General features: G+C 43.7%; 2 protein-coding genes across 4 annotated transcripts; one reads left to right on the forward strand and one right to left on the reverse strand.

Annotated features, from left to right (window-relative positions):
- Positions 1-24,647: 24,647 nt before the first annotated feature.
- On the reverse strand, positions 24,648-25,627 carry GVQW3 (GVQW motif containing 3). Its single transcript, XM_070274400.1, has one exon. It carries the CDS (start codon positions 25,481-25,483, stop codon positions 24,851-24,853), a length of 633 nt encoding a protein of 210 aa, XP_070130501.1. The 5' UTR covers positions 25,484-25,627; the 3' UTR covers positions 24,648-24,850.
- A 593-nt stretch (positions 25,628-26,220) lies between these two features.
- THAP12 (THAP domain containing 12) lies at positions 26,221-47,621 on the forward strand. 3 transcript variants are annotated; one of them, XR_011441047.1, is made up of 6 exons: positions 37,394-37,516; positions 38,369-38,463; positions 41,101-41,208; positions 42,079-42,121; positions 43,169-43,205; positions 44,735-44,777. XR_011441047.1 is itself a non-coding variant. In XM_023645685.2 (5 exons), exons 1-5 carry the CDS (start codon positions 26,489-26,491, stop codon positions 46,666-46,668), a joined length of 2,289 nt encoding a protein of 762 aa, XP_023501453.1. In that variant the 5' UTR covers positions 26,221-26,488; the 3' UTR covers positions 46,669-47,621. The 3 variants fall into 3 exon arrangements, 1 of the variants encoding a protein (XP_023501453.1); XM_023645685.2 differs by lacking the exons at positions 38,369-38,463; positions 42,079-42,121 and adding an exon at positions 26,221-26,577 and having other exon boundaries at positions 37,396-37,516; positions 44,735-47,621; XR_011441046.1 differs by lacking the exon at positions 42,079-42,121 and having other exon boundaries at positions 43,169-43,263.
- The last annotated feature ends 23,920 nt before the right edge of the window (positions 47,622-71,541 follow it).

A 71,541-nucleotide genomic window follows, 5' to 3' on the forward strand; every position in this document is an offset into this window, starting at 1 on the left:
TTCTTTATTCTCAGGACTGCTTTAGCTATTTGGGGTCTTTTGTTGCCCTCTATGAATTTTAGGATTCTCTGTTCTATTTCCATGAAGAATGTCATTGGGATTCTGGTTGGGATTGCACTGAATCTGTAGATTGCTTTAGGTAATATGGACATTTTAACTATGTTTATTCTCCCAATCCATGTGCATAGATTATTTTCCCATTTATCTATGTCATCTTCTATTTCTTTCAATAATGCCTTATAGTTTTCAGTGCATAGGGCTTTCACCCCCTTGGTTAAATTTATTCCTAGATATTTTATTCTTTTTATTGTGATTGCAAATGGGATTGTATTCTTGAGTACTCTTTCTGCTAGTTCATTATCATGTATAAAAATGCAACCAATTTTCTTTTTTTTTGAGGAAGATTAGCCCTGAGCTAACATCTGCCGCCAATCCTCCTCTTTTTGCTGAGGAAGATTGGCCCTGAGCTACCATCCATGCCCATCTTCCTCTATTTTATATGTAGGACGCCTACCACAGCATGGCTTGCCAAGTGCTGCATCAGTCTGCACCTGGGATCTGAATCGGCGAACCCCAGCCACCAAGTGGAACATGTGAACTTAACTGCTGTGCCACTGGGCTGGCCCCGAAATGCAACTGATTTTTGTAAGTTCATTTTGTACCCTCAAACTTTGCTGTAGTTGTTAATTATTTCTAATAGTTTTCTGGTGGATTATTTAGGGTTTTCTATATATAGAATCATGCCCTCCGCAAACAGCAAAAGTTTTACTTCTTCTTTTCCAATTTGGATTCCTTTTATTTCTTTTTCTTGCCTAATTGCTCTGGCCAAAATCTGCAGTACTATGTTGAATAGGAGTGGGGAGAGTGGGAACCCTTGTCTTATTCCTGTTGTCAGAGGGATGACTTTCAGTTTTTCCCCATTGAGTATGATGTTAGCTATGGGTTGGTCATATATGGACTTTATTATGTTGAGTTACTCTATACCCATTTTTTTGAGAGTTTTTATCATAAATGCAGGTTGGATCTTGTCAAATGCTTTCTCTGCATCTATTGAGATGATCATGTGATTTTTATTCCTCATTTTGTTAATGTGGTGTATCACATTGATTGATTTGTGGATGTTGAACCATCCCTGTGTCCCTAGTGTAAATCGCATTTGATCATGGTGTATGACCCTTTTAATTTATCACTGTATTCAGTTTGCCAATATTTTGTTGAGGATTTTTGCATCTATGTTCATCAGCAAAAGTGGCCTGTAACTTTCCTTCTTTGTGTTGTCCTTGTCTGCTTTTGGGATCAGGGTGATGGTAGCCTCATAGAATGAGTTAGGAAGTATTCTGGCTTCTTCAATTTTTTGGAATAGTTTGAGAAGGATAGGTATTAAATATTCTTTGAATATTTGGTAGAATTCCCCAGAGAAGCCATCTGGTCCTGGACCTTTGTTTTTTGGGAGGTTTTTGATTACTGTTTCAATCTCTTTACTTGTGATTGGTCTATTCAGAGTCTCTATTTCTTCTTGATTCAGTTTTGGGAGGTTGTATGAGTCTAAGAATTTATCCATTTCTTCTAGGCTATTCAATTTGTTGGCATATAGTTTTTCACAGTATTCTCTTATAATCCTTTGTATTTCTGTGGTATCCATTGCAATTTCTCCTCTTTCATTTTTAATTTTATCAGAGCCTCCTCTCTTTTTTCCTTAGTGAGTCTGTCTAAGAGTTTGTCAATTTTGTTTATCTTCTCCAAGAACCAGCTCTTAGTTTCATTTATCCTTTCTACTGTTTTTCAGTCTCTATTTCATTTATTTCTGCTCTAGTTTTTATTATTTCCCTCCTTATGCTGACTTTGGGGTTTGTTTGTTTTTTCTAGTTCTGTTGGGTGTAGTTTAAGATTACTTATTTGACATTTTTCTTGTTTGTTGAGGCAGGCCTGTATTGCATGAATTTCCCTCTTAGAACCACTTTTGCTGCATTCCGTAAGAGTTGGTATGATGTATTTTCATTTTCACTTGTCTCCAGGTATTTTTCAATTTCTTCTTTGATTTCTTCCTTGAGCTAATAGTTGTTCAGTACTATGTTGTTTAGTCTCCACATATTTGTGACTTTCCCAGCTTTTTTCTTGTAGTTGATTCATAGTTTCATAGCATTGTGGTCAGAAAAGATACTTGATAAGATTTCAGTCTTCTTACATTTATTCAGGCTTGCCTTGTTTCCCAACACATGGTCTATCTTTGAGAATGTTCCATGTGCACGTGAGAAGAATGTGTATTTTGCTGTTTTGGGATGGAGTCATCTATATATATCTATTAAGTCCATCTGGTCCGGGTTTTCATTTAAGTCCACTATTTCCTTGTTGACTTTCTGTCTGGATGATCCATCCATTGATTAAGTGGGGTGTTGAGGTCCCCTACTATTATTGTATTGCTGTTAATTTCTCCCTTTAGGTCTGTTAATAGTTGTTTTATATCCTTTGGTGCTGTTGTGTTAGGTGTGTATATATTCATAAGTGTTATGTCCTCTTGGTGGAATGTCTCTTTTATCATTATATGGTGCCCCTCTTTGTCTCTCACTGCCTTCTTTATCTTGAAGTCTGCTTTGTCTGATATAAGTATGGCAACACCTGGTTTCTTTTGCTTGCCATTTGCCTGGAGTGTCATCTTCCAACCCTTCACTCTAAGCCTGTGTTTTTCATTAGAGCTGAGATGTGTTTCCTGGAGGCAGCATATTGTTGGGTCTTGTTTTTTAATCCATCCAGCCACTCTGTGTCTTTTGATTGAAGAATTCAATCCATTTACTTTTAGAGTGAAATTGATATGTGAGGGCTTAATATTGCCATTTTATCTCATTTTCTGGTTGTTCTATATTTCCTTTGTTTCTCTTCCCTTGTATTTCAGACTGCCATTTCAGTTTGGTGGTTTTCTGTGATGATTTTCTCAGTTTTTTCTTTATTTATGATTTGGGTCTCTGCCTGAATTTTTGTTTAGTGGTTACCATGAGGTTTCTATAAAAGATCTTGTACATAAGATAGTCCATTTTCTGATAGTCTCTTATCTCCATTAGCTTAAGCAGGTTTCATCCCTTTCCTCTTCCTCATTTAAGTTATTGTTGTCACAAATTATTCTGTTTTGTGTTGTGAGTTTTTGCTTAAAATGAAGTGTTTATAGTTATTCCTGATGCTTTCCTTCTCTTTATCTTTTATGTTATAATTAAGTGTTTGCTGACATATTCTGGTAGAGAGCTGAAACTTCTTGATTTTGTCTGTCTATTTATCTCCTTGCTCATGGATTTGTAAACTTTGCCTTTTTGTTTCAGGTATGAGGGCGTCCTTGATCATTTCTTGTAAGAGAGGTCTAGTGGTAATGAACTCTCTCAGTTTTTGTTTATCTGGGGCAGTTTTTATTTCTCTATCGTATCTGAAGGATAGTTTTGCTGGATGGAATATTCTTTGCTGGAAGTTTTTGTCTTTCAGTATTTTGAATATATCATTCCGATCTCTCCTAGCCTGTAAGGTTTCTGCTGTGAAATCTGCTGAAAGCCTGATAGGGGTTCCTTTGTAGATTATTCTCTTCTGCCTTGCTGCCCTTAATATTTTTTCTTGTCATTGACTTTTGCCAGTTTTACTATTATATGCCTTGGAGAAGGATTTTTTGCATTGATGTAATTAGGAGTTCTATTGGCTTCATATACTTGTAAGTCCAGTTCTTTCCCCGGGTTTGGGAAGTTATCAGCTATTAGTTATCTGAACAAGCTCTCTGCTCCTTTCTCCTTCTCTTCTCCCTCTTGAATACCTATAATCCTTATGTTGCATTTCCTAATTGAGTAGGATATTTCTCAAAGAATTTCATTTGTTTAGTCTTAGTTCTCTCTCCTCCTCCACCTGAAGTATTTCTTTATTTATGCCCTCTAAACTATTAACTCTCTCCTCCATAACATCAGCTCTGTTCTTTAAGGTTTCTAGATTGTTTTTTTTATCTGATTCATTGTATTCTGCATCTCCAGAATTCCTGTTTAGTTTTTTTTTTAAGAGCTTCAAGTTCTTTTGTGAAGAAGTCCTTCTGCTCATTAATTTTACTCCTGAGTTCATTGAACTATCTTTTGAATTTTCTTGTAACTCATTCAGTTTCTTTATGACAACTATTTTGAATTCTCTGTCCTTTAGATTGTAAATTTCTGTGACTTCAGGATTGATTTCTAGAGACATGTCATTTTCCTCCTGCTCTGGAGTGTTAAGTAGTTCCTCATGGTGTTTGATGAAGTGATCCTTTGCCAGTGCATAGTGGTAGTATCAAGTTGTAGATTCCACTTGCCACCGCTGGGGGGGGGAGGGGCAGGAGCTGTGTTTTCTGAACTTGCCAGGTCTGCTGGGAGTTGTGCCAATAGGGCTAGTCTGTGTTTGCCCACTGGTGGCAGCCACTAGGCAGGTCACACATGTATGCACAGGCACTCTGGTGCAGGTCTGCTGACTTGTCTGGGCCTGGCTAAGCTGGAGCACTAGGCAGGAGGTGGGGCGCACTTTATTTTGCACACGTGCAGGGCCTGCTATGCATTCACAGGTGGTTTGCCTGAGCTGCTGTGCTTGGTGGATGCATCCATGCAGTGGCTGAGCCACACCACTCAGTGTGGAGCATTCTTGTGAGCTGGGCTGCCACTCTGATAGTGAAAGCATTTGCATGCATGCCTGCCTGCTCCCCTGCCTCCTTTTACAGCCACACGCTGGCTGTTGTGTGAGGACCTGCAATCTAGATCACTGCTGTTGGGGAGAGGAAGGAGATCTGTCACCTCTTTCCACTGCTTCCTGGGATCCAGTACCCCTATCTTCAGATGTATGGCTGTGTGAATCTCTCAGACATCCTATTGTGCTTTGTAGGAAATCCTCTCTTGGTTAAGGAATGTCCGTTTGGTTGTAACTTAGTGGGGAAAGACTAAGGGAACAGCTCACTCAGCCATGATGCTGACATCACTCCAGAAATGTTATATTTTTATTGCCAATTTGAAAAGTATAAAGAGAAATCTCCAAATGTCAGAAATGAAAAACTCAGAACCAGAACTGGGTAGAGATGATGTGCCTTAGCAGCACACAGGGATTGCACACTTAGCTACAGATCCTGAGAGCTGAAGGCTAGGGTTCCACTCCACACTAAGGAGAAGGAGATGGGGCTTCAGTCCCAGCCAGGGGAGGGAGCTGGAACCAAGCCCCCTGCATAAAGCCTTGACGTAGGAAGCTCTGCCCCCTTCCATAAAAGGAGACTGGAAACACCGTGCCCGAGGGTTAGAGAAGTTGCAAGGAAGCTTGATGTCTGAAGAAGCCTTGGGTGGGGAAAAATGGCACTCATGGGAAATAGAAACCCCAATCTCCGCCAAATGAATATGGGGTTTAAATTTCTCTACCTCTATGTACAGGCACCTACTGAGATACGTTAACACAAAAATAGGTCCAGACCATTAAAATTCCTAGGTTTAGGCTGAAGCAAATTCAAAATAGCTCTGTAGGGATGCTATGAAACCTGGGCTTGCAGAATCCACTAGAAAAAAAAATCCCCGATGAAGATGCTCACAAAAAGTAACAAACCAAATGAGGAAGGAAATGACCAAAATAGAGAGTCAACAAACACAACAAACTAGAGAGAAGAGGGTAAAAACAGAACCAGCTGAAAGAGACTCTGAATTAGGATGATTAAAATAGACGTAAGAGAAGGAATAGAAGCCATAAGAAAAGAACCGAATAATACAAGGGGAAAAGAGTTTGGAGATCTGAAAAAGAACTATATAAAACTTTCAGAAATGAAAAATATAGCCATGAAAATTAAAAACTCCAAGGAAGGGGGCCAGCCCTGTGGCCCAGTGGTTAAATTCGGTGTGCTCTGCTTTGGCAGCCCAGGTTCAGTTCCCTAGCGTGGACCTGCACTGCTTGTCAGCAGCTGTGCTGTGGCAGTGACCCAGACCCACACACAAAATATAAGAAGATTGGCAACAGATGTTAGCTCAGGGCGAATCTTCTTCAGTACAAAAAAAAAAAAAAAAAAAAACTCCAAGGATGAGTTAAACTACCTATTAGATTAGCTGAAGAGGGAATTAGAAGAGACATCTTGAGGACATCACCCAAAATGGAGTAAAAACGAGAAAGAGATAGAAAACCTAAAGAAGAATTTAAGAGAGATGATGTATAAAAAGAGAAAGTCAAGCATATGTCTAATAGGAGTTCCAGAAAGATTTAATAGAGGGAATGGTGGAAAATCATTATTAAAAATATTATAGCTGTATTAGGGTTCTCCAGAGAAACAGAACCAACGTATCTGTGTGTATATATCTATATCTATATAAGTATGTGCGTGTGCATATATATATATTTACAGATATGTAAAATCCTATTATAAGGAATTGGCTCATGCAATTATGGGAGCTGACAAGTCCCAAGATTTGCATTTGGCAAGCTGGAGACCCAGGAGACCTAATGATACAGTTCCAGTCTGAGTTTGAAGGCCTGAGAACCAGGAAAGCTAATAGTGTAAGTTCCAGTTCAAAAGCCAGCAGTCTTGAGACCCAAAAGGGAGCTGATGTTTCAGTTTAAGTCTGAAGGCAGGAAAAGACAGATGTCCCAAATCCAACAGCCACTTGTAGGAGGAGTCCCTTCTTACTTGTGGGAGGGTCAGCTTTTTGTTCTATTCAGGCCTGATTGGACGAGGCCCACCCACATTAGGGAGGACATTCTGCTGTACTCAGTCTACCAATTTAGCTGTTACTCTCATCCAAAAACACCCTCACAGACACACCCAGGATAATGTCTGACCAAATATCTGGGCTCCCCATGGCTCTGTCAAGTTGACACATAAAATCAACCATCACAAAGGCTGATAATTTGCTGAAATTGAAGAAACATATCAAGACAGTCAATCAACCATTTCATAACTAGTCATACCCTGATGAAACTGCAACACTACAAGGCAATGGAAAAAGACAAAAGCCCTCAGTGAAAAGGGACGGATTACCAAAAGGGATGTTAACTACAACGACGGCAGACTTCTCAGCAGCAACAATGGAAACCAAAAGACAGGAGGATAATATCTTCAGAGTGTGGAAAGAAAATAAATCTCAAAACAGAAATTCTAGACACAGTTAAATTCATAAATGAGAGCCAAATTTTCAGACATTTTCAGACAAGCAAAGACAATGCGTTTACCTCACCTGAACTCTTGCTGAAAGAACCTAATGGATATACTTCAGTAAGAAGAAAATCCAATCCAGAAAGAAGATGTGAGATGCAAGGAGGGGGAGGCAAGTGAGGTGCTGGAGCCAGCTCACATTAGCACAGAGGACCAATGGTTAAAATTTCAGGAATTTTGAAAACTGGCTGTTAAACACAGTCATTATTACAAATTAAATTATATAAACTTACAATGAGATGAATTAGTCTAAAAATAAAGGTAAAAAATCCTCACAATGCATCACTCCTTAATTATTTCACTACAGTTTCACTATCATCTATTGTCTTGAGGTTATTGCTATCTCCTGTATCCATAATGGTAGAACCACCATAGAATGCTATGCTACCGCGCATCTCTTACCATCTCTCTATTTCAGTGATGTCGCCTTGGCAACTTGAGTATTTACACCCCACAGATCAACAAATGCCACAAATCAGGCCCCCCCCCCCTTACCCCCTACAACATGAGAACAAGTTATTAAACAGCTATCAGCACACCTCTGGATACGAGAAATAATAGTTTCCACTCCTAGGTATAAATCCAAGAGATCTGAAAACATATGTCCACAAAAATACTTGTACGTGAATGTTCATAGCAGCATTAATGTATAATTGCCAAAAGGTGGAAACTACCCAAATGTCCATCAACTAATGAATAGATAAATAAAATGTGATTTATCCATACAATGGAATATTATTGAGGCATAAAAAGGAATGAAGTACTGATACATGACCCAACATGGACGAACCTTGGAAACATTATGCTAATTGAAAGAAGCCAGATACAAAAGGCCACGTATTATATGATTCCATTTATATGAAATGTCCAGAATAGGAAATTCATAGAGACAGAAAGTAGATTATTTGTTGCAAAGGACTGGGGATGAAGGGAATGGGGAGTGACTGGCAATGGGTATAGGACTTCTCTTTGGGATGATGAAAATGTTCTAAAATTAGATAGTGGTGATGGTTGCACAAATTCGTGAATGTACTAAAAACTATTAAACTGTAAAAGGGTGAATTTTATTGGCTGTGATTTATATTTCAATTTAAAAAAAGGACTAAAGAAAGGTAGGTAAAGAAATTGGTATGCAGGTTTGTAAATCTAAATAAATACTGGCTGTTAAAACATCTAATGGAGAGGTGAGTGGTTAAAGTAAGTTGGAGCTAAAATACTAAAAACCAAATCACTTGGAAGATAGAAGTGGGTGGAGGTCAGAAAGAAAGCATTCTAAAGATCCTGAAATCTTCACAATGAGCCAGAGATAGTGATTAACTCACCGATGTTCAGTCAAGTCTGCACATTAATAATGTAAGAACACCCACGGAAAGAACAGGATTAGAATGTATAACTTCCAAATCACTAGTGAGAATAAAAAGGGAGTAAAGAAAACAACCAAATCAAAAGACGACAGGATAAGAGAATAAAGCAAAGAAAACATACGGCAAACAAACAAAACAAAACAATGGGGGAAAATGTCCCCAATATTTCATAACAATAAGAAATATAAACCTGCTTAAGAAAAGACAAGGGTTCTCAGATCAGATTTTTAAAAATCCAGCTGTATGTAGATTGCAAGAATACGTTCATAAGATAATGACACAGAAATGTTAAAAGGACGGAGAAAAATATACTAGGCAAATACTAAGTGAAATAATGCAATAATAATAGATTTTAAGGCAAGAAGCATTATTAGGGATAGAGCCATATGCTTTAATGATAAAAGAGATAGTTCACCAGGAAGATACAATGACCCAGAACATCTCTGTACCAACTGGAAACACTGCCTCCAAATATGTAAGATGGAATTACAAGGAGAAACAGACAAATCCGTACAGTGGGAGATTTTAACACCTCTCCCTCAATAGCTGATAGAGTAAGCTGACAAAATATTTTAAGGCTACAGAAGATCTGAACAACACAACGACCAAGCTTTTTGCTTTCCGTCTTTCCGTGCTTACATTTCTAGGCCTTGAAAGTTCCTCGTCCCTGTTGCCGTACACAGTCAGCCGCCAAGCCTTGTGGACTCTTGTAGCACAGTGGATTGGTTCCCAGCCAACATGCTTTCACTCTCCAGCTAGTTCTTTGGCTCAGGCTTTGGTTGCCTCTTGCCTGAACGGTTGTAATTGTCCTTTAATTGACCCCCCTATATTTATGGAGAATTGCCCAAATGACATGTGGTTCAGTAGTTTCATTTTGATGCTATAAATTTTATCTTTGGATTAAGCCAGACCAAAGGTACTGCAATATTTCAGTCACAGTAGAATCACTTTTACTGAACTGAGCTCTAGTGTGAAGCTATTGGCTATCTGGAGGGATGGTAAAGATAAAATCCTGGGAAACTCCTCTGGCTGGTATATTATTCCAGGCACATACAGTATCCTCTTTATGAAGAATCTTGTGAGGAAATATTCTGAAATCTGTACTTGTCCTGTACAACCAGTTTGTATATATTTTATGGACACTAAATCTTGTAATGGATATTTCCACTTTGCTAGGGTCACTAGGAAACTCACAGCCAAATTTGCTGACCACTTTAAACAAGTATACAGAATAATAATAGCTAATATTTATGGAATGCTTGCTCTCAACCAAGCACTGTTCCAAATGCTTTACATTAATCCATTTAAACCCCATCTCATTCCAATGAGATAGGAGCATCATGATCCCCATTTTAAGATAAGGAAATTGAGGCCCAGAAAGGTTATGTAACTGGCCCAGGGTATACAGTTAGTGAGATGGAGAGCCAGAATTGAACCGAGGCAGTCTGGTTCTAGAGTCCATCCTCTTAACCACCATATGAATTACCTCTTTAAGTCTTAGGATATGCATGCCTGTGTGCTAATCACAGCCGCTGGTTCTATTAATTTCCTGTGCTTACACCGTTGCTTCCCACTGAAATGTAGTAATAGGGCCTAGATTTACCTTCCCACTTGAAGCAGCTACAAATCTGGACAAAATATATGAAACAATGGTTTTTTAAGACAGTGGCTATCAGGCAACTAAAGACAGTGATCCCTGAGAGATAGGAAACAAATGAGGCAAGCCCTACAAGCGTCCCTGCTCACCTCCCGGAGAGGCTTTCTAGGCCCTGGGGCTGAGAGAGCAAACACAGAGCCCAGTAGTTTCCCTGAGTTGAGGGGATGGAGTTAGGAGTCTGGGGAGGACAAAGTGGCAAGAGTTCACAGTGAATACCCCCAAAGAGAAGGGAGCTGCACAAGAAGCAAGCTCTGGCTATCTGCTAAGAGTTCCCCCCCAAGTCTTCAGCATGCAGGTGAGGAAACTCCCTGAGGCCAGAGAAAGAACCATCCAAAAGAATTAGAAGAGACAATTCTCAGAGATCACACAGGTCCAGTTCCTGTTCCCAACATTCAGAGGCAAGGCATGTTTCACAAGACATCAGGTGGGCTTTGCCACAACAGTGGGACAAAATTACCCTAGACTAATATTGTTCTGGTCCCATCTAACAAAGCTTAAAAGTAATAGCCAACAGCTGGTTCCAAAAAGCCAAAGGACCCATGCAAAAGGACCCAGAATGAGGAAAAAATATCACTCACTTGAAACTGAGTAAGATAGGTAGAATGGATAGATAAGGGCATTCAAACAGGTATAAACATATTCAATGTGACCAAGAAGCTAGAAAAAAGAGTACGCTTTTTAGTAAAGACATAGAAGATATAAAAAAGATCCAAATCCCAGTGGCAACAAACACATTCAGTACTCATATCTTGGTTTCTAAATACCATTCTCCAATAAAAGGACCAGAGTTCTTTAGAGAAATGTTTGATTGCAGATCTGGAACAGGGAAATGCAAGATGGTCCTGGAGTATACTATAGAACTAGAAAGTCAGGAAGTGCTCACAAAACAAAAGGATGGGAGCATGTCAAACAGACACAGAAGCCAACCTGAAAGAGCATTCAATGGCCAAAGCTTCAACAAAAGAAATAACATAGTACTGGATTATAATCCAAAATATTAAATAAATATACAAGAGTCCAAACTGATATAAATAAATGATTGAATAAATAAATAAACTGGGGAGAAAAGATAACTATCCCATATAGAAGAACTCCAAATAGTATATGCAGATACTGCCCCTCTGCGGGAGGTGGAACTTCATCACTACCCTCCCCTGGAGTGTGGCCTGAACTTAGTGACTTACTTCCAAAGGACAGAGTATGGAGAGGGAAAAAAAGTAACTTCACAGCAGGAAAATCTAGCAAAACTACCTTAACCAAGTGACTAAGGTTAACATCACCAATGATATCATGTGCCCTCTAATTTGATGTAATAAGAAAGACACTTTACCTCCATGTGAGTCTTTCCTCAAACCCATAACCCCAGTATAATCACAAGAAAAATGTCAGATGAACTCAAATCAAGGGATATTGTATAAAATACATGACTAGTACTCCTCAAAACTTTCAAAGTCCTGAAAAACAAGAAAAGACTGAGAAACTGTCATGGGTCTGAAGAAATTAAGGAGACATAATAGCTAAATGAAATGTGATATCTTTAACTGATCCTTGGAATGGAAAAAAAAGACATTAATGGCAAAACTGTTGAAATCTGAATAAAGTGTGGAGTTTAGTTAATAGTAATTACAAATGTTGGTATCTCATTTTGACAAGTGTACCACAGTAATGTAAGATAATAAAGTTAGGAAAAACTAAAGCTGGATGAGGGCCATATGGGAATGCTCTGTATTATCTTTGCAAATTTTCTGTTAATCTAAAATTATTCCAAAATAAAAAATCTATTTAGAAAACCCAAGTCAAACTTCCTGAGATGGAAATCACAATATTTGAGAAGAAAAGTATACAAAATAGGATTAAAACAGATTAAACATTTCAGAAGAAAGGATTAGTGAATTTGGAGACACAGCAATAGAAACTATATAAAAAGACACAAAAGAGAGGGGGGAAAAAGACAGAAAAAATTCAGCAGAGCATCAGTGAGCTGTGGGACAACTTTTTTGTTTTGAGGAAGATTAGCCCTGAGCTAACTGCTGCCAATCCTCCTCTTTTTGCTGAGGAAGACTGGCCCTGAGCTAACATCCGTGCCCATGTTCCTCTACTTTATATGTGGGATGCCTACCACAGCAGGGCTTGCCCAGCAGTGCCATGTCTGCACCCGGGATCCAAACTGGCGAACCCCGGGCCGCCAGAAGCGGAACGTGTGCACTTAACCGCTGCGCCACTGGGCTGGCCACTGTGGGACAACTTTAAGTGGTCTAATATAAAAGTAATTGGAGTCCCTAAAGGAGGCAGGGGCAGAAAAATATCTGAAGAAAAAACGGCCATAAACTTTCCAAATTGATGAGTACTTTAGGTCCTGAAATCCAAGAAGCTCAATGAATCCCAAGCACAAGAAAAATGAAGAAAACTACACCAGAGCATATCTTTTTTTTTTTTTTTTTTTTTGGTGAGGAAGATTGGCCTTGAGCTAACATCTGTGCCAATCTTACTCTATTTTATATGCAATGCCACCACAATGTGCCTTGATGAGTAGTGCTAGGTCCACACCCAGGATCTGAACCTGCGAATCCTGGGCTGCCGAAGCAGAGCACACAAAGTTAACCACTACGCCACCTGGCCAGCCTCAACCAGGGCATGTCTTAATCAAATTGCTAAAGTCTCTAATAAAGAAAAAGTCTTAAGAGCAGCAAGAGAGGAAACAGGGCATACAGAGGAACAAAGATAAGAATTACAGCAGACTCTTCATCAGAAGCAATGCAAGCCAGAGGACAGTGGAGCAAAACTTTTAAGGTACAGAAAGAAAAAAAGAATTGTCAACTTATAATTTAAAATACCTTTCAAAGACAAATGTGACAATGGGGGAAGAACAGTCTTTTCAATAAATGGTGCAGGAGCAACTGGATATCCACAGGCAAAAGAATGACGTTGGACACTTACCTCACACCATATGCAAAAACAAACTCAAAATGGGTCAAAGACCTAAAACTATAAAACTCTTGGATGAAAACACAGGGATAAATCTTCATGACTTTGGATTTGGCAATGGTTTCTTAGCACCAGCAACCAAAAAAAGTAAATTGGGGGACTGGCCTGGTGGTGTAGTGATTAAGTTTGTGTGCTCTGCTTCAGTGGCCGGGGGTTTGTGGGTTCAGATCCCAGGAACAGACCTACACACCGCTCATCGAGCCATGCTGTGGCGGCAACCCACATATAAAATAAAGGAAGACTGGCACAGATGTTAGCTAAGGGACAATCTTCCTCAAGCAAAAAGGAGGAAGATTGGCAGCAGATGTGCGCTCAGGGCCAGTCTTCCTCACACACAAAAAACTAAAAATAAAAAATAAATTGGGCTTCCTCAAAATTAAAAACTTTTGTGCATCAAAGGACACTATCAAGGAAGTGAAAAGACAAACCATAGAATGGCGGAAAATATTTGCAAATAGTATATCTAATAAGAGTCTAATATTCAGAATATATAAAACACTCTTACAATTCAACAAAAAGACAAACAACCCAAATAAAATATGGGCAAAGGTCTTGAATAGGCATTTCTCCAGAGAAGATATACACATAACCAAAAAGCACATGGAAAGATGCTCAACATCATTAGTCATTAGAGAAATGCAAATAAAAACCACAATGATATTCCACTTCACACTCACAAGGATGGATAATAAAGAAAAAAAGAGAGAGAGAAAATGTGTTGGCAAGAACATGGAGAAATTGGAACCTTCACTTCATACATTGCTAGCGGAAAATTCAAATGGTGCAAGCGCTGTGGAAAATAGTCTGGTTGTTCCTCAGGAAGTTAAACGTAGGATTACCATACGACCAAGCAATTCCATTCCTAGGTACATACCCAAGAGAATTAAAAACAGGTGTTCAAACAAGAACCCGTACGTACATGTTCAGAGCAGCACCACTCATTAATAATCAAAAGGTGGAAACAACTCAAATGTCCATCAATGGATGAACGGATAAACGAAATGGTATAACAAACAACCAAGTATTATTCAGCCACAAAAACCAGTGAAGTACTCATGCGTGCTACAATATGGATGAATCTTGAAAACGTTATGCTAATGAAAGAAGCCAGACACAAGAGACCACATACTGCATGATTCCATTTATATGAAATTTTCAGAATAGGCAAATTCATAGAGCAGAAAGTTGATTAGTGGTTGCCAGGGACTGGGAGTACAGGGGGAATGGGGAGTGCCTGCTTAATGGATACAAGTTTTCCTTTTGGAGCGATGAAACTGTTCTGGGACTAGATAGTGGTGACGGAACTTGATAGTGGTGATGGTTGCACAACACTGTGAACGTACTAAATGCCACTGAAATGTACACTTTAAAATGGTTAAAATGGTGAATTTTGTTATGTGAATTTTGTCACAATGGAAAAAAAGCAATTACCATAAAAGTCTCTTAGTTATCTATCAAACATTTATTGAAGGCTTCCAGGCAAGCTTTATTCTGGATGCAGGGAATACAGAGAATAATCAGATGTGATCTTGGCTTTTGAGGAGTTCACGGTTGGTAGGGGAGGAAAAACATTCTGCAAACAATTAAGTGTTATAGTTTCCTTGACATCAGAACGTGCACTGCACACTGGAGGCGGCTGCTTTACCCAGGGGGTGCGGAGAACAGCCATGGCAAGGCTGAGGCTTGAGAGCTGAGTAGGATGGCAGCACGGAGGGGTTCTGGGCAGAGGGGGTGACTTGAGCAAGCTCAAAAAGCGTGTCAAAAAGCCTCTAGTCTTCAGCAAACTGTATACCAAATAGCACATATGCAGCAGTGTAGAGGATGGACGACAGGACAGTGAGGTGACAGGTGGGTGACTGCCCCTGTCTGGTTGCAGTAGGTGACACTAAGAGATGTGAGGGGAATGACACAGACCTGACTAGATGCGAGGGTCAAAGAAAGTGTGACTCCCAGAGTGGACCACGTGGTGGGTGGTGGTTACTGCAGGTCCCCAAGGCAGGCCTGCAGGACATTCTGTTCTCAGGGGACATCACACTAGAATTTACCCTCCACCCCCATCTCATGTATTTACTATTTTTAATGATTTTTTTTTTTTGGCATTTGAAACCCACTTCCCTTTTCTTTGGGCTTCCTCTGTTTTCCTGTTTGAAATACATGTTACTACGGAAATGTCATGGCACAGTATAGTGGCATTTACAAGAGAAGTGTAAAGAATTTTCAGAGCATCTAGAGACACAAGTCTATGGTTTATGAATCTAAATCCTAATGATGTGATAGTGTTCATGCCTTCAGATACTGCGCCATAAATATAAACACACCCGGAAATTGGAGACAGCAGAGAGGAGATAGTGGAGAATTTTATTAGGATTTATGTGCCCAGATTTTAAAAACGTATATAAGAAATATTAAAAACAAAACATAACACACTACTTGGGAAGAACATCTGGAAACAATGAATGACAGGATGCCAACATGTACTTATGAATACACATGTACTTATGAATACACACCTCTGGAAGTACCAGGGGGCCTGGACGCTACCAGGAGACTTGGAAAAACCTCTGTATCACCTTCTACAACATAAATATGTTTCCAAAAAATTACATGTAAATCAACTGTTGGTAAATCATATTTATCAATGGAAAATTGACTGCTATTTTAAAAATATCTTAAGAATGTACCTTTTAGTAAAGGAAATTGTTACCAATGGAGTAATGGAAAAAAAGTCACTGGACTGAGTGAAATTCAAGGTCCTTCATTATTATCCTGGCTCTGCCACCAATTAGATGTGTGATTCAAGAAAAGTCACTCAACCTCCCTGAGCCAATTTCCTCATCTAATCTGGGTTGTAATTCTGAATTTTCACTTATTAGCTTCTTAAAGCAAGGTATGGGGGTACTGGCCCACAGCCTAACATCCAGTTCTTCTGAGGGGTAATACTTCACTTTGAATCCTTGTGAACAGGACTCAGGGCCCTTCTTCCTAAGAGGAGCCAGGGACCATAGAACCAGCAGGCCAGTTACCACTGATCTGTGTGCCCTGCCTCTTGATACCCGACTTTCTCACTCCCACAATCACCCTAGGTGTCATGATTCCAACTTTTTGTTCCAAATTCTTTTTTTTTTCCCCTGAGGAAGATTTGCCCAGAGCTAACATCTGTTGCCAATTTTCCTCTTTTTTTGGTTGAGGAAAATTAGCCCTGGGCTAACATCTGTGCCAATCTTCCCCTGTTTTGTATGTGGGTCATCACCACAGCATGGCTGACAGTGGTGTAGGTCCATGCCTGAGATCTGAACCTGCGAACCCAGGCCACTGAAGTGGAGCATGCCAAACTTAACCACTAGGCCACGGGGCCGGCCCCCTAAATTCTTTACTAAAGCTTGTTCCTCGCACTGTCCTCTGGGAAAGATTGACAGTCTAAGATAGGAGCCTGTTCTCAGTTGTCTCTCGACCTCTGGCCCTTTCCCTATCCCACAAGGCTGGACACTGCCTCAGGGCAAGGGCCGTACCTTCTGGGCCTAGTACAGGTCCAGGCCTGAAGAAGGAATTTGGAGAATGACTGTTCACTGGATCTTTTTGAAGGAGGAAGTTGAGCCACAGGTGGGTCTGGTGAAATACCTGAACCCTAGGGGCGAGCTTTTGGTTGCTCCTTTAAACATTTCTGAACTTGCCAAATTTTCTACAAAAGGCAGAAATACCACAGGCCCCCTTACCCATGGGGAATACGTTCCAAGACCCCCAGTGGATGCCTGAAACCAGGGATAGTACTGAACCCTATATATACTATGTTTTTTCCTAACTAACGGGTTAAGGGGCAGGTAGTATATACAGTGTGGATACACTGGCCAAAGGGATGATTCATGTCCTGGGCGGGATGGAGTGGGATGGCGTGTGATTTCATCATGCTTCTCAGAACATCCCACAATTTAAGACTTATGAATTGTTTATTTCTGGAATTTTCCATTTAATATTTTCAGACTATGGTTGACCACAGGTAACTGAAACCATGCAAAGTGAAACCACAGATAAGGGGGGGACTACCATATAAACAAACCACAAGCATTAAATCCTCCTTCTCCCGAATTTTTGTCAATGCCCTGGTCTCCCATAAATAATGCAAACTTTGCTCAGTTCTCCAATGTTTGGAATAGGACCTAGGGCACACATCTTTTCTTCAAGAGAAACAGCCATTACAGTCTCCTAGTCTGTTTTACTTAAACAGCAATGACACTATGCATTTGTCCTTGTGGACCTAACACCTGCCATCCAGCCCCGGGCAAGGACCTCTGCCAAGCGGCTGAAGAAAAGCCCATTTATCAACAGAGTTTAGGCACCACCTTGATTAATCCGCCAGAGAGGAAGTACAAAACACAACTGTAAGAATTCTTCTGTCTTCAGCTAAAACAGGTTTTGCCTTTATTAGCCAGCAAGGGATAGACGGCAATGGGTCAGGCTTTTTGCCAATTACTGCCATTTTGTAGGATAATTCAGGAGCTGTTAGGAAGACCAAAGAAGCAAAGGAAATGACTATCTATTGAGTCCTTACTACAGGCCACGTCTTGTGCTGGACACCTCACATACATTATTTAATATAAGCCTCACAGCTAATAATCACTCTCTAAAATACTACATTTCTACTCATTTATCTTATTTTTCGTCTGTCTCCCCCATTTCGATGTACGCCCAGGAGGAGGAACACTGTCTTGTTTATTGCTATATCCTCAGTGTCTAGCAGTGTCAGATACATAGAAGCACTCCATCAGTATTTGCTGAATGAACAAAACAGACAACTCCACAAGATAGGTGACGTTATTTTCCTTTTATAGGTGAGTAAACTGAAGTGCTCCGAGGGTGCAAATGAACGGCCCAAAGTCACATGGTTCGTTAAGGAGCCAGAACTCACACCCCAGTCTCCCTCTTGTTCTTTCTAGAGACCAAGAGACACAGACCTAGACTTCGGTCTTGAGGAGCTCTTCCAGCTGGACACACCTATAATCTCTGTGCCTAGGAAACGTATTCACTTCGCATGCTCATTTGGAAGTCTGAAATTTTACCAAGGAGCTATATTTGGCACTGTAACGACAAACATTTTGCTAAAGCAACAATGAAGGACACATTTTCCCAACATAACAACAATTTTATCCATGGATAGACACATCTACATCCTTTATCACTTTAAAATCCCATAATGTGATTCCTCTTCAGACATAAAGAAAGAGCATAGTAATCCTGGACAGCAACAAAATAACATCCGTAATCCTTAGAGTTTTATCAGTTACAACATTAAGATGACTAACGATCAGTGTGTGGTATGCTCCGTGCGGAATACCAAGACTCCCGTGGGCCTCCACGTTGCCCGAGGGTCCCAGTATGGGGGGAGGTAGACGTGCAACACGGGAAGCCATTCCTATCCTAAGAAACTATACGGAAGGCTCAAATATTCTTCAAGGATCAGCTGCAATAAAATTCATCTCGAGAACATTCATTTTGTATGAGAGAATGCAAAAATGAGGTTAATTTTACCTAGGAGAGTATTTCATAGCGTTTCCCGTTTGTCCGAATACACTTGATCCACTTGAGCTTTTACCTACCTAGGACTACACGACAGGAGCACGCCACTCGTGGCGCCTTCTCATACCACTCCGGTTTTTTGTAGGAATTCTGACCGCATGCCCTTCTCCTCGGGGAAGGCTCTTCTCCTTTTTGTCCCACTCCTGCTATCAACACAGTATCTATCACACAGCCTCTGTGTCGTCCCAGCCAGTTAATTGTTCATTGACCAAACTCAGGTTTGGCCTCACTCTCTCCATTGCCAACTTTTGGAGCTCTTGTTTTACTCTGATAATAAAAGGAATAATATTTTGGAGAAATATTCTTTAAAAGATAAGAAACAGGACAATTTAAAAAACACTCATAATCCAGCCACCCAGAGTTAGCATATCCTTTCTAATCATTTTAAAAACATTTTTGGATTTACATATACAATTTTGTACATCACTCTTTTCACTTAACATCATAAGCATTTGCTACGCTGTTTTAACTCTTCACAAACATTAACTATGACAACTCCATCACAGTCTATTGCATAGTCATACTCTAACTTACTTCACCGATTTTCTACTGTTGGACTTCTGGATTGTTCAGCATAAATTCTGCTCATATTTTAGACTATTTCTCTAGGATAGATTCCCAGAAGTGGAATTTGAGGATCAGAAGACATAAACATTTTTAAAGCTCCTGATAGATATTGCCAAATTGCTTTTCAGAAAGCTGTTGCCAATTTACACTTCCAACATTGCCAGTGTATTTCTCTACCAATACAGATCCGTCTAAAGGAGAATAAAATTTAAGTGGAACATACAGTCCTCAAATTATTAATGCAGTTGGAGAGGCGTTATGACCACAGCGCAGAGGCCTGTGGCAAAGGTCAGACCTATTTCCAGGTTGGCATTAACAATGAGTTAGTGTAAGCACATGGAGCAGAAGTTTTGCAAAAGTAAAGAGTAATATAATTAGATGTCAGACTGTGAGATTGAAGGCCTATGTCTGTTTTGTCCATTGCTGTACCCCGGCACACAGGACAGTGCCTGGCACATACAGCCACTCAATAAAAATGTGTTGAATTAACACAGAATCTTCTTTTAGATGCATTTTTGCAGCAGCTGTAGGATTTAGTCACTCCTGGATTCAAGGGAAACATGACTGGCTGGATTAAACACACTTGTAAAGGTCTGTTGAATCTGGAGATTCCATTCCAACTTCGGAAAATCAATTTAAATAAAGGTGACACAATACAGTTGTCTTTCGGGGAAAAACAAGTAAAAACACCTAAAAGGACATACCCTTGGAAAAATTTGCAAATTATATATATATATATTTTTTTTTTCTTTACATGCTTGTAAAGAAAATATAACTCAGTGAGTTTGGTCACTTTCATAGGTGACAACATAAACTTTTCAAATGCTGCCCATGGTCAAGGCAATTTGGAACCACCTTCAGTTCATTCCTTTATTGCTAGTTGTAACTTGGCACCATTTGCAGTATTGCCAAAATTGTTTTTTGAGATATTACAAGGACATAATATAGGTAGTAGTTTGTCTAATATCATTTTTAGTCAAAGACAGCACAAAACTCATTTTGTGAACCAGAATATGGTCAAGGTAAAATAATCAATCATTCGGCTTTAGTTCACTCTCCTGGCACCAGAAACATTCCCTTCAATATTGCACAATTTCTATGTAGTCAATTGTCAGATGCTGCTGGCTCAACAGTCAATCATCCATCATTTTATATACACACTTTATATACACTAGACCAGGGGTCAGAAAACTATGGTCCATGGGCCAAATCTGGCTCAACATCTGTTTTTCTACAGTGTGCAGGCTAAGAAGTCTAAGAATGCTTTTTTACATTTTTAAGTGGTTGGGAAAAAAATCAAAATATTTTGTGACATGTGAAAATTATATGAGATTCAAATTCCAGTATCCACAAATAAAGTTTCATTAGGACACAGCCATGCTCATCTGTTTCCACGTTAGCTATGTCTGCCTTTGCAATAAAATGTTGAATAGTTACAACAGAGACTCTATGGCCCACAAATCCCAAGACAGTTCCTTTACAGAAAGCGGGTTCTTGGAGGTACTGAAGTTTCCAACTGTAGGTTTTTGTTTCTGGATATAAATACTGGGAGAAGGGTGATGCAACTGGGACAGTGTTTGCAAGGATCTGATAAGGCAGAGACCAGAGAAGATAAATACACAAGGGTTACCTTATATAGGATGTAAAGCCTGGTAAAACCTGAGAGGTCTGATCTAACCAAGAAGCCATTAGAGAACGCAGGTTATATATGCAGTTCCAGCAGCAAAGGAACCTCTTACTAATTGAGCCACATGGGACCCTGGTGAAACCCAATACCAAGGAGCCTAGTGAGACTTGCTGGCAATGATGTCTACAAACAGCAGGCTGGCTGGGCAGTTTATGTGATCCAGTGAGAGTCAGTTCCCCAACAGTACCCTGCTCCCTTACTAGATGTCCTCAAGTCATTCAGCATCCAGACTTACTGGGACATCTCCAATGGCAAGTGTGAATTCTAAGAAGCGAATCTGAAAAGAAGGCTCTGGAAAGCAGGCCCCAGGTACGTGTTCTTCCCAAACAACATTTCAATGAATATTCAGAGCCAGGGGCAGAATTCAGAAGACTGCAAAACTATCCACGTTTTTCAAAATCAAAGATTGGTGAACATTTTCTTTCTGTATTTGCTCATTACCAGTGGGACAGGTGGAATAAGGTAGGGCGGGGTGATGGGTGGAAGAATTGGATAAAACCAATGATGGGATGATCCTCCCTGGAAGGTGTCTGTTCCTTTTAGACTTCCAGCATATAACATTCCATGTGGATTTGGAACCAGAATGGGGAGAGAGAGGGAGATCAGCCAAAAAGCCAAAGACTGTCATTAACTGATTGTGTTGAGCCAGAGAATTGTGGTCAAGGTTTAGAGATGGCCAGCTCTCCTCCGGTCTTACAGAGCCAGGCTTCCTCTCCTACCGTTAGCTGGAGCTTCTCCTGCCAGGGAAGACACAGTCACTGGGAGAATGGGATTTGGATATTACATCTCTGAAAAACGTTCATGACTCCTGAGCACCACAGCTAACCAACTGCCCCCTTAAGAAACTACTAACACTGGTTGCCTCTGGGGAGTGGAACCCCTGCTGGCTAAGGGTGGGAGGGAGCTTTTTTCTTCCTTCTACGCCCCTTATAAAAAACAAAAACAGGAAGACGATCCCCCACGTCACCCCACCCCGCTTCTTGAGGACAGAAAGGCAACCTGGGGCCAGGGCAGGCACAGACAATTTCCTTACTCAAGACTATAGGGCTGAAGTGGGGAGCCGAAAGAGGCAGCCAAAAATCAGAGGGGAGAGGAGCTGCAAGTTCGTGGAAATCATGACCAAAAGGGCGATTCCAGATCAGCACACCAAAGTGGCCAAAAGCAGCTGCTGGAGGGCGGTGGGTCCAGAACCGGAAAACAAAGCACCAGGAAAGCAGAGGAGGGAGAGCAAACTGAAGGAGAAATAATCAACTGAGAGGTGTTTGAGAAAAGCCAAGGACAAGAGCCTGGTGCGTGATGATGGGGAGAGCACAGAGACTATAGGATCAGGAGCTCAAGAGGCCTGGGGAGCAGGTGCAGGCCAGGGCAAATTTCTATCAGCAACAAAATGGATTTGGTGGGTGGGCACATAAGGGCCCTGTCATGTAACTCTCTTGTCTGGAGACACGCCTAGATCATGTTCCAGCCTGGGGTTTACTGATGCTGAGCAGCCATGTTGAATGGTTTGCTCTGGACAAGGGTTAGGGCAGTAATTTTACTTCCCCCAAATATGAGGCATCTTAGCATTTACTATCTTATTGAATATTTTCTTGGAAGTCATGCAAATGGGCAACGACTTCAAGTAGTTAAGTTTGACCTGACCTCCATTGGGACGTGATCTAAGATAATAAATGACATCCTTTTCATTATAGCTACTTGGAACAATTTGAATTCACACTCCTGATTACCTGCTTCTGGTTGCTCTGTGTCCAAACCCTGTCTGGGCCAACACAGCTTCTGGTACCCTACGCTCCAGCATGGTCTTGGTCTAGCATCTCTGGAAGGGTCACTTCAGCCCTGTTCAGAACAGGAATAAATCTAGCAGTAAATTCTCACAGGACCTCTGTGTTGTAATCAGGTTGGAGATAATACCTATAGGTACTTTGTGGGATCCTGGCTTGGGCCCAGGAGCACACAATTCGGCTACAATTACCTCTGGGCCTGAGCAGGGATTAATATGAGGTTCAGCCACAAAGTTGCAATAGCCAGTCGTGACAGCTTTGTTCCAGAAGTGCAGTGTCCCTGGTGGCAAGTGCCTGTGGGGAACCCAGGGTCTCTTCTGATGTAGGAAGACATAATGGTCCTGAAATATAATGTCTAGAAATTACTAAGTAGGCAGAAGTCTGTAAGCTGTTGCTGGTTTAAGAATGATCTTGCACAATTATCTTTTATTTGTAGGATAAGGTCTAGGTTTCAGGATGCCTCAAAACTGACAGGTATTAGTGGGGAACTCGTAATTTTTTGAAGGGGATAGAGACAATGAAAGAACAGAATTAAAAATAACTGTGTTGAATAAATAAGTGTTGAGCCTGTATACTAACTTACTAGTTAAATAATAGGAGCTGTTTTGTGTAAAAATCCCTGGGTAAAACACAGATATTGACCAATCCTGTGAAATGCTGTTACTAACCATCCCCCCGAACCCCCACACCTCCACCAGACATTCTGAGATGTTTCCAGTCTATGTGGTATTATTTGGAACCCACATGGGAAAAGTTCCATTCCATAAATCCTGGCAGAGGAAGGAAGAGATGAAAGAGTTTGAACTTGTAGAGACTGTTTTGAGGGTTTGATGGGAAAATTCAATAATCAAATAAGTGTGTTATTATAAACCTATCCACAGACACAGGGGAAGCAATTTATAAACTACTGGCGTAGAGTTGGGGGCAGAGGACAGGAAGCAAATTATCCCAAATTGTTCATCTTGTGCCACATCATTATCTTCCTCTTTAGACTCTGCTATTTCAGCCAAGAATGCCATCATTTTCCTATTGTTGCAGGTTCGAGGCCTCATACTGTTCCACCCGCCAGGGACGCTTTCCCTAACTTCCTAGCTCCTTGTCTCATTCTTCCTTATGGACCCAGTTCAGGAACCACCTCATCCATGAAGTCCGCCCAGCCCTGGGTGATCTTGTTGATCGCGCTTCATAACCTCACACTGTCAATGCCCAACAGTGTTCTTAAAAACTGCAGGTGCTCAGAAATCACCTGACAACGTTGGTGTTGCTTACTAAAAACAAGCTGCCGTCTGAGAATCAGCACGGAGGCAGCACACTCCCTTAATTCAAGGTCTAGAGTGTCACCTGCTCTTCCTCCTCACACATCACAGCCTGGGCCTAAGTCCCCTGGTTGGTATTTTCTAGGACCAGATCCTTCTGTTCCAGCAGAGGGGATACCCAAATGGGGGTGGAGGGGGTAGAGTGCAAAGCACAGGACTAAAGGGAAGCAAACCCTGTTCTTCCGTGAGGGTCAGGTCTGTGAGAAGATCAGTATGGGTGTCCAACCCTTGAGTTCTGAGGGGCTCCCACTGAGTCGCTTGGGCTGGAGTGGCCCTGAGCATTGCTCACTAGGTCAGCATGCCACTGCCTTCTGTACCATACCTCAGGCCCTGACTGTGAAGCAGGTTGGAACAGTAGGCCTTCTTTTGGGGTCCTCCCAGCAGAGTATGCCTCCCTGGGCACAGACAGACAAACTCCAGGAGGTCCTGTTCCCACCTTGCACTGGTACCATCCCCGGAGGCAGAATGTTGAGAACAAAGGAACAGGACAGCCACAACAAGCTAAGGTCTGGGCAGTGAAGAGATCCAAACTTGTTAAGCAAAAGAAATCAAGAACAAGCAAGTACCAGAACTCAACAGCCAAAAGCTCTTCCAAGTTGTGGAGAACAGCAAAGAAGATCGCTCAATAGTCCAGCAAAGAGTACCTAGGAGGGCCATGACATGTAGGGAGGAGTGGCAGAGAAGACGGAAAACAGATGAGCAGCAAATGAAGGTGCATAACGGGGAGGCAGCTCTCCAGCTCAGGGTCAGCCACCGCACATTCCTTTCACCACGGTGTGAACCAATCCTGAGCTGCCCTGGTGGGAAGGCTTGTTGAAGATGAAGCCTGCAGAAGCTGGCTGGTAGGGCAGTGGATTTTGGGATGAGATACAGGCAGAGGCATTTCCCCACCAGCTTCGCACTGGAGATGACTCCATGTTTCAGAACTTGTCACCTTTTTCCTCGTATGTGAGCCATTTCTCCCAGTTTCCTTTGAAAGATCAGACCGAAAGTCAAGTTTTCGAGGTTTAGGCTCATCCTTCAAAATATCCGCTATAACTTTTTCAGAAACTTTCCTCATATTCAGGTTTTCTTTCAGAATGAGTCTAACGGTTTCTTTATCTAAATTTAACTCTTCAGCCATCATTCTCACCGTTAACTGCCTGTTTGAACAAACCAAGTCCCTGACCTTCTGGATATTTTCATCAGTCCGGTGGGTGACTGGACGACCACTTCGGGCATCATCGCGAACATCTTCCCGCCCTTCTTTAAACCTTTTATGCCAGTCAAAAACTCTGGCCCTTGACATGACTTCATCCCCAAAGGCTTCTTTTAAAAGATGGTGGGTCTCGCTTGCAGACTTGTTCAATTTCACGCAAAATTTGATACTAATCCTTTGTTCTAGATAGCGGTCGCTCATTTTGGCACTTAACACAGGAACGTTAAAAGGCCACCACCGTGAAGGGAAGACAGAGGGACCAATCTCTAGAGGGCTGCAGGTGGAACCATGTCGCTATTCTTGCTCCTCTGGAAGCCTCCCCAGAAAGGAGTAATTGCTTTTGAGTTTTCGCCCCACAGCTTGCAGTCGAGGCTGGGGATGACCGTTCTGAGTCGCTAACGCGGCCACACAGTAGCTGCAAAGCTGGGGGAAATGGAACCTCCTACAACCCACGTCTGCGTCCAACTCCTGCACGCAGATCTGCCGGGAGTGTGCAAATCAGTCACCAAGGTCGTCCCGATTCCGAGGCCCTTAAGAGTCTACGGCGATTTCTGCCATGGAGGCCTAAGTGGTGGCAACGTAACCAAGCAAGGAGAGATGCACCGGTGATGTAACGTGCAAGCTCGCCCCAGAGCTGCAGAAACCCGCGCACGCCCAACCTACCGGAGCGGCCCGGGACTCGCCTGCTCCCGAGTCCCGGGAGACACGACCGCATGCGCAATCACCTCCCATCGCGGGGGAGGCCGTGCGCAGGCGCAGCGCGGCAGCCCGCGGCAGGCCCCGCCTCCGCCGCGCCACGCCCTGGCCGGCGCGCTTCCTCGCGCGTGCCCGCCTGCGGAGGAGTCGGCGGAAAGGAGGGGGCGGGGGAGGAAGGCTGAGGGAAGAGAGGGCACCCCCGGGCGCCGGGGTGCATTGTGGGAAGGAGGCGGCAGCGTCCCGGGCGGGCGGGAGGTGCACCAGCGGCGGCGGCGGCGGTAAATCCTCCCGGCCGCTCACAGCACTGTGGAGCCGCGTCCCCAGCCCGGCCTCGGACCGCGGCGCCCCTCCTGCCCCTCGCGGCTCCTCGCCCGCCCGCCCCTCCCCCGGCGCGCCGGCCCTGCCGAGCCGGCCGGCCGGCCTGGCTCCCCTCCCCGGCCCCGACGGGCGGGCGGGCTGCCCTGAGGAGGCGGGGAGGGGAGGGCTGGGCCGGCCGGCGGGCGGGCGACGATGCCGAACTTCTGCGCTGCCCCCAACTGCACGCGGAAGAGCACTCAGTCGGACCTGGCCTTCTTCAGGTTCCCGCGGGACCCGGCCAGGTGAGCGGCGCGCCGAGCGGGCCGCCGGGCCCACCTCCGCGGGGCGCGCTCCCACAGCCGGCGCCGCGGACTCCGGGGCCGTCGACCCTAGCCCCGGGGCGGGCGGGCGCCCGAGGATCTCGGAGCACGTGCGCCGCGGGGGCTCGGCGCGGAGGGCGCCACCCGAAAGAAGGAGCGAGTGGGGCGGCGCGCGGGCGGGAGCGGGGCGGGGGGCTGGTTCTCGCCCTGTTTAGCGTGCTGTGTGACCTCGGGCAAGACGCTGTCCTCTCTGGGCCTCAGTATCCTCAGCTGTCAAAAGAGGGACTCGGGTTCTTTGATTGTGGTCACCGAGTCGCTTCCCTCTCCTTCCCTCCACCCCCGGGACGGGGTTTCTTTTTGGAGTCCGGCCACCTTCTTTGATCTCAAGTCACAACGACTCCCTCCTTGGGACTTGTTCCTGGTTCAGATTCTGACTCTGACCGTTACTCGTTATCTCGCTCGGTTCTTGTGGGGATAACGGCGCGGTGGGGGGAGGTACGCGTGCGGGCATGGCAATCACTATTGAAACCTCTTCCTTGAGGCAGCCCACACGCTCTGGCTTATGTTTAGAGGGTGGTGGCGTGGGGCCTGCGTTGGAAAGGCTGAGGATATTTCGTAGGCCTGTCGTTGATTCATTCATTTCGCCTCAGTACCTACTATGTGCCGAGCAGTGTTACGCGCCGGGAATTCAAAGGTGAATGAGGCAGTGTCGCTGCCTGCAGAAAGCTACAGTCCATTCTGGAGACAGATCGATAGGCTGGCGATAATGATATAGCACGCTGTTTATTTGTTAGTTCCGCAAAGGTTTATTAAAGGCCTACTGTGTGCAAAGCATTGTTCTGAGCACCGAGAGTGTACAGATGAGCAAATCAAAGACCCTTCTCTCTGGAGTTTACCTTCTAGTGAGGGGGATAGACAAGTAAATATACAGTGAGGCAGACGGTGATGAGTGCTATGCAGAAAGAGCAGATGTTGCGGTAGGGGAATGAGGAGTGGCAGGGGAGGCACAATTGCTACTTTAAACAGGGTGGTGGATGGAGAAGGCCTCACTAAGACGGTGAATTTGAGCAAAGACCAGACGTAGGTGAGGGGGCCAGCCATGGAGATGTCTAGGGGAAGAGCATTGCCAGAGGTGGAAAGTCAACGCAAAGGCGGGGCGTGCTTGTCAGCAGTACAGCCAGAAGTCCCTGGTCTGCTAGAGCTGGTTTAAGGAAGGAGGGAGAGGGAAAAGGTGAGCCCAGAAAGTGCGTGTGTGGCTATGGTAGGGGCACATTGTGTAGGAGGTCACAGACCATGGGAACCGCTGTGGGTTTTTTCTGAGTGGGATACAGAGTCCTGGAAGGGCTGGGAGCAGAGAGGCGTCTACTTTAAATAGGATTACTGGCTGCTTGTTAAATAGATTGTAGGGTAGCAAAGGTGAGAGCAGGAAGTCCGGTTAAAGGCATTTGTGATAATCCAGGTTAGTAGGGGAGCAGGTGGTTAAGTTGTTGCATTTGAGATAGGTTTTGAAGGTGAAGCCACCAGGATTTGTTAACGGTTTAGATGTAGATTGCAAGAAAAAAAGAGAAGTCAAGGATGACTCTAAGATGTTTAGACTGAGCATTTACTGAGCTGTGGAAGACTAGGAGGAGCAGATTTGGTGGAAGAATATTAAAAGTTTGGTTTGGGACGTGAGAGGTTTGAGAGGTCTGATAGGTTCAGGAATAGATGTCTTTCCATACCATATCCAGACGTGAGCTCAGAATGGCCCACATTTACATCAGTGACCTAAATATTTAAGAGCTAAACTGTAAAAAGGTACACAAGTCCGGAGTTTAGAGACTTCTAGATTGGAGATTGTAAGTACGGGTGTTCTTAAAGGCGTTTAAAGCCATAATGCCGAGTAAATAAAGCAGGGTAAGTCCAAGGATTGAGCGCTGGGCTGTTCCTGTGTTTAAATTTCTGGGAGATGAGAAAGGAAAAGCTCTTAGGTTCTCTGGGAGCAGAGAAGAGGAGCATCTTAATCTGACTAGGTCTTACCTCCTTCAGCATTATCTTTACCCAAATTTAATCCCAAGGACATTCTTGGGAGTAAATTTTGCTTATATGCTTATATAGTGGTGCATATTGAGGGCACCACTAGTCAGTTCTGGACCGCAGGTCATTTGTGTCCACATGTAGTGAATATGCTTTTCATTATAGTCTTTAGGGGAAGTATGGCGTATAGGGCCTACAGTCTCAGATCTGGAAGGAGTCTTGAGATCTAGTGCAGTATCCCTTGAAATACTGGGATTCCCTCAATAGTAATGGCTTTTTAACCTTTTTTTGGGTCACTGTCACTTTTGAGAATCTAACATAAGGACCTTTACTTGAGAAACGACGTACTCACAATTTTGCGTTCCACCATCAAGGTATTTATGGACCCTTTAGGGGTCCTGTGTGTTCCTGACAGTTGGCCCTTTGCTGAAACACCTCCACTGATGGTTCTCGGCCTTGTGAGGGGAAACTTGAGGATTTTGGACAGCTTTGGCGTTTGTTTCTTCCTTGTGTAGAGTGGAAATACGCCTCCCTGTAATTTATGCTTCGGAGGTCCTAGTTTTGTCCCCAGGGTCACACTGAGCAAAGCTGTGCCCTTTGCTATGTAAGAACCCTCGGAATATTTCAACACCAAATCACAAACTTTTCTTAACTCTTTTTTTAACCATCTTTATTGAGATATAATTTTACATACCATACAATTCACCCATTTAAAGTGTACAGTTCAACGGTTTTTGGTATATTACATTGTTAATTTTTAAAACTTTGGTAAAATATATATAACAAAATTTACCATTAACCATTTTTAAGAGTATAGTTCCGTGACATTAATTACATTCACAATATTGTGCTACCATCACCATCTATTTCCAAAGCTTTTTTATTACCTTAAGCAAAACCATTAAGCAATAACTCCCTCCCCCCTCTAATCTTCTTTCAGTCTCCGTGAATTAGTCTGTTCTAGGTACTTCATTTAAGTTGAATCATACAATAATTGTCCTTTTATGTTTGGCTTATTTAACGTAATGTCTTTAAGGTCTTAACTTTTTAATCCAGATCCAGTCTCCTCATATGATAGGATTTCAAATTCTGCTGTATTTGACAGTTTCTTTTCCGTCATGTCCAGAGTTAATTACAATAAAGAAGTAGTTTCCAGAGGTGATTATTGAATTAATATCAGTATTATTAGGGTTATTAGTTATAACTAGTTTTTTTTCCTGTAAATGGGTTGTAGGGAAGGTTGATAAAATGTGACATTATCAATTTACTCTTCAGAAGTTAACGTCATTAACAATTTTAAATGTATTTAATGTTATTAAATAGTACATTTCCCATTCATCGTATTTGCAAATTCCATGCACACTTTTAGAGACAGCTATTTAGAAGTAATTTAAAATTCAAGAGTGTAATTAATAAAGGGTGCAGGGTGGAATTTCATACTATATACCTCTTTTGGTTTAGAAAAAGTGGCATTAATGTGCTTTTTCTTTTAAAAAAAAAATATGAAATAATAAAATCAGCTCACTTTAGGGCAGTGGCAGGGAGGTCAGAGATTACCTAAAACTAAAGTAAAAAATAGCCTGAAACTTGATTGCCCTGGGGTGGCTTGGCAGGAAGCTGGGGCCGGTGCGTAGTGGAGCCCGTGCCCAGACGTGGTGCAGGCACAGGCAGAGCTGTGAGTAGCTCCTGCTGGAGGGAGCTGGGCTTTGAAGCACTCTTCGCCCTCCTCAGGCAGTGAGTACCAGCTCACCCTGAGGTGGTGAGGTCTTCCAAAGTTCTTCTGGCAGGTTAATCAAAGTTTTTTGAGAGCTGATGTATTCTAGCTTGGAAAATGGTAAGTGGTAGTTTTCCAGGCACTCGTGAGGGGTCCCCAAGAGCTTTTCAAGGAGGCCACAAGGTAAAACCTATTTTCATAATAACACTGTTGGTACTTGCCTTTTTCGTCCTTGTTCTCTCAGGAGCATGCGGTGGAGTTTTATTTATTTGTTGAGGTCACATGGGTTTATAACGTTATATAAACTTCAAGGGTGCATCATTATATTTTGACTTCTGTATAGACTGCCTCACATTCACCACCAAAAGTCTAGTTGCCTACAGTATATCTCAGTAAAGTGGATCCAGTGGAGCTTTTCAGGGGCTGCATAACGTAGAATAACATCATTTTTCAGGGGCTGCATACTGTAGAATAACATCATTGCTCTGGTAAGTTGTGTATTGCATTTTCTAAAATTTCCTAAGTATGATTATTCAGATGCAGGTGTTTGGTAGACATTTTCTTGGAAATAAATGAAATAAGCCTGCCACTTAAGTAAAACAACTGACTTTCAAGCATTTAAGCAAAAATTAGAATTTTGGAAAGTTTATGTGCATGACCTTGAACTTGACAGCTCCCTATTAAAGACTTTTCTGATGAGATCAATGGTGAGATTGATAAATGTGACTTTTAAATATATTGTGTAATGAAGTGTGTTACCATTCAGATGGTCTGCATAACTTTCTGAAGTAATGTTTTCCAAATTGACCCATTCATGATTTTACAAAGACAAGCGTGGATAAAAGCTGTATTCAAAGTGCAGGATAGACTAATGGATTTCACTATGACAGTGCTCATTGGTCTGGTTTCAGATTCTGCATTGCAACAGATCCTTAAAGGAAGCACCACCTGTGGAGTTTTTGTGTAGTATCAAATGAGAACATCCACAATTATGTGGGAAAAGGAGGAATATTTTAATAACCTTTTTTAACTGCATGTCAGTTGTGAGGCCAGATTTTATTCATCTGTTTCAACCGAAACAACATATGGCAACAGATTAAATGCAAAAGTAGATGTGAGGATCTAGCCACTATCTTCTCTTAAGCTGGACAGTGAAGAGATTTGCAAAGATGGAAAAGAATGTCATTCTTTTCACTGACTGTTTTTTGTTTGTTTTGGGAAATATAGTTATTTCTCCTTAAAATGTTATGTATGTTAACATGTAATGGGGTTGCTATTTTTAGTGAATTAATAAATATTAAAAAATTTTCTCAGTTTTAATTTCTATAATGATAAATATTGATAGATAAAAGCCACATAAACAAAAACTCTTTGGGTCCTCAATAATTTAAGAGTGTAAAGGGTCCTGAGACTGTGAAGTTTGAGAATTGCTTCTGTAAAATATCTTAAAGTACTTTAATAGCATTTCATTTAATCCTCCAAACAGTGCTGTGAGTTATAATAATAATACTTCTTATAGAATACTTCATATTCTGTGTGCTAGGCCCTATTCTATGTGTTTTATGTACATTATTTCACTTAACCCTCACTGTAAGTTTTGAGATAGTCCCTGGTTTCAGATGACCAAAGCAGGCACAGCGAGGTTAGCTGACTTGTTCAAGGTCCCACAAGAATATCTCAAACCTCAAGAGTAGGATAAAATTTGTAGTATTACCCAAACTTATTTGCCCATGAAGCCTTTTTTTAATAAAGGGAACAATTCTTTGACTAGTATTCCTTGGAATATGTTTTTGGAAATGCTGCAGTAGTAGGAGATCATTGAAAGAAAAAATTAAAAACAAAATGTAAAAAGGAGTGGTGAGTGATGGTTGAATAGTACTGAAAGGGTGATTAAGACGAGGGTAGAAAGTGTCCATTGGATTTGGCGGGATGGAAGTCATTATTAGTCTTGAGCAGTTTCAGTGGGAAAGGAATAAAACAGAAGCCTCCTTTGAATTGATTAAGGAGAGAACGTGGGAAAAAGTGGGTACGGTGAAAATGGACTCGAGCTAGTTTTGCTGTGTAGAGGATCAAGGTAAAGGGGGTTTTTAAGTGGGAGAACCCAGGACATGATTATACCGATGGTAATAGTATAGGAGGGTAAATATAGGATGTTGAGAGACCATGTACAGAGAGGTTGAGGAGCCTACCGTACCTGGGGGTGTGTGTATGTATATACATACTCCTGCACATATGTGTACACACATCTGCATCAGGAAAAGTTTCCCCTCAAGAGATGACATTTCAGCTAAGATATGAAGGCTGATCTTTGCATAGGCTTTCCTATGCAAAGGAAGTGAAAAACAACAAGAGGACGATACAAGGCTGAATAAACAGCATGGGAACCAGCCCCAGGATAGAAGTGATCGCAGTGCGTTCATGAAACTGAAGTAAGGCATGTGAGGGGCAAAGAGAGTGGAAGGGTGGTGCCATATAAAGATGGAAAGGTAGACAAGGTCCAGATTGTGTGAGGTCTAAGACATGTGAGGAGTTGGTTCCTTACCCTAAGAGTAATGAGAGGCCATGAAAGGGTCTTAAGCAGAGAAAGACGTCTCAAATAGACTTTTTAAAACATTTACTTGGCAGTGTGGAGAAGGGTTAGAGAAAGGCAAAAGACAAGTTTGGAAGTAGATGGATTTGGGGAGTCGTTCCCACTCTGCTAAGGGAAAAGACTGCAGAGTCTGGAGTACGAGGCACAGAACAATGACAGGGAGAGCTAGGAAAGGGGAGACAGTAAAAAAAAGAAAAATTTGAGAGATAATTGTTTAAGTATGTATATGCTTATGTAAGCATATAAGTGTGTATATTAAAAGACTTATTGTGGTCATATGTAGTTTTTATAACTTTACTGATGTAAAACATATACACAGAAGATCACAAATCCTAAGTGTATATGACTTGTAGCATTTTCAGTGACATGTCCATGAAACTTTTGCCCAGATTAAAAAAAAAAAATAGAATATTACTAACATCCCAAACTCCCTCTCCTCTGTGGCCCTCTTAGTCATTGTCCCACTCTCCCCAGTGGTAGCCACTGTCTGACTTCACACACGTTAGATTAGTTGATTATTGAGCAGAAGGGGAAGAGTGAGGGAAGCAGTTTTATTGATATATGACATACGTAGAGAAAAGTGCAAAATGGTAGTCTAGAACTTGATGAATTTTTACAAAATGAACATACCCAGGTAGTGTTCAAGGTCTAGCATTACCAGCACCTGAGAAGCCTCCTTTGTGCCCAGTCCTAGTTGTTACCCCCTGAATGTATCCACTCCTCTGACTGTCATCACTGTGTTGTGGGTCTCCAAGGCCACCCTCCGTATTCAGAGCTTCACTGGAGGGACTCACCTGACTCCGCATGTCATCGGACTCCCAGCTAAGGTTTATTACAGTGATGCAGTAAGAACAGGCATCTGGACCGTGAGGAGAAAAGGCACAGGTAGAGATGGGGGCATCCATGTTTAGGCTTCCTTATGTTCTCTCTTTCCCGTGAGGGGTCCCACAGAGCCCACTTTTCCCCAGCAGTGAAAATGCAGTAACATGTGTGCCACATTTCTGCCCAGAGAAGCTCATTAGAGACCTAGTGCCCAGAGTTTTTATTGGGGTCTAGTCACATAGACACTCTCTGCCTAGCATTTACTAATATTCCAGGCTCCCGGAAGGAAGGCAGGTGTTCAGTATAAATCAGATGGTATTCACAAACAGTTCAGACACAGTGAGCCACCTTATCAGTTAGGGAAAGTTTTGTGTCAGTGTAGGGAACTATTTACCAGCCAAGTTCCCAGACACTAGCCAAAAGGCCAACCTTAGAAACAAGGCTTTCTAAGGATAGCAGTCTCGGGCCTGCCGTGTTAACTCTTTTTCTGCACAATCACCATAGGTGAGTTTTGCCTATTCTTGGACTTAATATGAAAGGAATCACATAGTGTGTACTCCTGGCTTATTTTGTGTTACAATATATTTGTGAGATCTAGCTAGTTTGTTCATTCCCATTGCCAAATAGTGTTCCATGTGTAGTAGTATACCACAGGGGCCGGCCCCTGGCCAAGTGGTTTAGTTTGCGTGCTCCACTCTGGCGGCCCAGGGTTTTGCTGGTCCTGGGCGCGGACATGGCACCACTCATCAAGGCTATGTTGAGGTGGCCTCCCACATAGCAGAACCAGAGGCACTCACAACTAGAATATACAACTATGTACTGGGGGGCTTTGGGGAGAAGAAGAAGGGAAAAAAAAAAAGATTGGCAACAGATGTTAGCTCAGGTGCCAATCTTTAAAAAAAAAAAAACGTATACCACAGTTTGTCCTTTCTGCTGTTGATGGGCAAAGCTGTTTCACCTTCCATCAACATTTGGTATTATCTCTTTTACATGGTAGTCATACTTTCGGGTAAATGGTAATATTTTGTTTTGGTTTTAATTAATATTTCCCTGATGACTAATGAGATTGAGGTTTTTTAAATGAGCATTTATTTTTCATATGTATTGGCTGTCCGGATAACCTTTTTATTGTGAATTGCCTGTTCAAGTCTCTTGCCCATTTTTGTACTGGGCTGTCTGATTTATTTGTAGAAGCTCTTCATATGCATTTTGGCTATGAGTCCAATCTTGGATATGTGTATGTATTGCAGATACCTTCTTCTATTTGTGTGTTGCCATTTCACTCTTAAATGGTTTCTTTTAATGAAGAAAGGTTACTAAGTGTAAAGTAGCCTAACTAATTCATCTTTTCCTCTGGCATTTGTGTTTTCTGTTGCCTTCTTTAAGACATCTTTGTCTGCCCGAGATAGTGGAGGTAGTCTCCCATGTTATCCTTTAGAGGCTTTATTGTTTTGCTGTTCATGTTTAGATCTACAGTTCACTTGGAGTTTATTGTGTGTATGGTGTGAAAGTTGGGGTCAAGATTCATTCCAACTGACTCAGCACTATTTGAAAAAAATTTGTGTTCACTGCTGTGCACTGCTACCTTTGTCTTAAGTATCCATCGCTCTCCATTTTGTTCCATTGTTTTATCCCTGTGCCAAGACCACACTGTCTGAGTAAGCGCTGTAGTAAATCTTAATATCTGGTAATGTAAATCTTTCAGTTTAAGATTGTCTTGACTATTCTTGGTCCTTTAAATTTCTGTATAAAAAGTTTTGGAATCATCTTGTCATTTCTTTTCTGTGTCTCTCTCTCACACACACACACATACACACACACAGACATGCACAAAATAACTTGCTGGGATTGTGATTGTGTTGAATCAGTAAATCAATTTGGGAGAATTGATACCTTTAGAAGTCAGTGTACCAATCCATGAATATCCCTCCATTTATTTATTTATTTACTTATTTTTAAAGATTGGCACCTGAGCTAACAACTGTTGCCAATCTTCTTTTTCTTTTTTTTTGCTTTTTCTCCCCAAATCCCTCCAGTACATAGTTGTGTATTTTAGTTGTGGGTCCTTCTAGTTGTGGCATGTGGGATGCCGCCTCAACGTGGCCTAACAAGTGGTGCCATGTCTTCACCCAGGATCCAAACCAGCGAGACCCTGGGCCGCAGAAGCAGAGCACACAAACTTAACCACTCGGCCACGGGGCTGGCCCCTCCCTCCACTTATTTAAAATATTTTTATATTAGAGGCCTTGCAAATCTTTCACTAGATTTATTTCTAGGTATCTGATATGAGAGACGTAGATGTAGTTAATTGGGCTGTCTGCCCAGTCTGCACTGTTTGAATCTGGGCGCTCTTGGTATCAGAAAGCTGTTTCAGCATAGTTCAGAGATCCTACAGACAGTAGTGTTCTGTGTGAAGCTCTCCAGAGATTCAAGAATTAAAAAGCAAAGTTAACTGTAGCAATATGGCAAGTTATTTTATAGTGAGACAGTTTTTATACTAAATATTTGGATGTTGAAACATGAAGTGTTTATAATTATATTGTGCAGCTATATAAAAATATGAAAATATGGGCATCTTAGGCATCATTACTGTGGGCAGTGATACTTCTTGGTCGGATGAAATGCTGTGCAGTTTTGGTGTGGTTTTGGTTTAGGTTAGATAATCACATTTCCCCATAGCTTTACGTATTGAGAGTGGAGGGAATTAAGTGTCCGGGTGTGTGGAGGGGTGAGTTGGAATGTTAAGACATATGAAAATGTACTATGATGTAATTATAAAGTATGTTTTCACATTTATGACGCTGTTTATTCATGGCAGAATAGAAACTTGAGGAATGAAGGAAAGATCTAGTTTATAACCTTTAGGAAATTACTTAACATTTTTGTGTCTTCATTTCTTTATCTACACAAGGGGGCTAATAATACTACCCCCTATGGAAAGGACTTAGAGCAATGTTTGGTTCATAGTAAGTACTTAGTAAGCATTATTATTATTATTATTTTTTTTTCTGCAGATGTTTAAGCACCAAGAGGGTATGGACTTTGTCTTGTTTACTACCTTCAAAACCTTCTGTGTACTAGATTATGTAGACATAATCCCTGCATTTATGGAGTTGGCAGTCTAGTCTGTATGTATCATTGTAGGTAATAATCATGTTCATAATACAAATGAATACAGCTGTCATGCTTCCATAAGAAACTCTAGTTATTTATAGAACATCTACTCACTAATTTTCTACAGTGACACTGTTGTTTCATATACTTGTTTAAGTTGAAATCCTGAGGGGAATGTCAGGCCGTTGGCCTCATGGTTGTGCAGCTTTTTACTTGTGCTATTGATGATGGAGTCCTCTCTGATGCTAGGGTGTCCTGGGAGTTAAAAGACTCAGATTTAAGTTCTGGTTTTGCTGCTGATTTTGTACATGACTCTGAGCAGATTACTTCTTAACCTTGTCTGTAACTGAATGTACTAAATGATTTCTAGGATTTCTTCCAGCTCTCATTTTGTTATTAATCATCTTCTTCAAATGATGTTATGTTCTGCAGGTAGAGGGGAGCAGGAATCCATTGTCCATAGTATATAATTGCCTTAAAACTGAATGCTGAAATTTAAACGTTGAGCTCATATTCCATAATTGTATTTTTGTTTTATTTATAGATGCCAGAAGTGGGTGGAGAATTGTAGGAGAGCAGATTTAGAAGATAAAACACCTGATCAACTAAATAAACATTATCGATTATGTGCCAAACACTTTGAGACCTCTATGATCTGTCGAACTGTAAGTAATAGCGGGGCTTGGTTTTTTTGTTTTCCCTCTCTCTCACTCACTCAGTATCTGGTTGGAAATGTAAATCTTTATCTGTTAATGGTGGAGGGTATCCTTACACCTGGCCACTTTTTTTTCTTCTTTTATTTTAACAAGACAGATTTAAAGCTGAATAGTATCTGTATTGTTCTTAAAAACTTTTTTTTTTTAACCCCTCTATATCTGATGCCCCATTCCTACTCACCAGAGGTAGCCACTTTCAAACTTCTGTGTAGCCTTCAGAAAATTTTACATTGTAAAAGTATGTATTTAAGGTAAACTTGGCATTTTTATTTGGAGCAACTTCTCTAGAGCTTTTTTATGAGTGAAATCTTCCTTGAGGAACGGAGCTGTTTGTTTTTATATATATTGTTATGTGCTTTTTATGTGCTAGATACAACAGGAAGCAAATCATACAATTAATGTGAAAAAACATTTCCATCAATAATTTGCAATTTCTTATCAAGACCTGGGTCTCTCAGCCTTACTGCTGTTAACTGTGAATTTGGCCAAGTCACTTCCCCTCTCTGGGCCCCAGTTTCTAATGAGGTTAAACGGCATAATTCCTGAGCTCTAGAATTTTTAACCCTTAGTGATTGTGTTATTGCTGTGATTCCTAAAAGGCACAAATAGGGCAGATTTGACTGAAATGAAGCAGCCTTGAAACACTTTAAAAACTAGGTAGGAAGACAGTTTTGTTAAATAGCTAATATATTCTTGTTCAGGTATAACTACTGTATCATCAGATATTGGGATAGACATAAACTTGATTTGAAGGTACACTATATGTTGTTATGCAGCAATTTATTTTGATATTTTTTTCAGATACATTTTGCAGAGGCATCAGAAAACTAAAGAATGATTGGGTTATTTTATTTCTCAAAATTAATTGAAGCAGATACTTGTGAAGTCATTGGGAGGTGAGCCAATTCCGGTTCAACAGTTTAATCACGAATATTTGAGGGATATTTTTGCCTTGCTTTGTTAAGAGGGTCATAACGATCAATCAGAATAAGAGATTTCATATGTTTAAAAGGCAAACTACTTTTATGTTCTTGACATTAAGTAAAAATATCCCAAATTATTACTTTAAATACACAAGCCATATGCATTTTTATATTTTTATTTTAGTAATAAATAATGGTCTCTTAATTAGATAATTCCAACAAGATTAATGTGAAAAATTTAAGATATAGTTCACTCATATTCTTGCTTAGTCAGAGCATAGAACAGAAAGATGAGCTATTTTCGCTTTTTAAATTTCCACATGATTCTTCCTTCTTGAATAAATTAATGCAAATGAGAGAAAATGTTCCTTCTGCACATGTAGAAGATACTGCTATTAAAAGCTGGATTATCTGGTATCTGTATCCAAATGTTGAAGAGTTTTGACTTCATTAGTTTGGCATTTAAGGTTTCATCAGTAGGCATTTGTGGCTAGTTCAGCCAAAGCCAAATATTACCTTCGATGCTAGAGTAAGGTTATTGCTTTATGCTTAAACCTTAATTCAGCAGTTGAAGGTTAAATCTTGGTACTGAGTTAAAATTATCACATACATGAATTGAATATAGCCCCTTTTGGCATGCGTACTTAACAAAATTTATAAAAAGTCGCATGTTTATCATTCATATATTCTGTTTTCTGGTCTGTCATATCTTTGCTTTATCGGAAATTAATTTTATTTGAATTTTTAAAATTCCTTAGAATGTTTTATCTCTCCTCTCCTTGTTTAATAATTGGTAAGATATAAAGAGTTGACTGTGTGTGAATGTTTGCTTTTTGAGATGGTTGCTAAGTGGGAAAGATGAAACGCTTTGGGTAGAGTATAATTTTTGCTCCCTTCAATGTTTGTTTCCCTAATGAATTCCTGATTCAAACTGCCTAGTAGACTCAGGATAATGGGCCCAGCACTAGAATCTGAGTATCATTGAGTTATAGATTTTCAGGGTTGGCCTGGTGGCATAGTAGTCATGTGCTCCACTTCAGCAGCCCAGCGTTCACGGGTTCTGATCCCCAGTGCAGACCTATGCACCACTTGTCAAGCCATGCTGTGGCGACGTCCCACATACAAAATAGAGGAAGAATGGCATAGATGTTAGCTCAGGGCCAATCTTCCTCACCAAAAAAAAAAAAAAAAGAAATAGATTGTCTTCTTTGTTTTCTGTGAGGCATGGGATTGAACTAGAAAACACTGAATCTGAATAAAAATTTTTCCCAAATGTGTTTAACAACTCTTTGGATAAAACCTCAGATAATACGTTGCTTTTAATTTTATATTTTTCCTTCATATCTTCCTAACCTTCCTTCCCTGGGTGAAAAAATATAGGAGTTGTTATTTTTGTTTGGCATATACTTTGAACGTGCTTTACTAGTTAGCTTTAAAACAGTCATTGCTCTCAAGGAAGCTTTTTAAAATGAAGCGTGTTTTGTCTTTATCAGTGCAAATTCAGGAAGAAATTAAAGGCACTGTTTCTTTGGACTAGCTAGGGGGAGTGTAGTAGCAGTTACTCATCTGTTACTCCACTTCTTAATAAGCTTGTTGTCCCTGTGTGACCTCCTCTGGGCTGACTATGGAAGACTGTCACCATCCAAGTATGCACCCAGCTTCTAGCCAGATTGGATTAGGTTAACAGGAGTTAGGATAGAGGATGGTCATCTCTCAATGATAAGAACTTTAGGATTAGAAGGGAATTTAGAAATACCTAGTTTAGTGTTTGCAAAAGTGTGATTATGTATATCACTTGTGGTGTGAGTGATTTTAAGTGGCATACGAATCAATTTTTATTTTAGAAGTTTTATAATATGTTTTAAAAATATAACTAGCCCATCAAATCATTATTTTATAGTTTTTATTGCTTAAGACAATGTTAGCTATAAAAGGGAGTGGATTATGTGCAAGTACAGATGTGGTATAACTGAAGTGGCAAACGTGATCACTATTAGTATGTGAGTAGTTCCATTTTGGGAAATGTTGATCTAGTTCAATACCTGAATTTCCTTCTGAAGAGGAAGCAACCCCAAAAAAGGGAAAGTATTTGGCCCGGGTCTCAGAGTGAGTCGCTGTTCCTCGGTCCTGGGTCTCCTGGGTCCTAGTCCAGTATTATTTCGCTGTGCCTGCTGCTTCTTAATAATAGTAGCAAAAGTGGAGGGAACAGCAGGTAAAGGAGGGAAGAATTATTACAGACATACAAGAGTATAGATTATTTGAGAAACTTCCGTGCCTGCTGTAGATTTTGTGGGCTCATGGAAGGGCAGAACAGGTAAAGTAGCTGGCAGGGTGAATTAGAAATATATATGCAAAATGCAAATACATTTTGTTTTTTATGCCTACTGTCAATTCAGTTCTTAATTTATAATAGTAAGATTGACAGAAGGGCAAATACAGAAAGAGTTAGAAATAATAAGCCGATCTGGACTGACATGATCAATTCTGCAAGTCTCTACACTTTAGAGCTGGAGTTGAAGGGGTACTGGGGAAATCATTAACGTAGAATTTTATTGATGTGTAATACATTCTGAAGGACCGTGTCTGAATTAACACATTTTTCTTTTTCAGAGTCCTTATAGGACAGTTCTTCGAGATAATGCAATACCAACAATATTTGATCTTACCAGCCATTTGAACAATCCACATAGTAGACACAGAAAACGAATAAAAGAATTGGTATGTCAATGTGCTTTCAGCTTTCCCACCCCTCCTGAATACTATGAAATCAAATATAGATGCATTCACATTAAAATTGAACACATTACTCTATATTTCAAAGGTAGCATTATGGGAAATGAATGCTGTGGTTAATATTGAAGTAGCTTGGATGTAAGATGATTAGATTGTTTTAGTATTTAAATTGGAAAATCTCCCTCAAATTTAGCCAGTTGATACTCACTATCTTGGGCCAAAGTGTGCTTTAATTACAGCCCAATGGCTTCTTTCTTTCCTGGGAAGAAGGAAAAAACCACTACCTTTTCTTTTGTAGTAAGGAAAGTAGAGCTGAGGTATATTTCCAGAATTCAGCACAGAGGGATAAAGAAAGGGAAAGTATAAAAGTGAAGACATGGATAGTTTTACTAGAGATAAGGGTTCTATCATTAGTAAGTACTGACGGGGTTTAGAAAAGCTTTTAAATCTCTGTATATGGCATCACTTTATGCATGTTTTTATATTCCTTTGATAACCTTTAGTTCTAATGATTGAAACCAGCCTGGTTTTTTGTTGACCTTAGGTGAACAAAATTAAGTTACTCGGACTCCTCGGTCCATGGCTCTCTGTCTTCATTGCTGCCAGCAAGGCCCTTATTCTGTTTATCCTGCTTTCACTTTTACCGTTTGCATTCCTCCTCTTCTGTTGGTATCCATGCTACTGTATTTAATATGTCATTTCACTCCACCTACTATGTACTTTTTTTTAAGATACCATTTATCTAATTTTCTTTGTTTTCTTCTATGTCTACCTTTCATATTTAGATCTTTGATCCACTTGGAGTTTGTATGTATACTGTCCAGTAGAGATATAATTTTGTTTTTCTCCTTATAGAGAACCGGTTTTCCCGACATGGTCTTTCCTTTCCTCCACTCATGTAAGATGCCACCTCTGTCATTTGCCAAGTGTACATATATGCAGAGCTGTTTCTGGGAGCTCTCTTATTCTCTTGGAATATTTGGAACAGAACTGTTCTGGGAATTCTCATAGATGAAGGCAGACACTACACAGCAGTCCTCCACATCAGCTTTCTTCTTAGGAAGGTGTGCCAGGGGTGAGGAGCTCCACTGCTTCCCGTCCTTTAGCTGTCATTTCCCTTACTCTGCCTGCCAGAGAACCTCAGATACCTTACAACAGGCACAGCCTTCCAGATCTGCCATCCTTGTAACTTTGCATCCCACAGGATAAGGAGGGAATGTTCAGGTTGGCTAGGCTGCTGACATTTCTTGTTACCAGTGTCATGTCCCATGCTGCCCTGCAGGTACCCTGCTGTCTCCAGCTGTCACTGGTACTGCTGCTTTCCTGCCCCAGAATAGTGATAGGGTGGGTTGTGATCTAAGCATTGTATTGGGTTAGAGGGAGAGAAAAGGACACGACTGGAAAGTTCTTCCTCAGTCTAACCCTCTATTTGCCACTTGGCCCTCTCTGTTGTATGCATCCATTTCTCCTCCATATCAGCACTGTGTCCCTTTCTGCTTCCCAGGGATTTCTCATAGCTTTTGTGTTAGATTCTGAGATCCTGCAGTTCCTTCTTACATGGCATCCCCCAGGTTAGACTGGGGGTGGGGAAGGCATGATTTGTCTTCCCTTGGATTTGACCCCCAAGTAACATGGTATACTTTCATGCCTTTTGTTAGCCAGTAAACACTTGTAACCCAAAGTTACAGTGATTTAGGTATAAAGTAAGTTAAATGATGTATTCTTTCCCCTCTAGTATTTTATTATAAGCTTGGAGTCATTAGCAAATTATTGTTTTGGTTTTCCTGTCATCTGTCTGTTTGAAGAATATATTCCTTATAAAGAATTTATGCTCTTGAAAGAATTAAATTTGACTCAAAATTTGCTTTTTACTTGTGAGTCTATGATGGTATACTGCAGTTCAGTTTTCTTTAAAGATGGCTTTTCTTTTTTTCTTGTCATTTAGAGTGAAGATGAAATCAGGACACTGAAACAGAAAAAAAGTAAGTGATAGTGTTAATGACTCAACTTCTGAATGCCTTTTAAAAAGGCCTTGACCTGGTAAGGACAAATAAATATGTTTTATGTCCAAAACCTACCGTGAGAATGATGTCAGAGTGTGTCAGGCGTTGTCCTGTGGTCTGGAATTGTCTGTGAGGTGAAAGTCTTAGTTCAGTTTGGTCTTTATTGAATACACTGTGCCATCCACTTTGCCTTCTCTGCACTAGGTGTTCTCGTGTGGTATGCGTGGCAGACACGCAGACCGTGTCCCAGCGTAGGGAAGGAAAGGCAACAGTGAGGATGTGTAGGACGTGATAAGTTCTTGGTAAATGTTGAAGGAATAAGTGCTGTGGGACACTTAGCCTTATGGAGGGTTGGAGTCACAGTAGCCTTTCTGCAGGTACTGATGCCTGAGCTGTGTCACCAAAGGATGAGGACTAGAAGTCGTTTTGGTTTTGTTAGTTATTACTACTACTCCTCTATTTCCTCCTGCTCCTGCTATTACTATTATTCATGTAACTTTTTATTGAGTGCTTTCTGTGTGCCACGTCGTTATTCCAAGTGCTTTACTTACATTAATTCATTTTATTCTCAGAATAGCCCTGAGGTAAGTTCTATTATTTTCCCCCTTTATAGATGAGGAGACATGGACTCAGGCACAGAAAGGCAGGAAGGGTATTCTGTCCAGAAATAGAGTAGCTTGAAACATGATGTCAGATTTGGGGAACTGCACTCATTTATTGTTGGAGCTTCTTATAACTCATGGGGGTTAGAAAGTGAGCTTACAGAGACCACAGGAGCCAGGATTTGTAGGGTTATGTGTCTGACTCTGGGCAGGACCCTTAACCTCAGGGCTTCAGTTTTCCTATCCAAAATGAAGAGATTAGGTGAAGGTTTCTAATATTAGCCCTGAAAATTGCATGAATATACTTTATGTTATATTGGTTTGTATAACAGTCTCATCGCCCATATAAAACGATAGCTTAATGTTTTGATAGAAACAGCATTAGCTTGGACCTTGGAGCCAGACAGGCTTGGATTTGAATTTCACCTCCATCCTTCTAACTGCCTCTGTGACCTTGGACAGTTATTTACGGTCCTCATTTGTCCAGTGGAGTTGATACCACCTACCTGTAAGAGGGAGTAACATGATACACATAAAATGCCAACACAGTGCCTCAATAAATATTATTTCTGTCCCCCTTCCTTTTTATGAGAGCATAGACTGTCTGTTATTACTCTGTGGGTGTGCTGCACCTTGTTGTTAAGTTTATAAGAAATCCTTCCTCTCTTGTAACAGCATTTACATGGAGGATTAAATATATCTGTTCATAGTATTTGTCTCCCACAGCAGAGTGTGAGTGTCTTGTTTTAATCTCTGTATCCTAGTCTGTGGTCCAGTAGGTGCTGTGTGAATGCTGAATGAATCATTTGTGGATTTCAAATATTTAACCAATCAAAAGTGTAATCTTTTTGTTTATATATAGTTCCTCATGGGCCTGTTTATAAAATTAATCCTTTGCTTTTTCAGTTGATGAAACGTCTGAGCAGGAACAGAAACATAAAGAAATAAACAACAGCAGTGCTCAGAAGCCCAGTGCAGAAGAGGGAGGTGAAGAACAGGATGAAGACATTTTACCTTTAACCCTTGAAGAGAAGGAAAACAAAGAATACTTAAAATCTTTATTTGAAATTTTGATTCTTATGGGAAAACAAAACATACCTCTGGATGGACATGAAGCTGATGAAATCCCGGAAGGTCTCTTTACTCCTGATAACTTTCAAGCCCTGCTGGAGTGCCGGATAAATTCTGGTGAGGAGGTTCTGAGAAAGCGCTTTGAGACAACAGCAGTTAACACGTTGTTCTGTTCGAAAACACAGCAGAAGCAGATGTTGGAGATCTGTGAGAGCTGCATCCGGGAAGAGACCCTCAGGGAGGTGAGAGACTCTCGCTTCTTTTCCATCATCACTGACGATGTCGTGGACATAGCAGGGGAAGAGCACCTGCCTGTGTTGGTGAGGTTTGTTGATGAATCTCATAACCTGAGAGAGGAATTCGTGGGCTTCCTGCCTTATGAAGCTGATGCAGAAATTTTGGCTGTGAAATTTCACACTACAATAACTGAGAAGTGGGGATTAAACATGGAGTATTGCCGTGGTCAGGCTTACATTGTGTCCAGTGGATTTTCTTCCAAAATGAAAGTTGTTGCTTCTAGACTTTTAGAGAAATATCCCCAAGCCATCTACACACTCTGCTCTTCCTGTGCCTTAAATATGTGGTTGGCAAAATCTGTGCCTGTTATGGGAGTGTCTGTTGCATTAGGAACAATTGAGGAAGTTTGTTCCTTTTTCCATCGATCACCACAACTGCTTTTAGAACTTGACAATGTAATCACTGTCCTCTTTCAGAACAATGAAGAACGGGGTAAAGAACTGAAGGAGATTTGCCATTCTCATTGGACAGGCAGGCATGATGCTTTCGAGATTTTAGTGGACCTCCTCCAGGCGCTTGTTTTATGTTTAGATGGTATAAATAGTGACACAAGTATTAGATGGAATAACTGTATAGCTGGCCGAGCATTTGTCCTCTGTAGTGCAGTAACAGATTTTGATTTCATCGTTACCATTGTTGTTCTTAAAAATGTTCTATCTTTTACAAGAGCCTTTGGGAAAAATCTCCAGGGGCAAACCTCTGATGTCTTCTTTGCAGCCAGTAGCTTGACTGCAGTGCTGCATTCACTAAATGAAGTGATGGAAAATATTGAAGTTTATCATGAATTTTGGTTTGAGGAAGCCACAAATTTGGCAACCAAACTTGATATTCAAATGAAGCTCCCTGGGAAATTCCGCAGAGCACAGCAAGGTAACCTGGAATCTCAGCTAACCTCTGAGGGTTACTATAAAGAAACTCTGAGTGTCCCAACAGTGGAACACATTATTCAGGAACTGAAAGATATATTCTCAGAACAGCACCTCAAAGCTCTTAAATGCTTATCTCTGGTCCCGTCTGTCATGGGACAGCTCAAGTTCAACACGTCAGAGGAGCATCATGCTGACATGTACAGAAGCGACTTACCCAATCCTGACACGCTCTCGGCCGAGCTGCACTGTTGGAGAATCAAGTGGAAACACAGAGGGAAAGATATAGAGCTTCCATCCACCATTTATGAAGCCCTCCATCTGCCAGACATCAAGTTTTTTCCTAATGTTTATGCACTGCTGAAGGTCCTTTGTATCCTTCCTGTGATGAAGGTTGAGAATGAACGCTATGAAAACGGGCGGAAGCGTCTCAAAGCATACCTGAGGAACACTTTGACAGACCAAAGGTCGAGTAACTTGGCTTTGCTTAACATAAATTTTGATATAAAACATGATCTGGATTTAATGGTGGACACATATATCAAACTCTATACAGCTAAGTCAGAGCTTCCTACAGAGAATTCAGAAACCATTGAGAATACCTAAGAGACTTTTGAAGTAGGCTTTCTCTTATATTTGATATTTGAAAAAATCTGTAAGAAATTTGAAAACATCTTACAGAAAATCTGTAAGGTATGTGTAGGCCACTTAATCACTGAATATCTTGACCTATAGGCCTCCCATTGAGTACATTAGCCATTGATAATCTGCCTATTTAGATGGCTCCTGTTTCAACTCTCGTGCTTTGGAGACCTAACTGTTCTTCCAGAAGATAGCGTTGAAAGTGCCGTGTTACAGTTCTGCGTGACCTCTGCTAATGGCACTTGGGAATTGTTTTAGTTAAGTCATTTTAGACATCACATTTATTATCACTGTGGATCCAATTGTCAGGTATTGAGTTATCAGTTTTTTGAAGAAATAAATTTTGAGGAGGTGTGGGAGGAAGGAATACATTTTTTAAAATGTTACAATGAAGCTTACAATTGACCTTTGAATAGTAGGAGTTTTACGTATGTTGTTAAAAATCTGTAATGGACAGTTAAGGGAATTACCAGACAGTGAGAAAAACATGTGAACTCACCAAACAAGGATTTCAGTATAGATTTTCTCTCTCTTAAATGAACTTAAAAGAACAGATTACAGTTAAAGTTTGGATGGAAGAGCCTGCCATTGTTGTTCCACGTCTGGTTGTTGCTGTTTACATTCCCTCCAGCTCCATAAGCTTTTCAGCGGGTCTCTGTTGAACACCTCTGCTTCATGGTCAGCACAGGATCAGAGGCCATGGATACCGACAACCGATGTCTCCGTCTTCTCTCTTTTTCCATGACTATATCTACTGCCTCGTCTTGATTTATAAGCAACACCTGGAAAACCTACAAAAATACACGTTTTGTGGTTTATCTAGGAATAATACAGAAAATATTGCTGTTATTTTTGGTGAAGAAAATCAATTTTGTATAGTTTATTTCAACCTAAATAAAATGTGAATTTTGTTTAAAGTTCAGGTACATTATTTTTGGTGGGGACAAAACAGATTATTGTGGTAAATTCTCTTTGAAAACATTTATCACCTTCACAATTGAAGATAAATTTTTTGTTTGTTTTTGGTAGATGGTTTACTCCTTGGGGTATATAAAAAGATGTTTTAAATAAGAAATGATTAAATATAAGGTTTATCTGACTGACTTTTTTTAATATTATATATTCTATGGCCCATGATAGAAACTGTCACAATTTGTGTAATTGTTGCTGGCTAAAATGTAAATGAATGAATATAATTGCAGAAATGTCATGAAGTATTTTATATTGGGATAAGTTAGTGTTATTGAGTCTCAGGAAACAGAATGGGGTGCATTTGTGGAGTGCTGGGTCTTAATGACAGCTGGCAATGCGTTTCCCTGTCATGGACAAGCCTGGCAGAAGTGTCAGATCAGGACACATTACCTCTGTGGGTTATAAAAAAGGTAACAGAGTTTATCTTACAGCCAGAGCTCTCAAAGATGCCTGCCCTTGGCAGAAAGAACTGATCAGGTTCATGATGGCAGGATGACAGTGAAGGAGACACAGAGCTGGCCGTTTAATACCTGCATCCAGTTCTTAGAACACTTCAGAGTGGTGTGACCTCGGCAGATTATTTAACCTACATGTTTCCTCAACTATAAAGCCACGCAAATGGTTGCGCTTTGAGGGTTAGATAACTTATCATCAGTTGCCTGTTACTGCTTATCAACATCCCAAAATGTAGTGGTTTAACAAAACAGTTTATTGTTTCTCACGGATTTGTGGTTTGGTTAAGTGGTTTTTTTGCTAGTCTCATCTGGTCTTTCTGTTCAGCTGGCAGATTTGGCTGGGGGCAGGGGGCCACAGCTGAGTCTCTCCACGTGGCCCTTTATCTTGGGCTTATGGCATGCATGGTGCTCTCAGTAACAGGAAGGCAAAGGCAGGAGCTTCAAAGCCTGGCTCAAGAACTCACAGAACGTCACTGTCACCACATTCTTTTGGTCAACGCAAGTCGCAAGCCCGGCCTAGATTCAAGGGATGAGGAAGTGGACTCCTCAGTTTGATGGGAGGAGGTGCAAAACATGGCCCTGTTTTCAGACTGCCCTATCAATCCATCCAGAACATTCATGCAGCGAGCATTGGTTAAGCTTTCAAGGTGCCCATCATTTGTTTTTCTAATCTCTGTATGTTCTCTAAATTAATCTGGGAGTTTATTGAAAGCTTAAAAACCATAATTTGTTGAGGGGCATTTTCTCAGTCTGATCTCTGAAGGTAGATTGAGTCAACAATGGTAGTCTCCCCACAGATGAGACAAAGATTGTCGTTTTTGCAAGGTTAGATAGTTAGAAAGTGGTAGCCTAGTGACTGTTCCACAAATATCAGTTCAGTGCTTACTGTGTGCCAGGCGTTGCTGGCAATAACATGCATTTTCCTATGCGTAGAGTTCACAGCCTAAGAGTTGGCCCACAGACTACAACTGTACTCATTTATAACTACTTGTGCACTTGATAGAGTTAAGTGACCAGATTTATTGAAACTAAAGGGATAGGCATAAAAACCTACGCATCTTTTAAAATCTATCATATCTAAATAGTTTGACAAACATAATAGAAATATATTCAAGATTTATATCTAATTGGAGGAATTTTTGCTTTTGACATATCTCCTCATTTTGGGGGAAAAAAGTTACACAGTTGAAGCCTAACATGATTTGTTACCTGTAAAATAAATGAGAACAAATGCTTTATTAATATTAATGTAATTTTCATTTAATTCTTAACAGTAACCCTGTGAGGTAAATAGCAGTTGACTGAGTTGAAAGCGACCCGTCCTCTTGAGGCCAGTTCCTCTGCAGTAACTGAGTTGGATCTGGTTTTTGTTTCATGTTAGGGACAGCCACTTTCTAAGTACTATTTAAAGTGAGTAATTCATAAAACATAGGAAGATTGCACTTAGTGTTTATTAATATTTATATGATACTTTGAATATTTCATTCAAGTTCTCAGAAAAACTCAGGCAAGTATTATCCCCATTTTTCAGTTGAGAAATTGGTCTCACAGAGGTAAAGGAATTGCCCCAAATGAGATAGCTAATAAGTGCCAGAGCCAGGTACTTCAATCCAATCCTTCAGTCTTAGAATTGATTTTGAAAGCCACTTCATTCTTAAGGTTTGTAGAAGAACTATTTGCTTTACGAATAAGCTCCTTTTATGTTCTTGCTTTATCCATTGCCAGCTTTCAGCACAGCATCTCTAAAATGCATTCATTATAGTCGACGTGGGTTCTTTGCGAAAAAATTGAAGCCTAAAACTTCTGAGACTTTACAAACTAGATGTAGAAATGCTGCCACCTTTGTTTGGCTGCCAAGACACGACCACAAAGGACTGTAGATCCACGTCATTTATTTCACGAGAGTGGGTGCAGCTGTCTTTTTGCTGTAATCAAATGCTCCTCCATAGCCAGCTTTTTGTGGCCAGAAAAAGCAAAGTAATTTTTAGTACAGATTAGCATAAAAATCTCTACTAGATCAGTTTCAGGAAACAATTACTGGCTTAGAAACAACAATAAGTGTGATCTATAGGTTGGCTAAAATGGCAGTTAATTTCCAGACCTTTTAAAATGCCCCTTATTTCTCACCATGAATGCTATATAAATAGAATACATTACCTACCACTGTATTTGGTTTCATAAATTATTTGGACAGGGTGAACAACAGACTTCAAAACTAAGTAAAGGTAGTAAATCTGCCCTTTTTAATGAGTTTGAGTTTACAGTAGTAGTTTAAACATCTGGAAGTTTAAAGTCTTAATTCATTCCAAATGTTCAACAAGGATATACTGCAAAGAGGATATTGTAATTGGGGGATCAAGAAAGCTACTATTGACTCAAATCTGAAGCGTTTCTAATTTTCTCTATACACATTAATCACATAAGACTCGAGAGGCTGACAGTTCAAAAAGAGTAGAGATGGACCCAAATATTCAAGTTAGCGTGCTGATAGAAGAGTAACTTTTAAAAGCGGGTATAGTTGTAACAAGCATGAGGTTTAAGTGCTGTTAATGAGCACATCTAGGATGCGGCCAGGTAGTGCTGCTGCATTCTATGTTTTGTGGTTCTTTGCTTATGGATAGGAGGTGGGTTTTTAAAAATTGTTACTATTAAAACTGGTCTTAGAGGAGTCAAACCTTTGACTTCTTTGTTTTTGTTTTTGCTGAGGAAGATTTGCCCTGAGCTAACATCTGTGGCAGTCTTCCTCCACTTTATATGTGGGTCGCCACCACAGCATGGCTGACAAGTGGTGTAGATCTGAGCCTGGGATCTGAACCCACGAACCCAGACCACTGAAGCAGAGTGTGCCAAACTTAACCACTACACCATGGGGCCAGCCCTCCAAACCTTTGACTTCTAAATTGTAATTTTGATTAATGTATCTTGTAATCCAAGAATCTGGTCTGCAGCCAGCATCTAGTATGATACCAAGCATTCATTTAGTGCACACTTGAGTCCCTACTGGATACTTGTCAGGTGTTGGTTTAATTTTCTTTTTTTTTTCAAAGATTGGCACCTGAGCTAACAACTGTTACCAATCTTCTCTCTCTCTTTTTTTTGTTCTTCCCCCTCCAAAGCCCCCCAGTACATAGTTATACATTCTAGTTGTGAGTGCCTCTGGTTGTGCTATGTGGCATGCCACCTCAATGTGGCCAGACAAGCAGTGCCATGTCTACTCCCAGGATCCTAACCAGCGAAACCCTGGGCCGCCAAAGCAGAGCTCATGAACTTAACCACTTGGCCACGGGGCTGGCCCTGGTTTAATTTTCTTATAGCAGAACAGGGTTGTGGCAGCAGGAAGTAATGGTCATCATGTCTCAGTAACAGCTGCTGCTGACAAAGTGCTGCTATATCAGGGCTGTGCAAAAACTCTTTGCCTGTATGATCTCATTTAAACTTCTCCACCCTATGAAAAAGATACTATTATCCCCATTTTTTCAGGTGAAAACCTAAGGATGAGAAAGTCATACTATTAGTGAAAGGTGGACCCAGGATTCTAACATGATGTGAAGATTTACAAGTCTAATTTGTTGTTTCTTATGTTTGCTTTTCATTCTAATTTCAAATGTTGTATTGAATGCCTGTAGTGGTCCATCTCTTTAGCCTCAGGCTGGAGGCTACGTGTCATAGACACAAACATGCATGAGATGGAGCCCATGCCAGGGATGCAAAGGTAAATAAGGTTGAGCCCATAACCTCAGTGAGCTGAGTCACATGTAGGAGCCAGACTCGCAAGTGGGGATCTGCCAGGAGCAGGGCTAAAGGTGGGATGGTGGCATAATTGGTTGTCCCATCAGGGCATGCCACAACTGGAAGGACCCACAACTAAAAATATACAATTATGTACTGGGGGGCTTTGGGAGAAAAACGAAAAATAAAATCTTTAAAAAAAAAAATAGTGATGCCAGAACAACAGATAAACTGCGACTATCCAGAGCTAACCAGGACTTACGGTCACCCCAGCTAGAGGAAGACCCGTGGTGTGATGAGCGGAGAGGAGAGGGCCCAGCTAAACCTAGGGTGCAGAGTGAGACATGCTTGTCCCTGTCATCACCCTTACACCTCGCTCAGCCGTCAGACCGCAGCCTAGGTGTCACTTTCTCTGAGGGCTTGCCCGTCCCTGAGCTCTGAGTGAAGTGGCCGCTACATGGGCTCCTGGGTTTGCCCGGCTTGGCCCTTCCGCTAGGTGTGATCCCTGTGAGAAGCTGTGTGGGTCTGACGAGTCTCCCAGTTTGTAGCTGAGAGTAGATAGTCATGTTGAATATAGGAAGTCAAAGGGTAGGCAACAGCCTTTGCAGAAACAGCAGTATTTGTTTTCCCATAACGGTACCTCATTTAATTAATGAGTGATAATGGTATATAGAACTAAGCCAAATTCACCACCAACATTGCCAGTAAGAAGTCCAGTTAGGATAGGTTTGAAGCCACTGAGAAGCTGACGTTTGCTAAGAGTAGCTCCACCTTTGAAAATGGTGTATAGTGTGGGACTTCATGACCCCAAATGTATGATACTCAGTATGCTATTTAAGGTTTTGAAGATAGCTGATTAAGATCTAATGTTTGTTCCTTAATCCAGTATTTTACATATTAAAACTGTAAAATCTGCATGGTAGTAGAGTTTTAGAGCTGGAAGGATTCTTGGAGGCTGTAGACAACCCCTCATTTTACAGAAGACTAGACAGGACAGCTTGCTGAGGATCACACCCCTCGGTGGCAGCAGAGGCCGGGGGAGAACAGAAGAGTCTCGACTGTGCTGTGCTCTGTCGTACCACGCAGACGTAACCGAAGATGGAAAGCCTGGAAGAATCATTTCTTGGCAGGTGAGCAGTGTCCACCCTTTAAACTGTTATTAATGTAAACGGTAATCCCATAAGTCTGTCAGCTTTATAGGAGAGAGATTTATTAAGCAGGCCAGGGTCTGGGGTGAGTTCTTGGCACATTTCTGTTTTGCATTACCGTAAAATTTTGGTTTTAAAAATATTTGATATTGCTTACATCTTATTTGGCAAATTCCTATTCTTGGTATGATTATTTTTCTTTGGAAGAGTACATGTGGTTAGATTGTGGATTTGCAAAACCGTTTTCCTAAAAAATGAGATGTTGAAAGCTTTCCATATAATTGCATCTTGTGGGATTTGGGCTTCCTCTTGTTAATAACAGCTACTATATATTGAGCACTTAGACCATACACCAGGCACCATTAGGTGCTTCATGTGAATCGTTTAGGCTCACAATAACTTGATGCAGAAGGCGTTGCTGTCCCCATTTTATGGATCCGAGAGTGACTTGTCCAAGGTCCTTCAGTGGTCGAGTGGGATTCAAACCATGACCAACTGATTGTGCTAGACCAGGCTGCTCCTCAGAGTGGAAACACTCACCTTTTTAGAAATGTGTATGAAAAGACTTGGGGGAGGTACACCAAAATACTAATGTTCGCCTCTAGGCAGTGAGTATGAGGAATTATGAATTTTTCTTCTTTGACATTTTTGCTTTCCAAATTTTCTATAATGTATATATTTTTCCCATCTTGGAAAGGATTAAATACATTCTGAAATAGAAAATTCAAGATTAGTTACCTGAAAAGTTTTCTTCCAGAAGATTTGTTAGTACTTTTCAGTTCCATTTAACACACATCATGCCAGGCATTATGCCAGGTGTTTTGGCTACAAAGATAAGACATTGACCCTGGTGGCAAATTGTTGGGCTGCTAATTCTTCAAGGCCCAGCTCAAGTGTCCATCAGCAGTGTACCTCCACTTCTTCCCCCCATTACTGTTCACCACCTCTGCCGTTCCCACCCTAGTCCCAACCACCGTCATCTCTGTCTTTCCCTCCAAGTTTATTTTCTAGCCGACAGGGGGAGTGACCATGGCTCCCCTCTCCTCAGACCTTTCCAGTGGTCTTAGACCAGCATTCAAGCCCCAGCCGTGACTAAGGCCTGGCATGGTCTGGTTCGTGTCAACCCCTGGTCTCCTAGTCAACCTCATCTGCTAGTCTGATTCTTGTTCACTCTGCCCAGCGATTATGTTTTTCTTCTGGTTTCTTCCACTCACCAAGCTCATTCAGAGAGGCTTGTTCAAGACCTTTACACTTGCTATGCCTTGAAAACTGTTAACCCAGTTAGTTCCTAGCTCACTTTTTGCGTCATTCAGATCTTTGCTTAAAGATCTCCACAGAGAAGCTTTCTCTGACTATCCTTTCAAAATTAGCGTACCTTTACTAGAAATGATTTGTGTTCCCACACTAGCATGTAAGTTCTACAGGGGCTGGGACCTTGTCACGTTCACTGCGGTTGTGTCCCACAGCCTGAAACAGTGCCTGGCATGTAATAGGTGCTCCGATCTTGAATGAATGGACAAATGATGAGTTCTGGGACCGATGGGAAATTTGGAGTGGCTGGAGGACTGAGGGGAGAGGAAAGCAACCAGAGATGAGGATGGAAAGGCATTTGGGGCCTCCCAATCCATGAAAACCCTTGAAATTCCTGCTCAGGAGTTAGCCATCACCCTCTGGTCAGAGGATTCCTCCAAGAGATGCTGAGCCTAGACCTCTTGCCTGTGTGAACTGGCAGTAGGAGTGGAGCCCTCGATGGGTGAGATGTGTACGGCAAAGGCCAGCCTGCAGTTTCTGGGCATGTTTTAAAAATGAGAGAACACGGTTGAACTGAAAAGCAAACCCCACATTGGTCACTGTTAATCATAATTAATAATGTCTGTAATTTGTATAGTCTTTCTTCCAAAGTGTTCCAAGTCTTGAGACATGATCCCTTTGGTCCCTCCCAGGCCCTGCCACAATAACAGCCTTGGCATGTGACTCACCACCCTCCCCTGCCATATGATACCCTCCTATTTATCACCCGTCTTACCCCTTCCTTTCCAAGTCAAGTAATTTCTGCCTTGTTTTTTTCTTTTCCTTCCCTTCTCAAACCACAACCCATATAATTTTCATTGCCCTCTTTAGAACCTGCTTGTGTCTCGACTCCAGCCTTTTTATAGAGAAAGGGAACAGACCTGAACAGTGTGGAGGGAGAGAGGTGCACTTTTAAATTACCTCTGTTATGGAGTGGCATTTTCCTCTGGACTGCAATTCCTTTTCCAGCTTTGCAGTCTCCCTGGAAGATAGATGATTAAACGCCAAGGTGGCTGTTCGTGCTTTAAAATCATTGGCAGTCTTAGTGCTCATTTGAGATTAAGGTCCCTGCCCATAGTAGGAGGTTTATCAGTGTGCTTAAGTGATAGAATGAGAGTATTGATTTCTGCTGCGCTTCATATAATGGCGCTTATATTCAGGAAGGAATTTAATATTTATTGAGTGCCTCCTGTATGCCAGGCACTGTGTGAGATGCTTTATGTGCATAATCTCATTTAAGACTCACATTTTGATGAGGTTGATATATTATCCCCATGAGAGAACTGGGTTTCAAAGAAATTATTTGCCTGCGCTAGCAGTCCATGTCTGTCGGAAGCCAGAGCCCGTGTCTTTGCCCTGCGCTGCGCAGCCAGCCTCAACCCTGCCACAGCCCTTGCAAGTGCACCAAGGGCCGTCACAGATGTTGTGTCATTTCAGTATTCACAACAACCTGTGACTGGCCAAAATGCAGCGCTGCTGGCACTCTGCTGCACGTCTCCTTTCCTCCAGCTCTGGGGCTCTCTGATTCAGAGTCCAGTGCTTAGGGCAGGGTCCTGTGCTAGACGGGGGATTTGACTCCAGCTCTAGAAGAGTTAGAATGTTGGTGGGCTATGCCGGAGGGGCCGGACCACAACATCAATAAGAGCAGGGATGTGGGTGCTCTTTCTTTTGGGGAAGGCTGGAAGAGGTTGCTGTCCCTTTCCTGCTGGTAAGACTGGAGGCAGGCCTGGCCGGGACCTGGAAGCATCAGTCAGAGAAGGGGCAGAGTCGGACAGACCAGCATAAGGAGGAGGGGAAAGCAGAAGTTTGGTGTGAGAAGATCCAGTCTGAGCTGTCACATGGGAGTGGTGGGGCCTTGGGTGAAGCGCCTCACCTCTCTGAGCCCAGATGTCACTGTGTGTATCATGCAGTCATGGGCGAACCTCACCGCAGCCTGCAATGCCACTTTCTCCAAGGGAAGGCTTAGCTAACCTGACTGCTAACCAGCTGGGTATGGTAACTCTCCCAGACAAGCAGGAAGTACTGATGTGAAGAACCTGGACACACTTCTCTGACCTGCCTTTGAGAGGGAGGCTGGGCAAGTTGCTGCCCCTCTCTGGGCCTCAATTCTCTCATCTGTAAAGCAAGGATGCTAACGTCTCTAATATGACTAAGGAGAATGTTTAGTCAGCCGTATACTCTGTCATGTCACTGAAATGCTCTGATAGAAAAAAAGCTAGGGGCCGGCCCCCTGGTGTGGTGGTTAAGTTCGGCACACTCCACTTTGGCAGCCTGGGTTTGCAGGTTTAGATCCCAGGTGCAGACCTACACAGCTCATCAGCCATGCTGTGGCGGTGACCCACATATAAAGTAAAGGAAGACTGGCACAGATGTTAGCTCAGGGCGACTCTTCCTCAGCAAAAAAAAACAAAAAAAAACCACAGAAAGAACGATAAAAGCTTCTAGATGAAATTAGAAAAGGAGCTTCATGCCAAAGGACCTGGAAAGGCTTCTTGGAGGAATGTGGTGTGAGCTAGGTCACAAAGGCTGGACAGGTGTCCTCAGGGAAGAATGCAGGGTTTGAGGGTTTGGGTGGACAGCTGGGCTTGGGGGACCAGGCATCCTTCTAGTACGGAGAGGGCTACTGTTCTGTCTCTTTCCTTCCTATCTGCGTCTCCTACATTCATAGCTCCAGCCCTCGATTCTCAATTCTAAGAGGCCATTAGTTATGAAACACACTTTTAATTAAATAGCAGCTATTAGGGGAATAAAAAATATTTCTACTATAAACATACATTGGTTTTAAGTTGCATCTCAATTTCAAAACCATTCGATTGTGGGGAGAAATTCTGTCTTAGAATTGAGAAAATAGAGACTATGTCACTTCAGAATGAATACTGCCCAAAAAACGTCGTCAGGTGGACCTTGAGACTGATGGTCGTGTTCCTCTTCTGCCACATACTAGCTTTGTTATTCTGGGCAAGTTGCTTGATTTCCCGAAGCATCAATTCCTTTTTCAAATGGTCTGTAAATTGCCTGGGCATGGGAGGTGAGCAGTTAAGGTTGTGTGAATCTGAATGTTGATTTGTTTTGGAAAGAGGTCTACAGAACATAGTTTGTCTAAAACTAGGGGTGGCCATATTTTTAAAAACCTGTAAATTGTCATTTTAGGATAGTATAACAGAGCAATGGTTCTCCACCAGGGGCAGTTTGAGCCCCCAAGTGACACTGAGCAACGTTTGGAGGCATTTTCGGTCGTCACAACTGTTGACGGGGGAGCTACTGGCATGTGTTGTGTGGAGGCCAGGGATGCTGTCAAACATCCTACAACGCACAGGACAGCCGCCAGCACAGAGGATGTTCTGGCCCCAAATGTCCCTAGTGCGAGGTTAAGAAACCCTGACACAGAGATTAAGAATGTTGGTTGTGGAGCCCAGCTATCTGGATTTGAACCCTCAGTCTGCCATCTACTAGCTGTGTGTCCTTGGGTCGCTACCTGACCTCTGTCATCTGGGAGAGGAGTAATAACCATTTCTGCCACAGGGGGTGGTTGTGAGGACTGCTAGGACCCACTATAGGTAAAGCGTTTTGGAGACTGGCTTCCGGGAGGCACCCAGTAAGTGTCCGCTCTTATTTTAAGCAGTTGAATAAGCACTAGGCTTCTTGAGGTGACCAGTACCAGCACCTCAGATAAGTTCCTTAACTCCTCGTGCCTCAGTTTCTCCACTCTGTTAAAAAATGTTGTGGCAATCAGATGAAATCAAGGATATACCAGCACTATGGAAACAGTGGAAAATCTTACAAATACCCTTGTATCCTTATGATTGCCTCACACTCCAGTAAGAGAATGTGCTGGGGTGAAGCAATAAACTCTCCTGGGCCAGGCCGTAACTCAGCAGAAGGGACAGCCAGAGAGAGGAGGTGCTCAGAGCAGCACGTTGCAGGCCCAGCGGCGGCTTGCGCCTTAAGTACATCCTCAGCTGTGAGTCCAGGAAGTCGCCTTTATTGCACTGTTATGTGCAAACCGCGTCCAGCCTCACATACCACTTTCCCCGGAGGAGTGCTTGGCGAACCAGCATGCACGCCTGCTCTGCAGGCTTCAGCTCAGGGAAAACAACAGCTCAGATGGAAAGAGTGCCTTGGCCGGGGACGTGTTCCTGCTCCACCTCTGTCTTCTCCGGCCCCAGTTTTCTCAGCTCTCAGATGAACGAATCTGGGTTGCTGGCCGGGACTCCAAGGCTTGCTGGAATCCTCGCTCTAACCACACAGGACTGAGTGAGGATTATTATCATCTTTAACGATTATATTAGCAAACAGTAATCTAGCAGGGATTGTGGCAAGCAAGTTACAGAAATAAACTCGTATAATTCTCAGAACAATGTTGTGACACTGGGAGTATTATGGCCTCATTGCTGATGATATCACTGAGGCTCAGAGACATTAAGCAACTTGCCCAAGAACGCAAGTCACTCTTGACCACCACGCTGCAGTACCCCAAGCCAGCACGTGCGGAGAGGCTGGCAAACACGAGGCACTTAATATGTGTTCACTGAGTTTAATGAAAGCATGCCCAAGGGCAAATCACAAAGTAGCCTGTCCCTCTCCCAGCTCAGCCCATCCCTGCCTCTCACGCCCTCTTCCCCTCTCCTCGCCTGGGCTCCCTGGGCCTGCCCACTCTTGCCAAGAGCTCTCAGCAGCAAGTCAGACTGTTCTTTAAGGCACTTTCAGTGACAGCTGCGGAGACTAGCTTTTCCCACTGTTCTGTCTGGTGAGCCTGCTCTGTGCCAAGCACTGAGGGGGGCTTGGGGACACAGAGCTGAGTCACCTTCAGCACCTGCTCTGAAGGGGTCCACATCTGTGGGAGGTGGGTGGGGGTGAGAGGGGAGACTGACGAGTAAACTAGCCGGTTATAAGCAGAATAATGAAAGCAAGCCTTGGAGGCTCAGGGCTCAGGGACATCTTCCCTGAGGGGAGGGCAACGCCGCTTGTGACACTCGCTTACCTGTTTGACGTGGTCTGGGCAGCAGCTGCCTTCTCCCACACATCCCAGTCCATGCTTCAGTTGGTGCCCTGACACCACACGCTGGAAAACTAAGAAGCAGTCTCTGTCAAGCAGCTCAGGATCTGCACTGAGAGAAGAGAGAGAAAGAAACTGCTGCTCATTCCCTCCTATGTGCTAGGGACTTCCATCTACTTTATTTAACATTATACTCATAGGTAGCCGGCAAGGTAGATAATACGCATTGTGGAGCGAGGGAAATGAGGTTCAAAGAGGTTAGGCAGTATGCTGAAGGTTCCAGAGGAAGTTGCACATCAGGAAACTTGCTCATAAGGATAAGCAGGTCAATTGGGCTCTGTCCAACTTGGATCTCTGTGCATGTCCACCCTCTATGACCCCTGAGAGGGGCAGTGTGGGGGTGTCCAGTGGGCTGCAGAGTCCAGGTGAGGAGTGAGGGCAGCCCAGTTTCTTCAGATCCCTACAGGTTCTCTGGTCAAGACAACTCGGGGGGAGCCCATCTCCCCTGGAGTGTCTGTGGGGACAGTCTAAAGGGCAAGAGTACATGATATGGCAAGACATCCCCAGACCCACATGCAGAGGTGGGCGTTTTTCTCCTGGGGCTTCAGACGGGCATGAGAGCCCAAGGGAGAGGCTTAGGAGAGAGGAAGCTCCCGCTGTCCCTGGGACTGCTCAAGAGCAGGCCAATAGGCTGCTCTGCAAGCAAAACGCTGCCTGCACCGCACACGCTGAGTACAATGGTGGACCATAACCGGCTGCTGCCTCCCCGCTCATTGCCCCACTCACAACCACCCCCATCCCTCTAACCCCCCACGCATCCACCCCCATCCCTTCCTCCTCCCTCCCTCTCATGTTCCTCTGTTGCACTTGTAGTTTCCTTCTTTCAACAACTGTCTGGGGACACTTGTCAGGCATCTCTAGAATTTTGCCAGGATCCAAGAAGCCATCATCATGGTGCAGAAAACATGAGACCTGAGCCTTGACGAATGAGCTAGAACTCTGGCAGGCAGAAATGGGTTAAAACGAAGAGCAGTCCAGATGGAATGGTGTGAGCAAGGGCAGAGAAGCTGTAAAATCTGGGAGAAGTGTAAGCTATAGTTTGTCATCCGCTTTGGCAGAACAGTGTTTCCCAAGAATATATGACCGCAGAGTATCCCACAAGATCAGGGACCTGAGGAATGGGCTTCAGGAAACGCTTTGGTATAGCGTGCGCATGCGCACGGCAGAGCACAGTGAGGGTGACAGCTTCGTGCTTGCTCCCAGAGGCGGTGGGTCTCAGCATCTGTTCCACGGAATAGTGGCCCCCAGAGACTCTGTGGGAACGTGGTCCTGCAGTCAGCGTGAGAAGCACCACAGGCAGCGTCTTCCTCGGGATTCACGAGGCACAGCAGCACGTGAAAGACCATCTCACCCCAAATCCTGCAGCAAAGACACTTTAACTTAACCCTGCATGGACCACACTCATTTCACCACAAATCCCTTTGTTCCAGGGAACATCTTTATCTGGGGGACAAGGGATTAACTTTGTTTTAAGTTAATGAATTTACGGTATGAATACATTTCAAACAGAGCAAGGGGGTAAGACCTGAGTAGTTTTCCTCCCTCCCTCCCTCGGCTCCCTCGGACTCCCATTTCCTCCCTCCACAAGTAGTCGTTGGTGGCTCCTCTGCATCCTCCCAGGGACTCCTAGGCCACACGGGATGTGTGTGTGTGTTTCCTTTTCAAAATGCAGATGGAGACGACTGATAAGCACATGTTCCATCCCAGGGATGTGTCGTGTGTGTTTAGCCATCCCTCTAGTGATGGGCATCCAGGTCATCTCTAGTCTTTTGTTAATCTAATCAGGGGTTGGCAAACTGTGGCCTGCTGGCTGAGTCCCGCCCACTACCTGTTTTTATGGCAGGGAGCCCATATGGTCCTCAAGCCTAAAATAGTTACTCTCTGGTCCTTCATAGCTCGAAGCAATGCTGCAACGCACCTCCTTAGCCGTGACTGCAACCCGTGCAAGCAGATCCCTCCTAAATATCGTCCTGTTTGATCTAAACCTATGAGGGCAGCATAGCTCAAAAAGTGCATTTCACTGCTATTTCAGCTGATTTTTCTTTTGTTTTGAGTGAGGTTAAACATCTTTTCATAGGTATAAAAATGTTTATTTTTCTCTTTTTTGTAAATTTTATTTTTTTTCCAATGGGATAAAAACTATGATCAAGGTATTTTTGTTATTGCTTTATAAAAATATTAAGGGAATTAGCCTTTTGTCTGTCTTATGTATAAATGTTTTCTCGAGTTGCCATTTGTCTGACTTTGTTTATGGGCTTCTTCACGCAGAAATGATCACTTTTCAGTGAAGTGAAGGTGGGTTCAGGTGCCGACAGCAAAGGAGGGTGGGGGACCTGGGCTAGGCAGGCAGTTCCTGTTTCTGGAGCCCCTACCCTGTTGCAGGCCCCAGGAAACCGGTGATGAACAAGATAGGCAGAGACTGTGCCCTGCTGGCGGCGATGGGCAGAGTGGGGCAGTGCTCGGTGAGAATGTCACGGGGCACCGCCCAGCCACACCTGAGAATGAGGAGGGACTCCCTCGGGGTCCGCACTGCAGGGGGAGTCCGAGCAGTGCCTCATACGAGGCCAGACCGCAGGAGACGGAGGTGTCAGAGTTTAGGTTCCTGGAGCCCAAGCCCTCCTGGGTGGTGATGACGCACTGGCACGCCACACCTGGGTGTAGGGGGCAAGGACAGAGTCCAAGGAATCTCTTTGAGTCTCTGAGTGGACAGAAAGCTACTCTACAGGGGCCTGCCCAAGGCAGAAGTTTCATCTGTTCGTACAGAGGAAGAAAGTGACTCTCAGGGCTGAAGCCATCCCGCCAGCAGAGCCGTAAACCGAGGTCTGCGTGCTTAGGACTGGCTGGGGTGGCGGTGAAGTGCGGCTCCAGGAGCAGGAGAGGTTGGGAAGCCAGCGCTGACCTCTCCTGGTGCGGAGGTCTCTCCCTGCCCCTCCGCAGCCCGGGCCCTGTGCATACCTCTCCAGAGAATCACGGGAGAGAGGACCACACGTGTAAAGACAGGGGGCAGCCTGGGAGGGGAAGCAGGGGCTGGAGGGAGATGTGACTGGAGAGAGGGGTTGAGACCAGACCCTTGGGCCTTGAATGCCAGGCTAACAGGGGTTAGCGATTACTGAAGGTGATGGGGCCACGGAGGCTGGGAGCTGCTCCCCTGCCTGAAGCCCCACCCCCAGGGCTCCTTGCAGGCGATGACAAGGATGAGGGGGAGCAGTGGGGAGAGCCAAGAGCTCACAAAGGTTCCGCTGTGCTTGGCCAGGGCCTCCGCCAGGGCCTTCCTGCCTGCTTGCTCAGAGGGAAGGACCTGATTTAGAAAGGTGGTTGCCGAGGGCTCAGGGCCAGGCCCGCTGGCTGCCAGCCCAGCCCAGCACCCCCACTCCAGCACTCCAAGCTCCCATCCCAGGGCCTCCTCATTCCTCTTTATTCTGGTGCTCCCTCTTAGACCAAGCAGGATTCCACAGCCTTGAACTGAGGACTTAGTGCCAGGGGCCAGTGCTCACCGGAGAACCTGGGGAGGACCTGCAGGACTGGCCCAATGGGCACTTCATGGAGAAAGAAACGAGTGACGGCTGCACTTCACCAAGCGCCCACTGTGTGCCAAGCACTGGGCGTTTATAGGGTTCACATTTGATCCTCTCACCAACCCAGCAAGGTGTTACTATCTCCATTTTACAGATGAGAAAAGAGAGTCCTGGAAAGCTAAGTGACTTGCCCAGGGTCACATGGTAAATCAGTGGCAGGGCCAGAATTCTAACTCAGGTTGGCCCAGCCTGTGAATCTAATCTCTACTTAACCCCTACGCTGCTTTGTGCAGGAAACCATCCTGTGTCTTGCCTGTGTCTGGCACAGAGTGGGGGCCCATAAACCTTGACGGTATCATACACTTCCTCTGCCAAAGCTTGTGAACCTCATAGCAACACTTCAGCGTCGGTCATGTTCCTCTCGATTTAATCGTAAGCTCAGAGAAGCTGAGCAACTTACCCAAGGTCACACAGCTTACAGCAGAGGGTAGGAGAAGTTGGGGGAAATTCAAAAGAGGGGGGTGGGGTGGGGCAAGCTAGCCAAAGGAAGGACAGGAGTTTTCCAGAAGCCCGGAGTACCTACTGGAGACTGGGAGTGTCCCTGGAAGCTGCAGATTTGAGGGCCGAGTAGGGGGGCTTCTCATGGAGCATTCAGCCCTGGCCCTCAATGGGCTCCCCGCTTCAGGAGAGCAGCGCTCCCACCGCCCGGCTTGGGATGCCTGTCCAGCCGAGTGCTCCCCGGGGGACCCTCCCAAGGAAGGGCTTCACGGAGCCTCTTCCCTCTGCTGTCAGGTGAGGGCAGCCGGACTAGGTCTCTGATGTTCTTTGTTAAGCAGTGGTGCCTTTCTTTAAAATAATTAAACTAAACCTTCATAGTCTTTCATCCATTCAGCAAATACTTATTGAGACATTCCAGGTGCCTGGAACCTATGGTGGAGTGGATTTTCTTCCTACTCTAAGGCACTCTGACACGTGGGAGAGAAATTAAGGGTCCCGACCCCTTTGCTCAGGGTGGGAATTGGCCACCTGGGCTGCCGAGGGTCCCTGTCCTCATCTGGGGCCCGCCCCCCACGGAGCTGACCTGAAAGGCTCAGTGAAACTTAGAGAGATTCACACACCCACAACCGGCCATTTCGCAGACGAGGGGACAAAGGCCCAAAGAGTAGACCTGCCGAGGGTCCCTGAAGCAGCCCCGTCACGGCATCATCAATCAAAGAGGCTTTGTGGGATCCTGGAGACTGGGTGTGTCCGTGAGGGGAGGGAAGCAGGCTGGAGGCACGGCCTTCCCCTCCAGGCGTGAGAGAAGCTGGCTTGCAGAGGCCAAGCCCCCCCCGCCCCCCCCCTCGTCCTCCCCTGCCTGGCAGGGCCTTCCGCACGGCCGCCCCTCCCCTCCCGCCCCCGCCATCCTCTGCCCAGAGCCAGGGTGTCAGCTTGGGTTTGGTGACAGCAGCCCTGAAGGAGGTGTTGCATGGCTGAAGCCCTCCATTGTAGAAGCTCTGGCATCCTCCACCAGCCCGGCCTCGCCAAGTTGTCCTCCTGCCAAGCGAGAGGGCGCCTGGCTCCTGAGGGGGACCCTCGCCAAGCTGGTAACTTGATCCTCTGCAGCCCAGCACCAGCCCATCTCTGGCCACCAGAACCGGAGCCCGGAAGAGCTTAGGGCAACATAGCGGGACCTGTGAGCAGCTTCCAGGGTCTGGAGAGGCGGCCGCCAGGAGCCCCAAGCCAGGGTGGGCGGGGAGAATACGGGGCTCACAGGCCAGACCAGGTGCTAGCCTCAATGCTTCACCAACTTGCTGTGTGACTCTGGGTAAATCACCTCCTCTCTCTGGGCCTCAGTTTTTACATAAGGGGAGTCTGACAGAGGAGTGGTTCCTAAACATTTGTGTGTGGACTGACTGGCCAGGGTCTCTGACAAAGGTCTCTGAGGTCTGCAGCGTCCCCAGATAAAGGCTTGACTATCTGTGCTGGGTGATCAGGATGCCCGCTGGCTCGGAGTCCCACCACCTGGCTTCCTGCCCCTTCAGCGGTAGGGTTGGCAGGGGCTGGTAGCTGCTGTCTTGGTCCTCAGCCTCTCTCAGCTCTCCTGGAACAGTGGCACTCCATTGGGCGTGGCTTCCATTTCCAAGAGAACCAAGAGAAACAGGGTTTTCCTTAACAATTGTGATAAAGCTTGAGGACAAGCTGGACAGGGCCTCCCAACCACATCCCTACCTCGACAAAACCGGCATGGGAGTGATATTGCAAAATAAAGCTTTGATTGTTTCTTCCCTGGATATTCTTTATTAGCACACGTGGAAATATACCACTGCCCTTTTTTAGAAGGAATGACTGTCACTTATTGGGATTGTGCCTTTCCCATTTTATAGCATTAAAATGTTTTTTTTTTTAGATGCAATGATGGTGTAATAGCCCATGGTAGCTCCTTGAGTAAACTTTTACAAAGTTTGGCACACAGAATAGTCACACTCACGAGTGTCCAGCTTGATGCATTTCCACTAAGGGAACACGCTGTGTAACCACCACGCAGATCAGGAAACAGAACATTGTGATAGCTCTTTTTGAAATGTTCTTTTCCGAGCAAAATAAAAAGTTGGTCTCCCTGTTCTTTCCTAAAAATGTACCCACCTGTAAAAACCTAAAATTTGGGGGCCTTCTGGGCTAGATGACCCAATATCTGGTGCAGTGTGAGCACCCTGCAGTTCTGGTGGGGCCCTTGCAGCTGGCGTCTTCAGTGATGTCCCAACCAGAAGGAGGCAGGCCTGGCTGGGGACCCTGCCTGCCCAGTCCTGGGGGATAGGGAAAATCCAGAAAAATGTCCTTCCAGCTGTGGGGTTCAGCACTGCTGGCCGTGGGAAGCCAGGGCCAAGGGACAGTGAGGAGTTGTGGCTTTGGGTGGTGACTCGTTCCCCCATCCAGGCCTCTCTCCACTGCTTTTCATTAGCCATCACCCTCCCCTTCCGCCCACCCGCCCTCCTGGACACCCAGCATCCTTGGGGGCTCTTCTGTGCATCATCATCGCCGTCTCCTCTCCCCCCACTCCATTCCCAGGTCAGTCCTCTCAGACCCAGGAGATCATTCTCTACCTCTTTTTTCTCTTTATTGATATATGGGGAAATCCCGGCACCTTTCCTAAAGGTTAAGAAATTTGTTCAAAACCCCATGGCAGGCTGGGAGTCCAGGAGGCCACAGCTGCTCCACCAAGGCAATGGGCGTTTACCAAGGGTCGCTCTGTACCGGACACAGAGGTGCGGGTGCGTCTAAGGAGGAAGAGCCTCTCTCTTCAGTGAGTACTAAGCATTATTCTGTTCGATAAGTACGTGTCCAGCCCTCGCTAGGGGCTGACCACTCATGCATTCTGCAAATATTTATTGAGCAGCCTCTCTGTGTCACTTGGCTGAAGTCACTGTCCTTAGGGAGTTCACAGCCTGGTGGGAGAGATGAAGCCAGACAAAATATCTCCAGGTGAAGCCAGGCAGTGATCACGGTAATGAGGGGGCATTGGGGGAGGGCGAAGGAAGCATCACAGGAGGTTGTGGGGACGGTGGACGGCTTCCGGAAGGCTGGCATTTGAGCTTGCCCTCGGATGCAGTGCATTCCACCCACTCAGCTCAGCTCCCCAGACTTCCCCAGGATGTTCCCCTCCTGCTAGCATTTCAGAGTTGGTCAGGGTTAGCTAAGCCTTCTGAAGTGACTGTCCTCCCGCCACTAGTGGCCCTGGCTTAGCGGCTTGTTGTCACTCAATTTTTTAAAACTTTAGTTGTACATGCACGTGATTTAGAAAGTCTGCAAGAGTTGTAATGGAAAGTAACAGTTGCCCTCCTCAACACACACACATGCACACGCACACACACATCATCATCATCATCATCATTTTCTGCTCTACAGAAGCAATTGCTTTCAATTCTAAATTATTTGCTTATATTCCTACTTCTTGATTTTTTAGTTTGAGGTCTCTCTCTCTCTCAATCTCTCTCTTTCTCCTTGCTCTCTCCACACCCACATGTCCATTTTGTGTTCCCTGCCATCCTCCCAGTATAATTACATCATGAGTTTGGTTGGAAAAGCGTTCACCGTTTGCATTATTAGGCCACATAACTGCTGTTGACAAGTGAGCTATGTAATAGTCTTTGATCACTTTTCCTTTCCTGCATAACAAATACAGTTATGTAATCTCCTCTCAATGTGTTTAAATGCTTTGGATAGTCTACCAATTTCATCTTCCTGAAGGAATCTCTTCTGGAGTCTTCCATCTTGTTCCAGTCAGGATTGGCTGCTTTCTACTGCACAAGCATTGGCCTGCCCCCTCCTTGTGGTGCCTTCTCTTCCTCAGATGCCATGTCCTCCTGTCCTCGGTTTACTCACTCATTTCTGCTGAAGCACATCCTTCAGCAGCTTCCAGAGATAGCGTGCAGAGACCTTCCATGACTAAATATGTCATTATTCTATCTTCACCCTTGATCACCATTTGGCTGGGTATAGAATTTTGGAATGGAAATCATTTCCCTCAGAATCTTTCTTTTTTTTCTTTAAAGATTGGCCCTGAGCTAACATCTATTGCCAATCTTCTTCTCCCACCCCACTTCTTCTTCTCCTCCCCAAAGCCCCCCAGTACATAGTTGTATATTCTAGTTGTGAGTGCCTCTGGTTGTGCTGTGTGGGACGCCGCCTCAGCATGGCCTGATGAGCGGTGCCATGTCTGTGCCCAGGATCTGAACCAGTGAAACCCTGAGTCACTGAAGTGGAGCGTGTGAACTTAACCACTCGGCCCCAGGGCCGGCCCCTCCCTCAGAATCTTGAAGGCACTTTGCCATTGTCCCCTAGTTCCCATCTTGCTATTGAGAAATCCAATGCCACTGTGATTCTTACTCCTTTGTAAGAGGCCTGCTTATTTTGGTTTTTCTTCTATCTGGACGCTTTCGTGATCTTCTCTTTGTTCTCAGCGTTCTGAAATTGTGATGTCTTGGCATCAGTCTGCCTTCATCCACTGTGCTGAGTCCTCAAAGGGGCATTTCAGTCTGAAGCTCACGCAGTTCTCTAACCCTCTTCCTAGATTTCCTGTTATTCCGATGTTGAGTTCCTGTGACTGGCCCTCTAGTTATCTTGTGTTTTCTGTTTTCCATCTCTTAGCCTTTTTGCTCTATTTTCTCAAATTTCTTCTCCTATTCTTTTGAGTTTTTCATTTTCTGCTGTCGTAGTTTTAATTTCCAAGAGTTCTTTTTTGTAGCATCCCACTCTTGTTCAGGGATGCAATATCTTATCTCTTAGGACATTAATGATAATTTTCTCTTTGAAGTCCTCTGCTTTTTGCATGGTCACTATCTTCCAAGCTAATTTTTTTTCTTCCTGATGTTAGTTTTAACCTCTTTCTTATCAGAGGCTTTCCTCAAAGGCTTACTCATCCTTTGCTGTCTGCTCATATTTAAGAATCAGACACTAAACCACAGACTTGATCCCCTCTGATCATGATGGGGCTGTGTACATGGACTTGGCTGGGCCATTCCATGTCTTTCCTGTTGAGCTAGTCAAGAGAAAAGCTCCTCCAGTCTCCTGCCTGGAGGGTACTATCCTGGCAGCCAGAGTTTGGGTAGCAGAGTGGAGGAAGAAGGCTAGAGGCTTCAGGATTGGGTACACAAGTGTTCACTTGCTTCCCATTGTCAGAGTGCCCCCAGAAGAGACATCCTCTGTCGCTCTCCTGAGAACAGACCTTCAGTATTCCAACAGGTGGGGAGAGCGGCTGGGAGTCTGATTGCTTCTTAAATAGATTTTCAAACAATTTTCCTGTTTTTAAGCTTCTCCACCCACCCAATTTCCAGAAGTACCTGGTACAGCCAATTCCGGACCCGTTTAAGGGTTTGCAGTGTAAACTGGGCTGCTCTTCAACTTTCTTTATTGCCTGTTTAGGCTTCAGTCAGTTACCATTCTTTGTTGGCTGGGTCTGGTTTCCAATATTTTGATAAATCCCTTTCCTGTTGTTTTAGTTGGTTTCAGGAAAGACCACAGTGTGTGTCCAACTTGCTATCTTTATCCCATTTCAATTTATAAATGAACAGCAACACTTTTCAGAGCAGGAATTCTCTGATGCCAATTTACAGAAGTAAACAGAGTGTAACCAGAATACGGAAGTGGGTCTACAGGGCCCTTCCCTGCCAGTGCTTGACCTGTTAAGACCTTTCCTGGCTCTAAAAGCCCAGGTCAAAAGCCATCCCTTGTGATGCCTTCCTCAGTCTCCCAAGCTTGTGTCTTGTTCTACCTGAGTTGGGCCTACTGAGTGACAGACATTGCAGATCCTTACGGACATTATTCCATTTAAACCTTTACACTTCATAGCTATAGAGGCTCAGAGAGGTGGATTCAGAGACCAAGATCCCACAGCTAATGAGTGACGGGACCGAGATCTGAACTCAGGTCTGTCTCCATCACTCAGCACCTCTGACATTATGGCTACGTTGAGGAGCCCCAAAGGAGAAGCTCGCATTCTGGTGGAAAAATGGCACATGGACTGTAAAGTCAGCCCCAGGCACGGGAAGGGAGTACAAACGGGGGTGAAGAAGTTGAGTGGCCTGCAGTCCAGAGGAAGGAGGGCTTCCTCCCAAGTGACTGAATCAGGGAGGGCTCTCCAGAGGAGGTGGCATCTGAGCTCACCACCACCTCCACTTCAGGCTGGTTTCTCTCCTTACTTAGAGGATTGTCAGTGACATGAATAATGGTGGTGGTGGTTTAGTTTGCAAAGATCTCCTTGATATTACAGAACATCACGTGCTGAATGTTATCTCCATTTTAGGCAAGAGGTAACCAAGGCACAGGTTAATCACCAGCTCCTGGTTACCCAGAGGAAAATGCTGGTTCCAGGATTCAAATCCAGGCTTTCCAAGTCCAGGCTGGCCGATTCGCCGACCCTGTGCACACCTGCTTTATCCCACCATCAGCTGAGGAGTCTCCCTATTCCAACTCCTCTCTTCACCAGTGTTTCACGATGTGTGGTGTACAGCCTGCTTGTTTTTTAAAGCCCATTACTGGGTCCCACTCTAGACCTACCTAATCTCTGGGGGACAGGGCCGGGCAATCTGCATTTTAACAACTGTCCCCGTGATTCTTGTGCTCAGCTCAGATTGAGCTGGCCTCCGCCTACAGTGATGCCAAATGGCGCAGCGGGCAGAGCGGGGACCCTGGAGTCAGCACTGCCCTTCCTCGTTCTGTCTCGGAACCGCCTCAGTTTCCCTCCTGTGAAGGAGGCCTATTCACGCGAGGCTCCGAGGGCAGAAGGGCCGCGGGCTGCCACCCGGGTAGCAGGGGAGCTCACACCTGCCTCCCTCCCCCGCCTCGCTCCCCCCTCCCCAAGCTCCTTCCCGCCTCCATCCGCCCCCGCCCGCCCCCGGAGGGGGAGGAAACAGCTGGGGGCTCTCGGCTTCCAGACTGCGGTCGCGTCCTCATCAGCTGCGGACTGGCCCTCAGGTTGGGGGCTCGGGGCGCTTTCCGCACGCGCCGACCCCCCGCCGGGGCCGCAGGGGACCGGAGCGCGCGGCGCTTCCCGCCCGCCGGGCAGCCGCGGCCCCCGCCTCCCTCCTACTTGCCCTCCAGCAGCCCATAAATATTCCCTGCGCCCGGAGGGGGCGGAAACGGACTTTCCAGCGCGCCTCCAGGCTCTGGCCACCTGCCCCGCGCGGATCCTTGCAAAGAGAAGTCTGGACGCCACTCAGCGCCTCTCCGCCCGCCCCGTGCAGTCCGAGGGGCGCATGCGCGGCCCGGGACCCGCGGCTGACCCGGGAGCCCCGCGCCCAGGCACGCAGAGCTGCGGGGGGAATCTGCAGGGGAGCTCGCCACTCCACCCAGGCGTCAAGGAAGGCTTCCTGGAGATGTTTAAGCTAAACTCTGAAAGATGGAAGAATACATGGATGGAGCGAACAGAATATACAAAGACCAAGAGGCATTTGGGGAAATTAGCAGTATTGTGTGTCACTGAAGTATTGAGTTCAAAGGGAAGTGTCACAAGACCGGGCTGGAGAGAGTGGCAAGGGCCCATCCAAGCAGGGCCTTGTAAACCAAGCAGGGCAGGCGCTGTAGGGTTCTAAGCAGGACGTGCGATTCCGCCAGAGTATTGGCTTTTAAGAAAGAGCACTCTGGCTTGGCGGGGCGGGGGAATGGAGGGCTTGCAGGGACGTGGGTGAGGAGTCTGGAGACAGACGTCACGGTGCCTCCAAGGTAGCCGCGTAGCCGCGGTGGGAATGGAGGAAAGCGGATGGAGTGGAGAATTTCTGAGCGGAATGGAGCAGACTCACTGATAGACTGGATGTGGGCATCAGGAAGTGGGGGATGGGTGGGTGGCCCAGCCTTTCCCAAGTAGGATGGCGCCTCCTCCCACAATGCGTCCCTTCCGGAAAATCCTCCTCCCTCCCTGTCCCTCCAGCTTGAATTCAAGGCCTCGCTTAGTGCCCTACTCCACCACCTCCAGGAAGCCTTCCCTGCTTCCTTACGGATCTCAGAACGTCAAAGCTTGCATTTGGTTATTTGCTGTCTTGGATTGTTCTGGAATTAATTTGTGTGCATCAGCCTTCAAGGGAGGCGGCATGGTGGTTAGGCTCCCATTAGAATCCCAGCTCTGCTGCAGACTTGCTCTGTGACCTGGGAGAGTCACTCATTCGCTCTGAGCCCCACTTTCCCCGTTGGTTCAATGG

This window comes from Equus caballus, chromosome 7 (assembly GCF_041296265.1).
Source record: "Equus caballus isolate H_3958 breed thoroughbred chromosome 7, TB-T2T, whole genome shotgun sequence".
Lineage (NCBI taxonomy): Eukaryota > Metazoa > Chordata > Mammalia > Perissodactyla > Equidae > Equus > Equus caballus.

Bases quoted from the DNA above. Each gene is read 5' to 3' on its own strand.
- THAP12 (XM_023645685.2), top strand. From the start codon at position 26,489: ATGCCGAACTTCTGCGCTGCCCCCAACTGCACGCGGAAGAGCACTCAG. The intron at 26,578-37,395 runs GTGAGCGGCGCG...TTTTATTTATAG, and splicing joins TTCCCGCGGGACCCGGCCAG to ATGCCAGAAGTGGGTGGAGA. The intron at 43,206-44,734 runs GTAAGTGATAGT...TTGCTTTTTCAG, and splicing joins GACACTGAAACAGAAAAAAA to TTGATGAAACGTCTGAGCAG.
- GVQW3 (XM_070274400.1), bottom strand. From the start codon at position 25,483: ATGAGCGACCGCTATCTAGAACAAAGGATTAGTATCAAATTTTGCGTG.